The sequence below is a fragment of the Humulus lupulus genome, chromosome 5, assembly GCF_963169125.1.
Source record: "Humulus lupulus chromosome 5, drHumLupu1.1, whole genome shotgun sequence".
NCBI lineage: Eukaryota > Viridiplantae > Streptophyta > Magnoliopsida > Rosales > Cannabaceae > Humulus > Humulus lupulus.
In genome coordinates this window covers 31,550,198-31,622,286 of record NC_084797.1, presented here as the reverse complement: position 1 = coordinate 31,622,286, position 72,089 = coordinate 31,550,198, and the positions used below count along the sequence as shown (strand labels likewise).

The window sequence follows — 72,089 nt, the reverse complement described above, 5'->3', positions numbered from 1 at the left end:
GGATACTTACCGCGGCAGCGAGCTCGATACTCTTCTCATAGAGGATAGTGCAGTCTTGGGTATCGTTCAAGCATTGCCATTGGGGAGCTTCGAGGCTACCAAAGCTCTGGCCGATCCGGGACATAACATCCGAGACCAGTGTAGATCCGTGGGACCCAGCAGCATTGTCAACCACATATGCATCCATGTGGGTGGAAACTGATAGCTTCTGTGCTCGAGAAGCAGAAGGCCTTCTAGGAGGCGGCCCTAAGGATGACTGAACCACCACATGAGGTTGGGACTCAACCATAGCGGAGGGACCAACCAGCGAAGTCGGCGCCACTGCCGAGGCGACGGCCTGTGAGGACGGCGCCGTTGTGGAAGCGCAGGCCTGGGAAGCCGCCGCAGCGATGGAAGTCGAAACCGGCGGAGCAGGAGGAGGGGTTTTCTTGGACCTCTTGGGGCCCTTGCCCGGCCAGTCGGTCTTCAACACCCCCGCTCTGGGACGCTTGCTCCTCTTGGCACCAGCACCATCGATGATGTTGTCGAGGTCGGAGTCCATCTTGTCTGCATAAGTCGCAACACAGAGTGAGTTAATAAAAGAGAAGCATACAAGTTGTTTCAGTATCACAGACATATAAAGTGATGATAGAAGAAACCTAACTGGAACTCTCCCCCGAGCTCGAGCTTGGGGACCATGAAATTCCCCCGTCTTCAGAGGAGGCGGGAGGAGTGCCTTCCCTATATGTGGGTGATAACCTCGAGAGGTCCCTATAATCGTTGGTCCCGTACTGAACAGCTATCCCGTTCCACACCTCGTCTGTGGTATACATGGTGTCGTATTTCCCGAGCCCACTATCAAACCTATGGACACAGTCATCTACCCAACTCCATATGTAGAAGTGGTATCTATCCTGTGGGCACGAGACTAACCTATTGGGCCTATGTTTTAGTAAGGTGGGGGACCACATTCTCGAGGTAGGAAGGACTTTACCTTCATCCGAATCCGAGCTCGAGGCTTCATCATTGGCCTCATTCCCAGATAGCGGACTCCTCGGGCGAACTGGAAGTGGCGGCCTCGTTTCTCTCCTCGGAGGAAGGGCGCCTGTGGGCAGTGGCACCTGCTCTCAGTGTTCATATTTTTTATTGGACCAGTCAAAGGTGGACTGGCCCTCCCCCAAAAGTCCGCACTTTCGGAGTTTGTCCTCGTGTAAAAGGTACAAGAGAGACCTCCTGCCATGTGGGAGTTGGAGCAGGGTCTCTCTATGCTCCTTCATTGTCTCGTCAGGAGTGGCACGCTGAAAGTTGGCTGAAAGACAACATATTTCTACTAAGTACGGATCTAAGAACTAAAGTTATGAGCACAGGAATAAAGATAACGGGAATACTTACGAATCCGCCTGAACGAATAGTGTCGAGACGGGGACAGGCCGTCCGTCCAGAAGAAGGCCTTCTTGAAATCAGGCAGATGATTGGGAAGATCTTCAAAGACCTTCCTCTCCTTGGGATAGCTCGAGAGATAATAAAAGCCATCCCCTCCCCGAGCTCGGGAGGGGTTACTTTTTAGACAAAAGAGATACAAGATCTCTTGAGGCGAAGGTCCTTTCCACCCCATCTCGTGGTATAAGGACCTCAGGGCAGACAGTACCCTGTAAGAGTTGGTGTTGAGTTGGAATGGGGCCAACCCAACCAAATCCTTGAAGTCCTTGGAAAAAGACTTCAAGGGCAGCAGAGCTCCTGCCCTCATGTGTTCCTGGCTCCAGGCCGCATATTTCACACTGGCGTCGCGGCCCCCAGGGGCGAAGCAGCTTCGTTCATGGTCGACCGGAGCTCGACACTTCAAGGAGCTTGACAGGCTAAGGCCGTGGAAAGCCAGGATGTCAGTTATCTGACTAGTTGTGGTAACCGAGCTCCAGTAGTGCTCGGCCTCAAACATTTCTCTCCTCGGCTGCGAAGAAGAGGGTTCCCCCATCAGTGAAAATTTGAGCTCTCCTGGATGGTATGCGACAGTAACCTTTAATGCAGGATCAAGAGGAATCGGCCTAGGTCCTGAATTGGATTCCGGATAGAGGGCCTCCCGAAGAACTCTCCTTTTCCCCTCTATGACCTCGTCTATCTGGCGGCGGTAGTGAGCTCGAATGTCCTCTTGCTCGTGCGCAAGCTCGTATTCTCTTATCCGACATTGATTCCGGGTGAACAGCGATTCTGGGCTCGGAGATTTTGGCTCGTAAGGGATTGCCAGCAACGACCCCCACCGTCTTTCCAGATTCTGTGACATCTAGCGAGAAAGAAAAAATGGTGAGGGCCATGCATGCAAGAGTTCGAGCTCGAACTTACGAGCTCGGGGTTAAGGAACAAAACAAGCTATATATTAAGGCCCTTATTAAAGAGTCAGGACGTGCGTTCCACGGGATAGGAAGGAGAGTGGAAATTTTTTTGAAAATCCCGAAAATCAAGGGAAAAAAAAGTGGCGGTTAACCAGGAAAGGCAGCCTTGGGTTTCGTGCATTTGTCAAGGCCTATGTTTTTTACCCGAAATCTTGGTGTACAAGAAACGTCTCTTAAAATTTTAAAACCCAGAAAACAGGAATCTTGTCCGAACATCAAAAATGGGTATGAACCAGTGATGCAAATTCTGTGTTGGGAGTAAAAAAAAAAAAAAAGAACACGAGAACCTATCGGATAGAAACCTCCTATCATAGTATGCTAAGGATGTAAACTAGTATATACACGTACACAGCAAGAACAGTATGAACAAAAAAAAATAATAAAAAAATGGAACACGAAGATTGCATACTTGCACAATAATGGCGTTTGCAGAGAGATCGTTGATTGAAGGAGAGGTTGCAAATAAGAACTCACGGACTCGAACAAACCAGGGTTTCTTTGTTTCTTTGGCTGAGAAAACATGCACAGAATAGAAACGTTATAGAGAGGTCTCTGGTTTCGTCTTTCTTCTTTTCTTGCTTTTGGTGAACGAAGGTAAAAAAGAAGATGAAGAGTGGGGTCTCGTATATATAGATGGAAAAAGGGGGATTAATCCGGGGCGTTGATTGAAATCCTTGCTAGATCGGACGGATGGGGATCAATGACAAGATAGCGCCGAAAAGGTGGCAGACGGATGATCATGGGCATGTTTCCAAGGTACTCAAGTACCAAAAATGAGCAATACCCAGCTGACGCGTGTACATTTTCAAAAGTGTGACGGTACAGTTCTCAGAGAAAGCAGTTCAAAAGTTTCCTTCTCTTAGGATTCGAACAAATACTTTTGAGGGGGCAAGATGTTATACCCAGATTTCGAGCTATGTTAAATATGACCTCGAAAGTTGGATTCACAAACAAGTGGACTCATAAGGTTTGAAGTATGCTCCAGGATTGAATATCGAGCCTGCAAGTCGTGGACGACCTCGAAGTATTCATGACCTCGAAAGATAGCTCTGGAAACGCATCCATTCTCAGGGATGACCTCGGACCAGGGGTCCCGAGCTCAAGCCATGTGACCTCGGGAGATGTCTCTAGCTCGAAAGATGACGGGAAACCTGGGAAGCTAAAGCCTTAGAGATACATGATAACCACCTTGAATATCTATAAGTGTTGTAAATACGAGATGTAATCCTCATTTATTACTGAAAATCCCCTAGAATCGTGGGATATTATTTGGTCAGTTATACGTCCCCTGGTCTTCAGGGGACATTTCCTTTTATATCTGATTATAGGCATTTAAAGCCATTAATTTTATTCACAAAAAGAGTAACTACCCAAAATATGTGGGATAGTATTCTGCAGCCTTCTCTATAAATAGAGGGGTCATGCACCATTGTAATGGACCGAAATTCTGAACCTTGAGAGAAAACTCTGAAGAATTCATGCTGAAGAATTTTCAGAGATAATCTTGAGTTTAATAACAAAGACTCGTGGGCTAGGCAGATTTAACTGCTGAACCACGTAAAAATCATGTGTTTGTATTGTCTTATTTCAATTGGCCATTATCAGTTATTGTTTATGTGCTCTCCTTTCACTGTTTGACGAAAAACGGCATCAACAGTTTGATATCAATGACGACTTTCAATTACCATGTCGCCGCTATAGGTCACAGCGATATAACCCCCCAGACAGAGTCTTCTTCCTCATTCTACTCTGACAGAGACTTCTCTGTTTTTCTCCGCCTCCCAGCACCGCCCAACGCCGCCCAACCCTATTTTGGCCAATTTCTCCCAAGTTTCGGTAGTCTAAACCCATGATCTTGCTATTATATCCCTTAATATGTATTTTTTTTCTTAATATATGTGTGTATACTATGTATTTGGTGGAAATGAGTTTTGACATTTTTTTTTTTTGTTTTCTTTTTTAGATTTGGGTATTGGATCATCATCTCGAGCCTTTGCCTTTGGATAATCCCCTAGCCCGAGCCTTGGGTAATTTTTTTTAAATATTTTGTGATTGATTAATGGTTAAATTATGTTTTTAATTGTGTAATTGGTTATTTAGATAGTGTTGAATTTTGTTTTTCATTTTAGGAAATTGTATTGTTAATTTAATTAAATTTGTGATTTTTAATTTTATTTTATGTTAATTTAATATAATTAAATGTTATGTAATAAAAAAAATGTATGATAGGTTAAATATATGTATGTAAATGTGGATATGCTTGTATGTATATAAATGTGAATGTGAAATATATTTTTAAATTGTGTGGTAAGTTAGATTAATATGATTAGATGTTTATTATAATTTTTTGTTTTCAATTAAATATTAGATGATATAAAATATTAGATTTTATAAAAAAAATAGATATGATAGGTTTAGATATTAGATGATATAATGTTATTTATTAATATATGTATGTTTATTTTTTATGTGTATATGAATGTATGTATAAAAAATGTGAATATGTTTTTATGATTTAATGTGGATGTGAATATTAGAATTTAAATAATAATTAGATTATTATGTTAAATAAATATAATTAAATGTTTATAATATGATTTATGTTGTTGATATGAGATATAAATCTTTAAAATCAATTATATGTATGTTCTGGGACTGGTTTTGTAGTTTTTATGCATGTTTTAAATTTTGAGATATGTTAGATTATAGTCGTTATGCTGCCGAAATTTTAGTAGTATAAGAAATATTAAATATTACAATTTAATTTTTAATTAATTTTAAAACAATTAATTAAAAATAAAAAGTATAAATTTTAATAATGTAATTTTAAAATTAGTGTTGTTAGAATTTTTATGAAAATTAATTAAAAAATTATAAAGCGTAAATCAAAATAATAATATTAAATAGAAAATTATAAATATATAATTAAAAATAAAAAGTACAAATTTTAACAATGTAATTATAAAATTAGTGTTATTAGAATTTTTATGATTGTAAATTTTAAATCAATTAATTAAAAAATTATAAAGTGTAAATCAAAATAATAATATTAAATAGAAAATTATAAATATATATTTAAAAATAAAAAGTACACATTTTAACAATGTAATTTTAAAATTAGTGTTATTAGAATTTTTATGATTGTAAATTTTAAATCAATTAATTAAAAAATTATAAAGTGTAAATCAAAATAATAATATTAAATAGAAAATTATAAATATATAATTAAAAATAAGAAATAAAAATTTTAACAAAGTAATTTTAAAATTTGATAATATATTCATAAAATTTACTAATGTATTCATAAAATTCAATAAGATATCATAAGTTAAATTTATTACCAAATAGAGGTAGTTTTTTATGATTATCATATTGTGATAATTTATTTTCCACTTGAATCAATTATGACGATTGACAAGAGTTTGATAACTAATAGACGACGTAACTCTGATGAGTTTTGGAATGGTCTTCAAGCATTTATACAAATGACCAATAATCATGTGAATGCTTCAGGAGAAGGCAGATGCCCATGTGTTCAGTGTATCAATATGCTGAATCAGAAACTGGATGTGGTGGAGGCTCACATACACAAATATGGGTTTCTACAGCGATACGTGAAGTGGACCTACCACGGTGAAGTTGATATGCCTCCAGTAGTGGACGACGGGGCTCCAGTGACTGATGAGATGATTGACATCATCAATGATGTTATTGGTGAACAAGACACTAATGAAGAAGGTGTAAATGAAGGAATTTCAAATGGTGGTGGCAATAGTGCGGAGAATCAATTTGATGATCTGTTTCAAGAGGTCGAAGCTAAGTTATATCCTGGTTTTACATGGTTGTCTTCCTTGAACTTCTTGGCAAAGATGATGCACATGAAGGTTATGAATAAATGGACAAATAGTTCATTTGATGAACTTTTGAAGTTTATGAAATTTGCATTACCGAAGGAGAATAATATTTTGGCTTCATTCTATGACTCTAAGAAAAAAATGAGGAAGTTAGGGTTAGGTTATCAATCAATTCATGCTTGCAAGCACGACTGTTGTTTGTTCTGGAAGGAGAATTCCCAAAAACAGATTTTTCATGTATGTGGTGAGAGCTGATGGGTTGACAAAGACACAAAGGGGAAAAAAGTTGCCCACAAAGTGTTGCGGTACTTCCCTTTGAGTCCTAGGCTGAAGCGTCTTTATGGTTCAAGGCATACAACAAATGATATGGCCTGGCATAGTACGGGACGGTCGAAAGAAGATGGTGTTATGCACCATCCTGTGATGGGGGTGCTTGGAAACAATTTGATTCCAGATATCCTAATTTTTTCGAAGAACCCAGAAACGTTCGATTGGGTTTGGCTGCTCATTTGGTAACATGAGTTTATCTTACAACATGTGGCCGGTAATATTATGCACGTACAATATGCCTCCTTGGCTGCGCATGAAAGAGTCATCATTCATGCTGACCTTATTGATTCCCAGCCCGAAATCATCTGTGAAAGACATGGATGTCTTTTTGAGGCCTATGGTAAACGAATTGAAGGAGTTGTGGGATGTGGAAGTTCAAACCAGAGACGCTGCAATGAACAGTGTATTCAGAATGCGTGCAACACTATTATGGACTATCAATGATTTTCCAACCCATAGTAGCTTGTCTGGTTGGAGTGGCCAAGGATATATGGCATGTCCTTCATGCAACGAAGACACTCCTTCATGTCGGGTAATTGGGAAGACGGCTTATGTTGGTCATAGAAGATTCTTATCTTCTACGCATAAGTGGAGGAAGAGTCGCTTGTTTGAGGAGAATTATGAAAAAGAACGTCGTCCAAGAAAATTCAGTAGTCAAGACATACTTGAACAATTAGCGCATGTTCCAGATCATTTGTCGGGTAAACATGTCAGTTTCAGGGGTGTGAAAAGAAAGCGAGATCCAAAAGAGCTTAATTGGAGTAAAAATAGTATTTTCTTTGAACTTGATTACTGGTCTGAACTTGAACTGAAGCACAATTTAGATGTGATGCATGTAGAGAAAAATATTTGCAACAATGTACTCGGTACTTTTCTTATGAAAGAGAAATCTAAAGACACCACCAATGCACGAGTAGACTTGAAGAATTGGGGTATCCGAGAAGAGTTGCACCTCAAGGAAGACGGTACAAAGTTGATCAAACCACATCCTATGTACTCTTTCACATCGGATGATAGACGTTTTTTTTGTTAGTTCGTAAAATGAGTTAGACTTCCTAATGGTTTCGGTTCAAATTTCTCTAAGAAAGTAACATTGTTGGGTTGAAATCTCATGATTGTCACATTCTTCTGCAATGTCTGATGCCAGTAGGAGTTCGAGGCTACTTGGATAAGTCTATTTCGAAGACAATCATTGAACTTTGCAATTTCTTTAAGCAAATGTGTGCCTGTACATTGGTTGTTAAGGACATAGAGAATGCAGAAGATCAAGTGATACAAATTTTGTGGAAGTTGGAGTTAATTTTTCCTCCAGCCTTTTTTGACATAATGATTCATTTAATTCTTCATTTACCGCAAGAAGCTATCCTCGGAGGACCAGTTTACATGAGGAAGACAATCATTGAAAAATTATATGAGGAATAAGGCACACCTTGAAGGTTCTATAGCGGAGGGTTATGTTGCCGATGAAGCTTTGACTTTTTGTTCGCAATATCTTCAAGGCGTACAGACTAAATTTAATCGACCGGAAAGAATGTGGATATTGTTATTCCTAAAAGATAGTTTTCAGTTTTTGAATCACAATGTCGTCCAAGTAGTAAAAAGAAAATCATATCTCTTGACTATCTTCATCGGAAAGAAGCGGAGTAGTTTGTACTCAACAATTGCCTTGAAATCCAACCATATATGGAGTAAGTAGCTCAACACATATATGAATTCATTAAATTTAATTCATGGAAAACTGTTATCTTACCTTAATAATTGTGCTATACAGTGAATGCCTTCGAGAAAATTCAAACATAAATCTTCAAAAGGATTTCCCTATCTGGTTTAAATTGAAGGTAAATCATCGAAACTGTAGAATTCTTACGAAATTTGTATTAATTAATACTCATCTCATTGTGTTTTCTTTTTTTGTGTCATACTCTATAGATGGGTCGTTTGTGGCAAGTACAGTCAACTGAGTGTACAGATGAATTATTTGCTTTAGCAAACGGGTCCAATCAGAATGCATACTCCTACACGGCTTGCATTGTTAACAGTGTGAAGTTTTTGGTCCATAGTCGTGACAAAAGACGTACCACTCAAAATAGTGGAGTTTCGATGCCAGGAACTGATGGTTTCACTTTCTATGCCCAGCTTGAGGAGATTGTAGAGTTATGCTATTCCCATGGTTACTCGGTAGTATTGTTTCGATGCAAATGATTCAACACCGATGTAAGCAAGGGTTGAAATGTGACTGACAATAACATAACTAGTATCATGATTAATTCTGAATGGTACAAGAACAATCAATTTATTCTCGTCACTCAAGCAAAACAAGTTTTCTACTCAGAAGATCCTTCAAGAAACAAAAATTGGAAGGTAGTACAAGAAGTCAATCATTGAAAGATCTGGGATCATCCAAGTATCAATGATGATATCGAGGTTGATGTCATACACGATAGCACTTCATCAAATTTTGTACTCACTGTAGAATTAGGAGAGTTGGAGATTATGCATTTGGATTGACCTGGTCACACCAGCATAATTGGGGAAACGTCTCGATCTATTCCAGATGTGGATGATGATTTCATCAATGACGATGATGATGACGAAATTAGTGAAGATGATTTAGAAAGTAAGATGATGATGTAGGAATTGACATTGATGAGAAATAATATTTTCTTATGCATATTCATATTTGTATGTTTAATGTGTATGTTTTAATTTGAAGACTTTTCAATCAATATATGATTTTTCTCAACAATGTTTGCTTTTCAATAGTTTCAACTGCATTACCGAAATTATTTAAGTTATGTAATTAACCTCCAACTATAACTGAGTTTAAGTTAATAATTATTTAAACTGCAAAGATATGTTTGCTACTGTTGCTCATTCTCATGGCGATGATGGAGCGGATCCTCCTCCTCCTCCAGGTCCCACGCGAGTTCCTACTTCTTGTGAGACAAGTAATATATTATAATTAGTCTATCTTTTATCAATAAATGACAAATTTTTATTATTTTATTCAATTTAATTGTATTGTTTAATTAACATATGCATCGGATGCCACAAAAAGAAGAGATCGGTCTCGATCCAAATTTGTAGCAGCTCGTCAACGACAATAAATGTCCGTTGGCTCTACAATTTGATCTGAAGGAGGAAACCTACAAAGCAGTTGGTGGTATTGGGACGTTGTTCACGAGACTTATTGGCAACATTATTGGTCACCATGTCCCCTTATATTATGACTCGTGGCAGAGTGTTTCGGATGAGCACAAGATTGGATTGATGCAAAAACTTGAGATAAATTTATCTACTTATTCACGTGTAATATTTTTTTTTATATAATTTACAAAATCTCACCATTTTTTTAGAAGAAAATTTTCATTCTTCCCAAAGCTCTCCCTGAGTGGCGATTGATAGGGACTGGGATTGAGCAAAAGTTTCAGGATCGCTACAAGGATAGAATAAGTCGCAAGAAAAGACACTTCGATGAACATGGAAGGTATGATAATATCGAGACAGCCAGAAACCGGAGGACATTGACAATGAGAGTTGGCAGAAGTTAGTTGACTTTTTCACCACTCCACAGTTCATGGCACGCTCAAAGGCAAATGCTGCCAACAGAGCAAAATAGAAGTATCCAAGTCTTCATGGATCAACTTCTTATGCTTTTGCTCAATTAAAGAAAGGTAAATAAAATTATATAGATAATTTGAAATATTTTAAGTTATCTTAATAATAATTTCAATATTTAACTAAGATTTTATTAAATTTTATTTTCTAAAGATGAATCTTCAGACCAAGGAACTGCACAGCATTATCGATACCATTCATGACATGCACAATCATCCGACACGAGGATGGGTGAACACGAATGCTAAGGATGCATATGTAAGTAACTTTATAAGTTTTGTATCTATGTATATTATGTATTAATTGTCTTGTTTCTAAACTGCAGGATGCCTTGCAGCAAGAAGTCCAGACACAATCTCAATCTCAGTCTCAATCTAAATCTGAAGCAGGAAGTGCCAATGTCAATGAGACATAAGTCGTCTCAAAGGCACTTGGTCAACACCGTGGCCACAACCGAGGTATTGGACGAAAGTTGAAGGGCACTAGTACATTTGCCTCAAGCGCCACCGAATCCTCTTCACAATCAGAGGCATCACCGTTTCCATCCACCACAGTTGGCCCTCCGACGATACCACCTGAGGCTTTCCAGTCCATGATTCAACACTTCAGTCAAGCCATTATGACCCAGAACAATAACTTCCAACAAATGCAACAATATTTGCAAACAACAAATCCGAGCATCCACCTCCACAATGTCAACTTGTCAACTTGAACATGAACATGATACAATCCATGATGGCAAATTTCAACCACAACAACCACAGCAGCCACAACCACCACCACAACCAACACAATAGCCCGACGATAATGACTTTGGAATTGATTTTGATGACATTTAGTTTTATTATGTTACTATTTTTAAATTATTAATATTTTGTATTTTTTTTTATTTTGGAGATAATACTACTTATGTTTTGTTATCTTACATTTTGGAGATTATGAATATTGTTAAATTGGTTTTATTATTTAATTAATAAATTAGTTTTATTTATTTATTTAATTAATATTTAATAATTTATTAAATAAATTTTAATCAATATAATTAATTAAATATATATTTTTTTTAAATTGTATACCTACAGCGACGACATGTCGTCGCTGTATATGGAGCGGTCGACGGACTGTAGAAGTTTTTTGAAATTCAAAATTTCAAATCTTTGCACCACCAACAGAGACGACATGTCGTCGCAATATCCCAGTCCAATCGAAAAAATAGATTTCCTACTGCGACCGACATGTCGTTGCTGTAGTAAAACCCTACTGCGACGACTGCGTTTTTTCGTCGCCATAGATTGCTACACATACGGACCTACAGCGACGTCGTTGTTGCGACGACATATCGTCGCTGTCTACCTATAATGACGACTTCTTGATCTACAGCGACGACAAAAGCCGTCGCTGTAGAGTCTTTTTCTTGCAGTGAACAGAACAACTATACATAAATTTAAACAACTAAAAAACACACATGAAAATAACAAAAACAACACAAAAAATGAAAAACAGGCAAAACCATAAAAATGTAAAAAATTTATTAAAATCGTAAAATTGAAAAGAAAAGAAAAACTCATCTACCCGTAAAAATGTAATTTTTTAGCAAAATTAAGTATATTATGTAAATTTTAACTATTTTTATAACACTATTAGAGCCGCTATAACCAACCCTCTCTCTCTTTTTTTTCTCTCTTAAAAGTGCACATGTTTTCTATAGTTGCAGAAATTGTCAAAGTTCAAATTAACTGTTCCTAAAGAAAACCAATAAGAAAGTAGGTCGGACCATGTTTCATATGCAGCCTCTTTAGGGAGGGAAAAAGAAAAAAGTTACGGACATTTACTCCATGTCTTCCACTTTTTTTTTTCTTTTGTTGGAACCATGTCTTCCGACTTTAGATATTAAAATTAAGCACACACATTTGGTGGACGATCTTGTCAAGTCTAGATGTACAGCCACAAAGAAAGATTATTGGTTTGAATTCTAAGTAATTTTACCTATATTGTTACAACTAAAGGAAGTGTACTGGGCGGCAAAAAGTTAAAAAGATAAAAATATAATAAATCTCAAGGAAATTTGGTGAAAGACATTATACGATTTCAACTAAAATTATTTCTAGAATGAACCCTGTTTAATTGTGTGCTCCTTCTTGACTAAACCAAAATTTACGGGAAAGAAAAGAAGCTAGACAAGTTCATCCAAGAAAACTGCTTGAACTATACTCAATTACCTTTTGAAAACGCACTTAAAAATGATCAATTAATAATGCAATGGAAATCAAATTCGATTTGACGCGTTTACGAATCATGATGAATCAATAGGATTATTGGTATATCTTGTAAGTGCTTATGCAAATTATAACTTTGTGTTTTCAATATGACTTGTATCTTCTTATGCAGTTGCATATCCATAAATATTGTAGGAGAAGAGCTAAAATGTAAAAATAATTACATTATAAAACTTAATTATTAAGAACTGAGGGAAGGCAATTGCCCCCGTTGTCCTTAATTGGATCTGCCCCAGATTTTGTGTATGTCTCAACTCGTGTATTAATTAATATGTACCAACCTTTCCCACGTTCTCACCCCTTAGATTTTGTTAAGTTTTTCCCTTAAAAGAATATTAAATTTTAAGTGAAACATGTTATTAGGTAATTTCTAAGTATTCTACAATTCTATGAAACCAACTTAAGTTTTATACAAATAAAACACTAACACTAATGAAATTTAACAAAAACAATAATATAACTCATTACTTGTACAATTTTTTTCTAAAAAAAAAATCTCAAATTAATTGTATAGCTGATTTATTTTTGGTTCATACAAGAGTATTGAAATCCCCCTCCTTCAATATCATCAATGTCAAAAAAGAAACAATGTTAAATTAATAATGATATCATATATATATATATAAAAAAAAAAAATCAAATCATTTTTTTTTATCAAAGTTGCATTCATATTCTTAATTATTTTTTACTGCCAAAGTCTTGTTTTAACCAATTTGGTTTAATTAATGTTAGTCAATCCCATTTAACCAAAATATTTTACGCGTCAATTATTTACATTTGCCAAATATTATTCTTATATTTCCAATGTATATATATTTTTTCTTGGATTAAAGTCATTAAATTTAGAAATATAGGCTTCGATTGACTATAATGTTACATTTAAGAGGAATGTTAAAGTTGTTTTATTTATTTATTTTTACACTTTTTCATTTTATTATTTGTCATGTGAGTTTTATTGATTAGATAATATAATTTTTAAATATAAAACATTTTGATTAATGTCACTAATCAATTGTTTTTCAGATAAGTAATTTTTAAGCGTTTGACAAAAGTGCCATTGGATTAGAGATTTAAATAAATCCTTAATTTTAAATTTAAATAAGAAATTTGTGGTTATTGAATTGAAATTAGAATTTTGCTTACAAAATTTAACGCAATATTTAATTATTGCAAAATTATCATATTGCTATATTTTATCTTAGAATTTATATTATTAATTCTTTATATTATAACAACTGAACGCATTAGAGGATTCGTGAGTAGTCTATTAGATGTAATCATTTAAAAGCAATGGACATATCTTAATATTAAAAAAGATTTAAATAATTAAAAATATAAGTGCAACATTAATGACTCAAAATTGCGTAAATATCTCTTTCTATTACTAATTGAAAAGTCTTCTGCGTTAAATAATAAAAAGTAAGATATACTAAAAACATCCCTTAACATTTATATATAATATGTTTTAAAAGTACTGCTGGTATCGAGGCGCAGTATTATATAATATATATATATATATACGTATGTGTGTACCATGAATAATACAATTAAAATTAAGGCTGATATATTTTTTGAGGCTTCGTTGCTGGTTTAATACATAAAATACAATAATTAAAGTCTCATGGGTCATGTCCCGATTGTCATTTTTTTTAAGGAATTAATTAATGGATTTTAGTTAATTAGCACCAATAAAAGTGGAGCATAGACTAATTCTTAGGTTTCACCACGACCACTAGTTTCCAAAAAAAATAATATATTAAGTTAGATCACTAAGCAGATCTCCCCCCTCTAATTATATCATTTGAATATAAATGAAATGATTTAAAATCAAGAATAGAATAGACAATAGAGGCCGCAAAGACCGAGTCAAATCATCTACTATAAGGTCCCCACTTAATATTTACAAAAGGAATTAAAGAGTTTGATCTTTTCTTTTCTTTTAATTCTTTTTAAAAATCATCATGTCAACGTCGCTATACACTGATGAAATGAGTATATATATAAATATATATATAGCCAAGTAAAAGGTTTTTGTTCACATTCACGGACAGTTTGATACATGAAGCAATATTTATTATGTCGTCTTTCATAATTAATTTTTTTTTAAAAATAGATATTTATTTATAGATCGTAAACCAGAACAACATAAAATTTATAATATTAGAATTAGAAGTCAATTATTTTAAGTGTTTTCACACATTATTATGTGTAAACAAAAGAAAAGGTTCGGTCTGTTAGATAGTAGGAAAACCAACAGTGATAAATATATATATATATATATATTTATATATAAATAGGTTCGCTTCATTCTCATGCAACCAAGTGATTTGTCTTAATTAATAGCTAGCCATGTCAAACGTGTTATGGTGCTGACATGGCACTTGTGTATTTGATAGAGAAGTGTGAGGTGGCCATGCAAAAGCATTTCTGGAGAAACATTATGCCACGTCTGCAATGACACAACCTGTTTCTTTCTTTGCATGGCTGTCATTAACTCGTGATATCCCCACATTTCAAAGCTACAGTGGAGAAATAAAATCTTGTCTTCAAAATAGGAAGAAAGTCATTGTCTAGGGAATAATTTTGTAGTTTGACAATTACAAACCATATTTGTCTAGCTGCAACAAATATGCGGCGGTATTAGTTTCGAATTTATATGTCATTTATTTCATCAATATATATAGATATTTAAATACAACATTTGCTCTCAAAACAAAAAATACTACATTTGCTAATATATAAGTGACACATATGATATCCATCATATTGATTAATAAACAATATATCATATAAAAATGGTATTAGGCCTCATTGGTGTAGTGGGCAAAATCTGTCTACTTGATAAAAAAGAGTTCAACAGATTAGCCTCTTGGCCCAATAAGCCAGTCTGACTAGCCAATAAGGCCCAAACCCATGTAAATAGGTTCGCATATACAATGAACCATCAAAATGCCCAAAACCATATCCGGACCCGAATCCGGATACGCTAAGTCAGCCAGGGACCTTGAAACAGTCAAGGCTCACACCACATTTTCCGAGAATTTCGGAAAGAAATCACTTGGAGTGAGTTAGACGAATCAGGAAGACGAAGAAACAACAGTAGAGAAAAATAATTATAAATTGGACCCTAAGGGGGAGAACGAAAAATCGAATTATCGATACTCGATATACTCTCTCTTACTTCTCTCAAGTCGATCCCGTCAAGTGAATCGAATCAGTCAGACTGATCGGACCATATAGTCAAACTCTGCCATCACTCGACCACAAACTAGTTAGACTGAACTGACCGGACCATCAAGCTCTGCCGTTATTCGCCCATCATTCTACTCATTCATTCAATATTATTTGTATTATAATCTTACCATTACTATTATCTTTAACGACTATCTGACTAACTTGAGCATCAGAGTCCCTTTGGCTGACACCCCACCGGTGCTCCCAATTGAACTCTCGTCTCTCTCTTTGTTCTTGACAAGTTGCTGGTGCCCGTCTAATCAATTGTAGGAACTCACCTCTACAATTGGTGCTATGCTTCTTGGCAATATATACATACTAGGTAGAAGCAACATATAATGCACGTTTGCTTATTTTAAAGTTATAAACATTATTGTTGTATCCTATTTTTCGCACGAGTTCATTTACTCAGCTCGGGTACAGCTGGCAGATAAATACACAGAAAAATAACCAAGTAGAATATCTGCTTATTATCCATGTGGACAGCTCGGGATTCATAAATCTCAGACATGGTGTTAGGCGTCCTAAATTTATCGTGAACTAAGAACACAATGGCTGTTAAGCATGAGCTCAGAATCAGATAATTGTTGAAGCATAAGTGTAGTGGAGGAGATATCCAGCTTATGATGATTCAACTATAATGCATATTCTGGGATCCCCAGAGACTCGGGATATGTTTATACGTTTATGTATGACCATGCTGTCATATTTATCATCCGAGATAGCAGGAACATATTTATTCTGTTATCAAATCATATCCTCATATAAATGGGAATTATTTGTATTGAATATAGACATAATGTCCTAGTTGCCCGAGCTTCTCCAGTAGAGCTAAAGGGAGGAGGACCATGCTGCCATAGTTGCCCGAGCTTCTCCAGTCGAGCTAAAGGGAGGAGTTCGGTATGCGGTGGTGGCGATCGATTACTTCACGAAGTGGGTAGAAGCTGAGCCTCTGGCAACCATCACATCAAAAAGAGTCCTGGACTTTGTGGTGAAGAGTATTATATGTCGATTTGGACTTCCTAAGAAAATTGTGTCAGACAATGGGACACAATTCGACAGTGATCTCTTCATGGACTTCTGTGAAAAATATGGCATCACAAAGAGTTTCTCATCGGTAGCATACCCACAAGCCAACGGGCAGGTCGAGGCTGTAAACAAAACCCTTAAGGCAAGCCTGAAGAAGAGGTTAGATGAAGCCAAAGGACTATGGCTCGAATAACTCCCGCAAGTACTTTGGGCCTACTAAACTTCTCACAGGACCTCCACGGGGCATACCCCTTTTTCCCTAACTTTCGGAAGCAAGGTCATGCTTCTAATTGAAGTAATGGTAACTACTCACAGGCAAAGGACGTTTGATCAAGAACAGAATAATGGACCACTTAATGCATCTCTTAATCTGATCGAAGAAAAACGAGAGGAATCTCAATTCCAGCTCGCCCATTATCAACAAAAGATCACTCGCTATTTCAATTCAAAAGTCAAGGGTCGCAGACTGAGATTAGGCGACCTGGTTCTCCGAAGGGTCTTTTTGGCAAATAAAGACCCTAAGGATGGTGTGTTAGGCCCGAACTGGGAAGGACCATACCAGATTGTAGAGGTCTTACACAAGGAACTTTCAAGATAGCTTAACTGAATGGAGAAATAGTCCCATGGACCTGGAATGCTTTGCACTTGAAAAAGTATTATCAATAGTGCCACCATCAATGTAAGGCTTATTTATAAAAGTCATTCCGATTAAATAATAGATGGATTGTTCGATAACCATTTCTTAGTCTTATTATTGCAAGCTCGTGTTCTCATATTTGTAAAAGCAACCAAAAAAGTTTATACATTCTAGTTACTTGGGGGCACATAACCGAGGTTGGAAAAATTAAGCCTGCTTAGATAAGATTAAAAAACTTAGAAGCTTGGAAAAATTGACTATTCAACAATTTTTTAAAGCTCGGGTTTTCAATAACCTAGCATGAGCTAAGTTTAAATCATCTAAAACCTTGGATATAACTAGGTCTGAAACTTAGAAATTTGGGAAAATTGATTATTCAAGGGCTTTTTAAAGCTCGAGTTATCAATAAACCTAGCACGAACTAAGTTTAAATCATTAAAAACCATGTATATAACCAGATTCAAGGTCTGGTTCTTAATAGGTATGATACAAATAAGCAAATAAAAACTTGGATATAACTAAGTTCGATAAAATCTATCTTGATCTAAAAGTTGATTCCTAAAATCTCGAATGTACAAGAGTCTAAGGATTCATGAGCATGAGAAGATAATAAAGGAAAGACAAATGGATCAAAAGTTAGATATATATTGAAATAAAACAAACAAATATATTACACCGAGGAGAAATAACCTTGAGCAAAGCCCGAAGGCAATCATTTAATACCAAAAGACTGTTAGAAAGTTAAAAGAAATCATTGGGCCCCATCAGCTCGCCCCGCTGAAGTGACCTCCTCACCATGGCCACTTTAGACGCCTCACCAGTCTCCAAGGGTTCTTGCAAGAACCGAGCCTTGAATTTAGCAAGGTACGGATCCCACAACCCGAGCTCCATAAAAGAGAAGTTCCCATCCTGGTTGAAAGCCCAACAGTGGTATAGCATCTCCTCCATGGCTGATGATGACGCTGCCCTTTCCTCCTTGGCTTTAACTTCAGCCTCGAGTAGTTTCGCTTTGAGCTCACCAATCTCGACCCGAAGTTGTTCAGCATGATGGTTCGCTTCTGCAGTCTGAGCTTGGGAGGCGGATAGTACAGTCTTTGCGGCCTGCTCGCATTCTTGGGAAGAGGTAAGAGCAGCCTTAGCAACAAGCTCATTCTTATGAGCAGCTGTCAAGGCAGTTTTGGCGGCCTGCTCACCTTCCTGAGCAGCATTCAAGGTGACTTTGGCAGCATCCAGCTTGACCCAGAACTCTTCATTTCTGGCCCTAGCATGAGTTATGCTTCGGTATTGGGTCAGGACGAACTACAAAATAACACAACAAGTCAAAAATATAAGATGAAGAACACAGTAAAAAAGAAAATTCATCACCAAATATGGGAGAAGAACTCACGGTGAGATTCATCCCCATGGACATTCTCCAGACTGCGCTCCTCTATTGTTCTCAGGTCCCTCACAGTGGCTTTATAGGCGTGGGCCACCATATGAGTCGTTGTCTCATATATGATACCCTGAAAGGCTTCAGGGATCTTTTCCAGGTCCTGAGGATCAACCGGTATTCGGACGGTGGGGGCATCGGCTTGTATTACTTGAGGAGGAGGCATGGGTCCAGGTGGGGGAGGGGGAACCCCCCCCCCCCCCCCCCAATGGTGACAGAGGTCATCGGAGCTAGTTCCCGAGCTGAGCTTGTGTCCTTACCCTTAGTAGAGGATTTTGAAGTATTCCCCGATGTAAGGGTGGCCTTCTTCGTCCCCTGGGCCTCTTCACAACAGGGTTGTGCCGGACTTTTTAGCCTAAAAGGCAGTCCTCAGGACGGGGGCTCCTACTGATTCCATCTCTTTGCCTGAAAAGAACAAAAGAGTTAATTCATAAAAGAAACATCTCAAAGATATAAAAAGAAAAAGAAAATGGGGAAAATAAAGATCCTACCCTCCGGGCTGGGGGAGGAATCTATAATCACCAACTCGGGTGTATGAACCAGGCTAAGCATGACCTCCGGCTTTGGGAGTAACAGAGAGGAAGGGGAATCTAAGGGTACAATCTCTAAAATCCTAGGGAGTTCAGGTTCATCCTCAAGGCTAGATTCATCTACATACTGCCTAAATCCAGGAGCAAATGCCCCTTGAAGCAGAGAAGGCCAACCCCTAAGGTTGGTTCCATATTCTTCGAAGATAGACAATCTAAAGTGTGGTGTGTTGTCGAAAACAATGGTGCCTTTGGATAGCTATGGTCGTAGCGTGCCACCAAATGGTCCACGCATTGGAGGAAAGTTATATTTAGGTCTGGATCGATGGGGTGGCGACTAACTAGCTGGTTGGGGTTGAAACAAATTAACCTAACGCTAGCTGCAGCCTAGTCTAACTCCCTAAAAGGGTATGGGTTACCTTGGCCAGAGGGGCTGGCTGTTGCCCCAGAAGTAGCCCAATTAGGATCAGGTCTTTGATCGGCTTCGGGAGCCTGTCTTTTTCGGACAAGAGGCACCCCAGCCTCTTCCTCGTCGGTATCCTCAGCAGTTGGCAAAGCCTCTTGAGAAGAGGGAAGCTCGGGGATCATCGGAAGGGGAGCTCGGGTCCTAAGGGCCAATGTCTGATCCTCGCCGATCAGCTTGCAGGGCAACATCGTGGCGTCATTCACGACCTGGTGATAATATTTTTCCCACGGGGGAAGTCTGGACGATTTCTCATTCTGGCCCCTGAGGGTTACGGATTTTTCCGTCCTGGCAAATATGGCTGCATGAAAAACAAACTCAATCAGGACGTGTTAAAAAATATATAAATATAAATTCACGTGTTGAATTTGCAAAGGTAGAAGACTTACGAGGTCGGTTGAAGTATCGATGTTCGCAATTCTTGAAGCCATTCGACATAAAGAATAAATCTTTATCGTCGTTTGGATGGCCGGGAAGATCGATGACGGAGGTGGAGCTGGGAAATCGCATGAGGTAGTAAAACCTATCACCGCGTCCTGTCTGGTCGAGGCTTGCTTTGAGACAGAAAAAGAACAAAATATATGTTGGAGAGGGGACCTCCCACTCGTGCCTCAAGTACAGATATTTCAGTCCCGCCAAAAGTCCATATGAATCTGGAGGGAGCTGGAAAGGAGCCAGTTTTACGTAGTTTAAAAAGTCTACGAAATACTGGTCCAGGGGAAGAAAGGTCCCAACCTTCAAATGCTCATCGCTCCAGGCCACGTAGTCATCTTGGAAAGGGGCACAACTCCATTCCCCTTTGAACGCAGGTCTGGCTAGGAGACCGCTAACTCCCATCTCGACGTTGTGACTCAACAGGATTTTATTCACCTTCCCTTGAGTCATGATTTTTGAGACTATGTGCTCGGCCTCGAAGAATGCATTGGGGTTGACGGGAACTTCTTTCTCCACAACCGGACCGAAGTGCGAAATAGGAGAGTCAGGGATGACCTAGTTCCCTTTATCTTTGTGTTGGGTAGATGAGCTCGCAGATTTCTTCTTGGGAGGTGCCATTAGATCGCCTGACGACAAAGCGGCCTAGTTAGTAGGCGACCTAAGATGATCTATAACTATGTCGTGAGGGTATGAAGGATGAAATGGGTTATCTCGTTATACGAGCTAAAGTTAATCGAAGCCCATTGCATGGTGCCACGCGATATCCAAAGTTACGCGCCTCGGTTTCTTAACAGTCCCCTGCTATTTAGGGATCCGTGTGTCAGAAATGTCAGGTCACTACTTTCCTCTATAAAACGATTTAGTGCAAAACCGCCTAAGGAATCGTAACCCTTAAGCTAACTGGTATTTAATCTAGAGACGTTACGATTTCTATGCCCCCAACAAATTCGGTTTCACTTATGGAGCCTATAGCCGAAACCTATTCCCTATTGGCATTCATAAAAAGTCTAACAATACTGAATGATGAACATTGCTAAAAAGAAGAAAAATAAGTTTCTTTGAATCATGAAGAATAAAGAAATTCGTCCAAAGCAAAGGATGAGATACTTACAGGAAATATGTTGATGATCAGAGAATGTAGATTTGGATCACGAAAAGCTCCTGAAAAGCTTTTGAATGACTGGGCACGATGAGCAATTTTGGGGATTCTGGGGAAGAAGAAGGGAAGCTTGAGAGTTTAGAAATGGGAAATTTTCAAATGCAAAGGTGGTGAGGTTTGACATCCAATCACCCTATTTATACGTAAACTACGAAAATTAATCTGGGTCATCCAATTGGGGTATCTCGAGATCCAAGGGCCAAGATTAAATAGACCAGATGGCGGCAAAAAGTTGACAAGACAATTATTGCAGTCCTCGAAACCCGACCAGACGCCAATTGCAGTAGACCACGTGTCCAGTACTTGAGTAGTAGGTAGGCATGGTTTTATGTGGCAGAAGTCTAAAAGCCCCTACTATGTAGGTCAGAAAATGATGACATCATACACGAGCAGGAGCTTGGGGGGCAAATGTTGTATCCTATTTTTTAGCACGAGTTCATTTACTCAGCTTGGGTACAACCGGTAGATAAATACACGGAAAAATAACCAAGTAGAATATATGCTTATAATCCATGTGGACAGCTCGGGATTCATAAATATCAGGCATGGTGTTAGGCCTCCTGAGTTTATCGCGAACTAAGAACATGATGGCTGTTAAGCACGAGCTCAGAATCAAATAACTGTCGAAGCATGAGTGTGGAGGAGATATCCAGCTCATGACAATTCAACTATAATGCATATTCTGGGATCCCCAGAGACTTGGGATATGTTTATTCGTTTATTTATGATCATGCTGTCATATTTATTATCCGAGAAAGCATGAACCTATTCATTCTGTTATCAAATTATATCCCCGTATAAATGAGAATTATTTGTATTGAATATAGACATTATGTAAATACGTGATTATTTTTAAATAATTACCATTGTAAAATATCTCAAAAATATCATATTTTAATTTGTTTAATTATTTATTTATTTAATTTTATTTAAGTTTAAGTTTAAGTCATGTTTGCAATTTTTCATTAAATATTCTATATTCAGTTAAATATAGAATATTCTGTTGAAGTTAATGCAAAAAAATAAAAAACCGTTAAAACCAATAATTTCAGTTATTTACATATTTTTATATAGAAGAGATATAGTAAAACCTCTCTATAGTAATATTGTTGGGACCAACATATTTTATTACTAGAAGGAGGTTATAACTTAATAGAATTATATTTATCAAATGTTGGAAATATACATATTTGAATCAAAATTGAATAATAATTAATAAAACATGTCAATTTCGATGTAAAACATTGATAAACAAAATAAAGATATGGCTACAATATACATATTTATATTATATTGGAAATATATAAAGTTATTTTACAAGTCTAAATTGATAATTACTTTTATTATGAATATTTAGTAATATTAAGTCAATTATTACTATGTAGAGGCATATTTTCTATAGGCGGGACCAATAAATATTATAACTTATTACAATGTGAAGTTTATTCTTATTTATAATTGGTCCCAATTAAATTGGGATTTAAGATTTTTATAATTATACTGAAGTTATTCCAGTAAAGAGTGACACTTTACGGAGGTTTTACTATATATTTATACTAGTTACAAGCAATGTATAATGCACGTTTGCTTAATTTTATTTAGAAAAAGTATTAATTATTTTTATTAAGTTTTTATGATTGTCATATAAATTTTACATAAATAAATAATATTATATATACAAGAATGACATAAACATATTAAAAGAAAAATTAAACAAAAACATTGTTTATGATTTTTTTAAATGATATGATAACATTTTAGATCACAAATTATCTTATTTAAGGTACAAAACATTCATGATATTATTCAAATTATACCTCAATGATTAGAGAGGAAACTTCTTTATTGTTGATAGAATATAAATGTTATTCTAATTTATTATTTAGTTACACAGTCATACTATTTGAACACATGACACTTATATATAATATATTTATTATGTATTATATATAAAAATTAGGATTATATATTATATATTATAAATTATTATAATAATAATAATATTTTATATTATTTGAATTTATATTGATATAATTATTAAATATTATTATAATAATGATATTTTATATCATTTGAATTTATATTAATATAATTAATAAATATTTTTTTTTTGGTTTTAAGAGTATATTTCGTTAAATATTTAGAATATTATGTTAAAGTTATCAAAAGAAACCGTTACAACAAAAAATTTATGTTATTTACACTTTTTTTTTTATATAGAAGAGATATAAATATATATATTTATATTAAGAAAAAAATGTGTTAGTGTAGTGTTGACTTTTGTACATAATGTATGTTTATATATGCATGTTTTTATTTAGAGAATTGCTAAGGGGCACCATTGGTGCCCAACGCCATAAGTAAGTGGTATATCGCTATTGGTGCAATTCAATATCGGGTCACATATATTTGAATTTAATAAGTATTATGAGGTATCGCTAACCAATTATGAGGTGTCACCTCTTGTGGTGTTGGGCACCTTAAAGTGTTAAATAGCAACACTCTTATATATATATATGCACTGAATTATTATGAAATTAATTAATACTATAAATTACCACTACAACAAAAATCAGTTTTAGGGACGATGCATGTCGCCCCTAATAACCATAAAAGTCGCCCCTGATGTGTCGCCCCTAATAAAATGTGTCTAATGGTGCACATTAGGGACGACTAATGGGTCGTTCCTAATATTCCAATATCAGAGGCGATTGTGTCGCCCTTAAAAGTTAAGATGTCGCCCCAAATTTTTCACATGTGACATAACTTTTGGTCGTTGTGTCGCCCTTGATATGTCATTAGTCGCCCATGATACTTGATTATGAAGGGCAACACCATTTTATTTAGAAAAAAATAATAAAATAATTTTAATAATTAAAATTTAAATCATTGAAAACAGATATATTAAAAATAAAAATATTCTATTAAATATTCAAATTAGTTCATTAAATATTCCAATCTAATTTTTAATTTATTTTGTTAATTCTAATTACTCAAAGTTTTATTTATTATTTAATTATTTATTTAGTCCCCTAACTCTACCAAAATTTCAGCAATATAACAACTATATTCTAAGCTATCCCAAAATTTTAAAAGCATGCAAATGCCTTTCAGAAAATTTCTAGAACATTGACAATATATTATACATTTTTCTACACATTTCTTTGGTCATAAAATTTTATCACCAAAGAGAAAATCAACAAAAATTAAATATTTTCTCTACACATTTTATGACGTCTTACAAAGTCTTATGATTTGCTGAAATTATGATATCACACATTTTAAGATTATTGTAAAAAAGTTTAATATTAAATGTTAATATATAATTACCTATATATTTATGAAGTACAACTTATTCAAGTTTAATTTTATTGAATTCATATTATAATTATTATTTAATAATATAATGATTAAATTAATTGATTATTATTTAATTATCTTAATAATTACTAAATTAATATTTAATTATTACATTAATATTTAATTATTTAATTATCTTATTTCGAACTACAACCTATCATATTTCGACCTAATGGATCCCTTAGAGATAATAAGAAGACATCTACTACTCCCCATTTTTTCAAGATATTTGAATAAACATCTTTAAAAATAATAAGGAATACTAGCCATCCCTAAGGCATCTACTAGATGTATGTCTATGACTTTTTGTTATTAAAAATAATAACAATTATCACTATTTAATAATAACCATCATATCCTATATATGATGTTTTATAAAGTCTTATTTTATAAGGTTTAAGATTAAATATTTGTTAATAATTAAGAATGTTACTAAAGTTATAATTACTATTAATTTCTATTTTAATTATTGTTTAATTAAATATAATTGAAATTAATTATAGGTAATTATTTCCATTCTTAGTTTTCATAATTGTTAAGAGTTTTAGTAATTAGTTATTTTTTAATTATCAAACTTATTTTTCTTCTTTCAAATTAATGTTAAATTTATGAATAATCTTTTTTTAAAATTATTTATTATTTGTTAAGTTTATTATTACTTTGTTATATTGCTAATTATTTTGGATAATATTTTTTCTATTTTATGTTTAAGATAGGTTTATCTTATTTCTAAATTTAATTATCAAATATATGGGTACAAATTCATTATTTTTAATATCACCAAATTTAAGTTAATTTTAATTAAATATTATATTTATTCATCATTTTATATTTTTGAAAGCTTAATTTAATTCTTAATATATTTCTTAATCTAATTAATTAATAATAATGAACTCAAAATTAAATAATTATTTATTATCAATTAATTTTATAATGATTTATCCTAACACTACCAAAACTTCTCCTAATTAACTCTACTAAAATTTCAACAGCATAACAACTATATTCTAACCTACCCCGAAAATTTAAAACCCTGCAAATAACACTTAGAAAATTCTCAGAACATTCACAATATACATATTATTAATCAAATTCAAACACTAATACATTATACAATTTTATACACACATTCACAATATGTTATTCGACACACATATATAAATATCACTAAACACATCTTACTTTCTACACACATTCATATATTAATTAAATTAATTAAAACAACATAATCAAAAAATAAATAAATACCTTGATGCCACAAAATTAGAGATACCCCACTCACAAAATTTATAAGAGATACTTCTTCAATTTCTACACAAACACAATATACATATTTATAAAAAACCTAAAAATAATATACATATATATACACTCCGCACACACATTATATACATAGATTTATAAATATATATATATATACACATACACACCACACACAATAATATATATAAAAATATAAATAAATAAAAATAAAATTATATATATAATCCGCACACATATATATTTATATAAAAAAAACTAAACATATATATAAATATATACATACACGTGGTAATATATATACTTATAAAAAAATATATAAATAATACATATAAAAATATATACACACTACACAGAGAATATATATTTATACATAAATAAAAAAACTAAGTATATATATATAACGGGAAGAGAAAAAAAATTACCTTCAGTGGTGGTCTGATGGATTCGAGAGCAGCGGTTGCGATCTCCTCCTCGTGTTTGTGGTGGTGGTCTAACTAGCTCCCCATCCCCGTCGTCATGGTCCGATGGAGCCAATGGTGGTGGAGGCGTTCGTGTGGCAGAGAGAGAGAGAGAGAAAGAGAGAGAGAGAGAGAGAGAGGGGTTTTGATTTGGGGAAAAATGGAAGAGATTTGAATAAAATAGGTTTTAATTTAGAGATTTGGGAAAATGGGAGGGGTTTAGAGATTTGGGGAAGAGAGTAGCTGCATTTTTTTTTTCCAGTTTCAGGTGCGAATGGTGGAGAAGACTAAGGGGTAAGGGTATATATAAATATCAGGGGTGATGTTATTAATATTAGGGGCGACACTTTGCCCTTGATAATTTTCACTAAAAAAATTAATCGCCTAAATTTCCTATCTGCTTTTGGTCAAAATATCTAATTATGAGTGGAGGTGCTTTTCTTCTAGTATTTAAGGCTCTTTATTTTGGGGGTGTATATGATACCTGGGCTCCGGGGGGAGGAGATGTAAGAAAAATTACCAATTTGTCGCCCCTAATATTGTCGCGTGTAAAAGTAATTTTTCTTGTAGTGTACATTGTTGACCTTCAAAAACAAGATAGAATTAATAAATGTTCTCAGGCTTGGCCGGTGAAGGTTTGTTTACAAATGTGGCAAGTTTTTACATTTTATCTATTGAGAGAATTCTAGAGTGCACCTTCTATTTTTGGGTGCATTAGTGCACTTTCTTTGTGTTTTTTATGTCTGGATAATTTTTAGCGCAATCATGTTTATGACTGTGTATATTATAATTATTTAGAGCATCCTAAAAATTTTCGGAAAATTCTAAATAATTTACAGTACCAAAACACAAGGTTCAAACATATTACTTTCCATTCGCATAAAAAAAAAGTCATGCGTACAAAAAACTATTTGAACCTTGTTTTCAACACCGTAAATTATTCAGAATTTTCCAAAAATTTGCAAGATATTCTAAATAACTATAATGTACACGGTCGTAAAAAAATTGTGCCGAAAATTATCCAAGTACCAAAAACACAAGAAGGGTGCACCGGTGTGCCCTTTTTTGGCGGGTGCACTAAAGGTTACCCTTCACTCCAAATATCATCACACCATGCATAGGAGTAACTTTCAAGAAGATATAGTCACCAACCTCAAACTCAACTTCTTATTGATGGAGATTGGCAAAGCTCTTCTGACATATTTGAATAACTTTGAGTCTCTCTTGAATATCCTTGATCTTCTCGGTGGTACAAGCAATAATCTAAGGTCAAATAGTGACATGCTCATCTGGTTCTTCCCAGCATAAAGGTGATGATTTGCATGGTCTTCAGTATAAAGCCTTATAAGGAGCCATGCCTATACTAGCCTGGTAGCTATTGTTATAAATAAATTCTACCAAAGGCAAGTGTTCTCCCTAGCTACCTCCAAAATCCAAAATACAAGAACGAAGTATATCCTCTAAAGTTTGTACAAACCTCTCAGACTATCCATCTATCTTAGGATGATGTGCGGTGCTCAAGTGAAGCTCAGTCCCCAAAGCTTTTTGCCATGCTCACCAAAACATTGATGTGAAAGATGGAACTCTATCAGAAGCAATGCTCGAAGTCACCCCATCCAATTGAACTATATTGTCCACATAAAGAGTTAATCTAGTAATCTTGTAGTCCTTTGTGATTGAAATAAAATGAGTAGATTTTGTTAAACGATCGACAATAACCCAAACAATGTCAATGGTAATTCAATTATATGTAACGTCTCAAAATCTCTAATAGAATTAAGTGTATGGATTAGTGTGCAAGGAGGACACGTGGGATGATTAGGTGCTAATTAAATGAATTATGTGATTTATATGCTTATATGATTGAGTATGCATGATTATATGTATTGGATGTGTTTAAAGACCCACTTTTGTTAAAAACGACCATTTTTGTAATTTTGACATGTTGAGAGAACACTATTATGTGGATATATTTGTGATATTCAGCGTGAGTTGATCCTTTTGAGCAATTTAGTGAAAAAGTCACAACGAAGATTTATAGTCGGCTTTGGGTGAGCCAAGGGTATTTTTATAATAATGCGTATTTTGGAAATTGATGGAATATGAGATAGAATTGAGGAAAATACTTGTATTTGGAAGAATAGTGAATTAAATTGGGACTTTGAGGTATGATTTGAGGTTAGTTGGAATTTTTAGGCTAAATTACCATTTTGGCCTTGGGATTTATTATGAATGGATGTTGAGAGGAAGGGTAATTTGGTCTTTTGACCTTCAGGATAGTGAAATCTAATATGAATCTTTCCCTCCTTCCCATTATCGTTCTATGTTCTCTCTCTCTCTCTTTGGTTACTCTCAAGAACTCTCCCGAGAATACCAAACACAAAGGCTTGAATTTGAGGAAATTTCTTGGAAACTTGGGGTATTGGGAAGGATTAGGAGCAGCATAATCATACCCACTCTAAAGGTTTTGAAATTTAGAGAAGGTAAGAACCCATTTTCTTTGTTTTTCATTTCAATTGTAGTGTTCTTGATTAAGATGAGGTTAAGATACATTCTAATGATTTGAGGTTTCTAGGGGTTTTTGAGTTGATTTTTTTTTTCGAGGAAACGTGGTTTGGTGGTTGTTCCAAGCTTGAAATTGAGTTTAAAGCCCATAATTCAGACATAGATTCTCGGATTTGGGTAAGTTCTAAGCTCAAAGCTCAAAATGGTAAATCTTTGAATCTTTGTGTTTTAGTTCATTTTTGGGGTAATTTAAATGGTTATCACCAGCTGAGGATCAAAGATGAAGATATCCCAAAGGCAGCCTTTCACATGAGGTATGGGCATTATGAGTTTTGGTTTTGTCTTTTGGACTAACCAATGCCCAAGCACAATTTGTGGATTTAATGAACAGGGTGTTCAAGGATTATCTAGACAGATTTGTGATTGTCTTCATTGATGATATTATGGTTTACTCTCAGTCAGAGGCAGTGTTATATTATTTTATAATATAATATAATATAATGTAATATTATATTATATTATAATATAATGTTTTAGATTAAATAAACGTCTCACATATTGTAACATATAATATGGAGTTACAATATTTAGATATATGAGATATATCCAAATATGTAACATATTTGGTGTTTCAAATTTGTAACTTCAAAATATCACCCATTATTGTGTAGATTTGTTGTTACACAATATTGAGATGAATTTCTTCAAGCCATATGAGAAATGGCTGATAGAGATGTGATTTTAACTCCCATATTGTGTATGGAAGTTACAAAATCAAGTGGGAATAAATTTGGAACGTTTTGAAAAAATTAAAAAATTGGTTGCTGGAAAATGTCTAGGGCCACGGCGCCTGTTTGTCAGGTTGCGGCCCAAGTGGCAGAAACGCTCTGAGGACCGCGGCGCCTGTTTGTCAGGCCACGACCCAAGTGGCTGACAACATATTCCAATTTTTAGTTTTATCTAATTTTGAATGTTTCCAACAGCCAAATAACTCCCAAATTATCTATTTTAATTCCACAAACATCCAACTAATCATTGGTAACAGCCATGGGGGTTGGTGGAATTTGAAATTCAAATAGTGTCTCAAAACTCTATAAATAGGAGCCTAATGCTCACTTGTAAGACACAACATTTTTATCCATTAGAGCATTTGGCTAGAAACACCTTGAGGCTTGATTATTCCAGAAAGCATTTCCAAAAATCCATGAGAGATCCCTTAGTGCTTGAGTTAGGGGGAAATAAGCTTTTGGACAGAGGTTTCAAACCTTGTTCAAGTTGGTGATCCCCAACACTCTTCACTTTGGTAGTGTGAGTGAGAGTTGTTTCTATTTTATTTTCTTGTTCTTTCTTTCTATTCTATTTCACTTCATCTTCATATTCTTCTCTTTTGTTTATTTGTATTTCTTGCTTTGAGCTGTAATCTTCTTTCCTTTTTGTTTCAAACACTTTACTTTATTTGTATTATTTTGCATAGAGTTGTATTTCTCTCTCTATTTCTCTTATTCTATTTCTTCTTTATTTATTTGTATTTTCAGTCATAGAGTTGTAACTTTATTTAATCAATAATTATTTATTTGTAATATTTTGTTTAGAGTTGTAATTATCTTACCATTTCCATTGAGGCAAAACTATTTTTCCTAATAGGCAGAACACGAGCAACGTCTTCGTTTGGTATTGCAGAGATGGAGGGAACACATGCTATATGCTAAGTTCAAGAAGTGTGAGTTCTGGTTACCTCAGGTGACATTTCTTGGTCACATTGTTAGTAAGGGTGGGATAATGGTGGATCCAACCAAGATAGAAGCAATGAGGAACTAGCCAAGGCCAAGGAGTGCCTCAGACGTTAGAAGTTTCCTTGGGTTGGCTGGGTATTATTGGCATTTCATGGAAGGGTTCTTGAGGATTGAAACCCTATTGATTGAGCTGACACGCAAAAATTTGAAGTTTGTTTGGTCTGACAGATGTGAGATCACCTTTTAGGAGTTGAAGCAACGATTGATTACTGCTCTAGTGTTGATTCTTCCTTCATATTAGGATAAAATTGTGGTCTATTGTGATGCTTCGAGGCAACATTAGGTTGTGTTATGATGCAAGATGGTAAAGTCATTGCATATGCCTCAAGGCAATTAAAGGAGTATAAGTAGTGATACCCTACGCATGACTTAGAGTTGGCAACGGTGGTGTTTGCATTGAAAGTGTGGTGAAACTATCTGTATGGGGAGAAGTGTGAGATCTACACTGATCATAAACATTTAAATACTTTTTCACACAGAAGGATCTAACACATGCAACAGAGATGTTGGTTAGAGCTGGTGAAGGATTATGATTGTGAGATCCTTTATCATCCAAGAAAATATAACGTGGTAGCAGATGCTCTGAGTGGCACTGGAAAATTGTATAGCCTAAAGCAGATACCCAGAGAATTGGTTGAAGATATGAGCATTATGTAGAAATCTCATGTATTGGAGCAATCCTAACTCTCTGGGCTACCCCAGAGTTCAATCCTTGAATGAATCATTCCTCCCGGGCCACATTTGTTGGTACCAAATCAAAAGCGAATTTGGCCAACCCATCAAATTCATTAACAAACTCTGTCACTGTCTTACCACCCTGAACCAAGTTCTTAAACTCATTTGTCTTCGCAATTTGATCTGCGTCACAATAGAATCTCTTGTTGAACAATTTTATGAATTCTTCCCAACCCATCATGATAACATTCTGGGTCTAGGATATCACTTCCCACCACGTTTGGGCATCCTCCCGCAACATGTACGTGGCACAAGCCACTCTATCATTGTCTACCACTCCCATATAGTCAAGGATAAAGTTAATCATGCCCATCCACTGTTCAGCTCTGAAAGGGTCCAAGCCTCCCTCAAAAACTGGAAGATAATGCTTCTAGAATCTTTCATACAGTAGCTCCCATCTATTCTCATCCTCATGTTGAATCGAAACTTGTGCCATTGTTGTCAAAACATACGAAGCAATGTTCCCTGACGGAACCTGCTGTCTCAACCACCTAATATATTTCCCTTGCTTTTGCAATCTTGCTTGCCCTGTAATCATAGCCCAATAGATATTCCTACCCCAACTTAACCAATGAGGTCTCGTGGTTAGGGGAAAGAATGAACAAAACACAGCTAACCAATCTTGCTACAAAACTAGATGCCTGAAGACTTTATGAAGACTTATGTTGTGAGTGATTGAGACTACTTGCACAATTGGTAAGTTCTTATTGGTTTAAAAGCCAGTTAAGTTTGTTGATGGGGTTGTTTAGGTGTACACTATAAATTACTCAGCCTTAGACATTTGAATAAAGACTTCTCTCTAGTTTTAGGTTTCAATACTCATTTTTTCTCTTTAAGAGTTTAGACAAGTGTTTGTATCGTTCATATTTTGAGTTTCAAGAACTCAATTTTGTAAAGTTCTTGTTGGTTGTAATATTGAAGATTGAGCAATAAATAATTTACGGTGCCAAAATCAGAGTTCAAATAGTCTGTTTTTCACACGTATTAAAAAAATTAGGCATACATGCAACTAACTATTTACACTTTGATTTCGACACTCTAAATTATTTGGAATTTTAAAAAAATTGGCGGGGATGTTTGTTATAACTATAATGTACACCATCGTGCAAAAAAATAGGTTAAAATTTCTCCAAGTGCCAAAAATAAAAAAACGCTCATACAATAGGAGCAAAAGTAATGCCCATACTTAAGAAAATTCTTATATTTATATATATTCAACACGAAATAAACATATTTATTTGTTTTGTTCTTCTCTTGAAATTATATTTTAGTGAAAAAAAAATCTAATGTAAACAAACAAATTTAAAAAGAAAGCATGCTCTTTTACAATATTTCATAAATAAATCTATAGCAAAAGTTAAATAACATATAGAAAATTATATAAAAAAAAATTATAATGTTGAATAGAAGAATAGAAACGCGTAGTATCTTACCAAAGAATTATGTAGCAATAAAAAGCGAATTTGTTCAAATATGAAAAAAAAAAAAAATTGGTCAAGACTTGTGCGTTTATTTATGAGATTAGAGAATCGTTGTCATTACTTTTATTTACTTACATAACATTTTTAGGAATAGGACACTAATTTGAGATAATTCTATGAGGTTGAGGGATTCCCACTTAAATTATAAACAGTCATATATACCCTCATTTAATTTAAAAAATTCAAATTGAATAAATTTAAAATTAAATAAAATATATATATTAATATAATATTTTTTCTATAGAATAACATATATAATCTACTAATTATTAACTTAAATAATTTTTTTTGTTTGTCAATGTTCTTTCATAGGTAATTTTGAATTAGTATTTGTTTTATTTATATTATATTTTTGTTGATGCAAAAAACAATGAATATACAAAAAAAGTTGATAATTGTTATTTTAAAAAAATTGTATATATAATTTAAAATTGAATATTAATTTTCAAAATTAATATAAAAATAAATTTATACACTAATTTAAAAATACATTTTATTATAATATTTAACTACAAAAAATTTTGTTATGTCATAAAAGCTCTACAATCATATAAACTTTAATATGAGAATACTGTTGATATCAAATTCTTATAAGTCAATTAAACAACTTATTCGGATTCTGATTGATTGATTCAATTGAAGTTCAATCAGTAAACTTTTATGACTTTTAGTTGGTAGTTACAAATTCTTAAAATTTATACGGGCTCTTACCAATTTAATTTCTAAAATATCTTCTGAGCATGCATGGGAAACATAATCTGAACTGAAGGCAGCATCTTCTTTAATTCCTCTTTTATTTTTTATAAATCGATTCACTTCAATTTGAATTCAGAGGATAGGATGGAAAAACAATAAAGGCCAAGAGAGAGAGAGAGAGAGAGAGAGTAATTCGTTGGTACTCTGCGATCCAGTGATCCAGTGGTCCAGCCCCATCACGTGTATGGCACTAATTGGCTGACTCGTGGAGACGGTATGCTTGAATTTCTTTTGTCGCAAATCCTAATAACAAGTCCAAAAGAAAAAGATTGAATAGAACTATATTTAATTATATATAACCAAAAACCACAGTGGCATTATTTAATTATAAAAAGGGCACCATTCCAAAAGTTACAATTAGTTTAAAATGAAAAACAAAGAAAAGAAGAAACACGGCCACCTTTTTTATTATATGTTCAAATGAAAGACTAGAAAATTAGCCACACCCACATTACATATTCAAAGTAAATTGTAGTTTCCTTTCCAAGTCAAATTTCGATCGATCGTCTTTGTTGAATCTCTTTTTTGTTCATCTTCTTCTATAAATACCCATTCGATTCTACTACCAAACTTCATTCGAAACTACACATAGCGAGTACTCATCTGCTACGTACGTAAATCAAGCAAACTTATAAATATATTCTCTCCTAGCTTTCCTTACGTACGTACGTACGTAGTATATATTTTTCATGGAGTTTGCTGGTCTAAGTAGAATTCAACCTCTTAGCTGGGTGATCATGATGATCATGCTAGTTTCATTTATTGTCCTGTGTAGACTATTATGGTCTTGTTTGATTTCACCTTCTCTAGCAAACTTGAAACTTAAGAGAAATGGTTTCACAGGCCCATCTCCTAGTTTCCCTCTCGGTAATATAAGTGATATTATGGGAATCAAGTCCAAAATCAATGCCTCTGAGAATGGTACACATCATGATATACATTCAAGGGTGTTTCCTTACTTTTCTAGTTGGCAAAAATCTTTTGGTAAGAAGCAATCTATAACTGAGAATATTAATTTTTACATGCATGAATATATGCATGAGACGCTAAGTAGAAGATAACAAGAAATACTACTTACTGATATGTTTTTATGGGTGGTCTTATTGCAGGGAAGGTATTCATTTACTGGCTGGGCACAGAGCCATTTTTATACGTGTCAGACCCAAAATTTCTGAAAAATTTGTCTGGACAAGTGTTGGCCAAGGGTTGGGGAAAACCCTCTGTGTTCAAACATGATAGGAAACCCATGTTTGGCAATGGTCTGGTCATGGTCGAAGGCGACGACTGGGTCCGTCACCGCCATGTCATCACTCCTGCTTTCACCCCTGCCAACTTGAAGGTCTTCTATCCCAGCTTATTTATTTTTCTTTATAAATCCATATATATAATAGACATTATGTCTACGTACTTAATTAAACACCATCTATAATTATAATAATTATAATGCATGACTGACTAATATAGTACTACATGAAACACATTACTATATATATGTGTATTATGTTTATGTGATAACTTATCGTAAGTACGTACGTAATGTGATACAGGCAATGTCATGTTTAATAGTGGAGTCCGCCACAAATATGTTGGACAACTGGGCCACCCAGATAAGTTCCGGCAACCCAGAAATTGACGTGGAGAGAGAAATTACAACGACAGCCGGGGAAGTCATAGCAAAGACGAGTTTTGGGATAAGTTACGAAAGTGGTAGGTTAGTGTTTGAGAAATTAAAAGCTCTACAGACCACTCTCTTCAAGACAAACCGGTTTGTGGGGGTCCCTTTCAGCAAGTTCTTATGCCCAACCAAAACTCTAGAAGCCAAGAAGCTTGGCCAAGAGATCGACACTCTTTTTTTCTCTATAGTGGAAGCTCGAAAGTTAGAGTCCAAAAATAAAGAGTGTCGTCAACACTATGACCTGCTTGGCTTGTTGCTTAAAGAGAGTACAGGAGGAGCGTCGTCGGGGAGGAGCTTGACGACGAGGGAACTGGTCGATGAGTGTAAAACGTTCTTCTTCGGCGGACACGAAACGACGGCGTTGGCCATCACTTGGACAATGCTACTTCTTGCCATGTATCCTGAGTGGCAAGTTGAGTTGAGAGAGGAGATTAAGCAAGTGATTGGAGATAAAGAAGTTGATGCCACGTTGCTTGGTGGGTTAAAGAAGGTATGAATCTTTATTTGATACTCTATTTTTACAGCTTATAAATAATATATGATATAGAATATTCATAACCATCTAGTGGTTAGATTAGAGAATGGTATTTTGATCAGTTTTATAGTACTGTACGAAATGTTAGTGTGTGGCATGATTTTCACGTATATATAGGGTCCATCTCTGACTATTTAATCATGAGATGGAAGCAATTATTGCACCAATTTTGTTTGTTATAGTAACATATAAAATCCAATATGTCATCCATATAAAGCCGCATTTTTGTCATTTTATTTTTGAAAAAGATGATTACTTGATGATCATATATACATTCAATTCAGACTCATGTACAAAAGGACAAATCTTTAATTCCGGTTAGAGAGATGGTCGGAGGTCAAAAGTCAAAGGATGAATCGGCTAATAGAGCTAGCTAATCCACGCGTCAAAGCGCGTGACAAAGAAGCACATGCTTCCCATGGTTTTGTTTTGCTTTTATTTTTATCAACTAATTATATGCTAGTTTGAGACCACTCATATGCTCGCTAGAAGCCACTTATCCGCATACACGTTGTCCATGTCCTTATCATATAATGAATAAAAGTAGCCCTTTTGTGCTCTTATTCCTTGGTCCCTAGCTATGGCCACATCACTGTATGAACAAAACAAGACTTCTATATGGTTGGAGAGTACATACATACATAAATATATATATATAATAAAAAATTTGGGTGGTGAATAATTGTTATTTTTAATATTTTTTGTATATGAATAAGTTGTAACTCTGTTTTTTATTTTTTTTACATAACGGTGTATAATGTAGTTACAGAAAATTTCTTACAAATTTTTAGGAAATTCTGGATAAATTAGAATGTCGAAATTATGATTTAAATATTCTTGCGCGTATAAATATTGAAACAGCCACGCGTGCAACAAATTGTTTGAATATTGATTTCGACATCCTAAATTATTCAGAATTTCCTGAAGATTTAGAAAAAATTCATGGTAACTACATTATACACCATCATGTAAAAAAATTAGAGTTACAACTTATTTATGTAACAAAAATACTAAAAATACCTCTAGGTAATGATTAAATAATGGTATATATATTTATATATATTGATCTAGCTAGATGTACATTATTATTACAATATTATTTTTAAGAATTTTTAGCTTTCACAAAAGAAGAGTAGACATAATGTAGCTTTTGCGTGTTTGCATATATTCCATGATCATTATTTTATATTGTTTTAGACAAAACTTTTGATGTGATGACATGTTCATATGTTAAAAAAAATTAATGCGGTGTAGCCTAATTTAATTTGTGGATATGCAGATGGGATGGGTGATGAACGAAGTATTTCGACTATACCCTTCAGCACCAAATGTGCAAAGGCAAGCAAGAGGAGACATTAAAGTGGGCGACCAAACAATCCCTAATGGCACCAACGTGTGGATCGACGTGGTGGCCATGCACCATGACCCAACTCTATGGGGCGACGACGTAAACGAGTTCAAGCCACAGAGATTTAAGGACGACATATTTGGAGGGTGTAATCACAAGATGGGGTTTTTGCCTTTTGGGTTTGGAGGGAGAATGTGTGTTGGAAGAAACTTGAGCTTCATGGAGTACAAGATTTTCTTAACCCTTATTCTATCTAGGTTTTCTTTTAACCTCTCTCCAACCTATACTCATTCTCCTGCTATCATGCTTTCCCTCAGGCCTACCCAAGGGCTGCCTATACTATTTCAGCCGCTTTAAGTTAACCCTATATATAAACTAGGTGGATAGCAAGTATGCAATTTTATTTCAGCCTCTAGAGTTATATTTTTTATTAATAAAGATGTAATATTTTATTAATTAAATAAAAATACAATGTTTATATAATTTATAAATAATTTAACATGTCACTACAAAGTCTGGAGTTTTTCCCGACGTTTTTTTATCATAGTCAAAAATACCCATAATGTGTTGGTAAAGACTAAAATCTCTTTGTCTAGGAAAAGTCATCCGTGCAAATTTGACGCTAATATGATTTTTCTCAGTGCAAAATTTTAAGCGCTCACAAAAATGCCTTCGCCAACACTTTATTGCGCCATAAAAAGTTCAAGCACTGTCAATTTGGGGCATCAACTTGGAGGTCTCCTAATTTTTTTCCAGCTGCTCACCCACTTTTGCAGACGTAAAAAAGTGCGGATAGATCATACTTTTGCCGGCGGCACTCAGCCAAATGCACCGGCTAAAACCTTTTTCCCTGGTGCTTTCAATGTGTTGGAAAAGACGAACAATTTTTTTAATTAATTAGAAAGATTTTTTGAACGTGAAAAATACTTTATAATAAATTAAAAAAATTAGCCAATTAAAAATATTATAAAAACTATTATGGAGAAAGTCATACAATATACATCATTAAATTTGCTCTAATAATTCTAGAATTATATAATAATAAATTGTTAAGAGTTCTACCAACATAATAATTTTTTTAAGAGTTCTACAAACATAAAAATATAAATAATATAAATTCTAAGATTTCGGAGGATCATGTTCATTAACTGAATATCTTTTTCGTAGCTTTCCATATTATGTTGAATCATATATTTTTTCCATATTATGTGGAAAAATTAGTTTCTTGAGGACCACGAAAATACTGGATTTTAACTCCAATTTTGCAACAAATTGCCATATATTTTTATACCGAATTCTAAAATTGGAGATATCATTTTAAGTTTTAGATCTAGATTTTAAATTTTATTCTGAGTAGTTTTAGTTAGTATCTGTTAGGAATAATGCCCTAAAAGCATGTAAAGAAATTTTATTGGTTTTAAATAAAAGTGCAATTTTATTATATTTGAATGTTATAATTATGGTTTGAATTAATTATATATATATTTTTTGGTAAATAAAAAAGATTGTATTGCACCACAAACAATTACAAAAACAAAGAACAAAACACCAACAATTAATTACAAACTCTCAGAAGAGACTCCACCCAAATCTGATCTACCCTATTGAACTTACTGAAATTTATATTATAAAGCCTCTCACACACACTACGAATAATATTCCTAACAATAACATCAATAGGAATACAAATCTGGTTCCAAAAAATAGAATTCTACTGTGCCAAATATAGTAAACCATAGTCGAAATTATGCTGATAAAAATCTTCCTTCTGCCTTGCGAATTTTTTTTTTCCCAATCCACTTCAGCAGGTTCTTGAGATCATGCCCATGATAAGATATATTACACCACTGCAGAACCTCAACTAGAATTTTAGAACTAACACAACAAGAGAAAAACGGGTGCGAGTGGCACTCTACAGCATTCCCACACAGCATACAAGCAATACTCTGAAGAGGTTTATATCTCTGAATTCTATCAAGAGTCAGTAATCTGTCAAGGAGAGCTAGCCAAATAATAACTCTATGCTTGGGATAAGAAAACCTGTCCCAAATCATAGCAAACTGCCATCTGCCAGCAACTATATTCAATTTAGACACTAGAGACGCTATAGTAAAACTAAAACTGTGAAACTCTTGGTGAGAGAACACAGTTTTGAGTTTATCTTTCACTTGCACTATCTGTTTCCAATACCAGATAGCATCTACCGGCGCTACATGATTCCACCAATCTCCTTGCTTGATGTAAATTATGTTCACCCACTTAACCCATAAGTTGTCCTTCTTAGAGGAAATATCCCAAACATGTTTACTCATGGCACAAAAGTTCCATAAGGCAATATCTCTAAACCCCAAACCTCCTTCTGATTTAGAACGGCAAGTAACAGACCAAGACACATGGCCCGGACTACAACTCCAATCAACCCCCTTTCCACAAATAAGCTCTACAAACTTGTATAATTCTTTGCAAAACTGAACGAGGTAAAATCACCAATTGAGACCAGTAGGAGTTTATAGAGAGGAGAACTGAATTTATTAACACTATTCTACCAGCATAAGAAAGATTCCTACTGCTCCATATTCTAATCCTACTAACCATCTTATCCACCAAACTCACACAGTCAGCTTTAGAGATCCTTTTAGCACAAATCTTCATGCCAAGATACTGAAAAGGCATACTACATTTCTGAAATCCAGATAAGTCCACAAGTCTATCTATAGTGTTCGAATTCATACCTGCCCCATAGACCGCGAATTTACTGATATTCGCTTTGAGACCAGAGGAATTAGAAAACAATTTAAATCCTCTCAACAACAAATGAGCAGAAATGTAATCTCCTTTACAAAATAAAAGGAGATCATCTGCAAAACAAAGATGAGCGCGCTTTAAACTTTGGCATCTAGGATGAAATTTAAACTCAGCCTCCTTAGCCACCTTGCGTAAGATTCTAGTCAAATACTCCATACCAATCACAAAAACAAGAGGAGAGATTGGATCGCCTTGACGTAAACCTCTTTTGCTTGAAGAAAACCATGATGAGCACCATTAATGGAGAATGAAAACCGAGTGGTAGTAACACATTCCATGACAAGATTGATAAATTTTTGTGGAAACTTTAAGGCTTCAAGCATTTCTTTTAGAAAGTCCCAATCAAGAGTATCATACGCTTTTTGAAGATCAATCTTGAACAAACAAGATGACTTAGCACTCTTCCTGTCATAGCCCCTAACCATGTCTTGACAAATCATAATATTATGAGCAATATGCCTTCCTTTAATAAACCCACTTTGATTTTCGGATATGATATCAGGGAGCACTTCTCGTAACCTCTTACAAATCATTTTAGAGGCAATTTTATAGACCACATTGCAGCAAGAAATTGGTCTATAATCACTCACTGATTTCGGACAGACCAATTTTGGAACCAAAGTCACAGTGGAGACATTAATCTGCTTCAGCAGGCGATCGGAATTCAAAAAAGACAGAATAGCTTTAGTCAGCTCAGCCCCTGTCACATCCTAAGTATCCTTGAAAAAACCACTACTAAAACCATCTGGCCCTGGAGCTTTATCATCCGGAATAGAATGCAGAGCCTCTTTCACCTCTTCTAAAGTATAATCACGCACCAACCAATTAGTCTGAGACTGAGATATCAAAGTCCCTTCCTGCACCAATCTCTTGTGAACTCTAGTTCTATGAGGATTAGAGGTTCCCAACAGAGATTTATAAAAATCTAGAAAAGCAGTTATAACCCCCTCCCGAGTATCAATCCATCTACCATCCTGGTCTTGAATAGAGTAGATTGTATTGTGCTGTCTTCTCTTCTTTAGACTAGCATGAAACAATTTAGTATTCTCACCTCCACTTTTTAGCCAAGCAATCTTAGCTTTTTGACTAAGATAACTCATGTAATTCCTGTGAGCCTCTCTATACACCTGCCGAGCCTTATTTTCTTCCTCAATAAGCTGAATATTGCCAGGATAACTTTGCAATTTCTGTTGAATCTGAATTAAATTATTATAGCTATCATGATCTTGAATCTCTACATTTCCTCTGCCATGTCTATTCAATTCTTTTAACCCCATTTTGAGATGCTTTAGATGAGAAACTAAACAGTACATAGGCGGACCTTCTATTTTGACCAACCAAGACTCCTTCACGATATCAGTAAAACCAACCAGATATTTCCAAAAGTTAAAATACCTGAATGGCTTTTTGATATTCTGCATATGAGGATATATTGAGAGAAGACCAGGAGAATGATCAAACTCACCTTCAGGGAGAAAAGTTACCTCAGTTGTACTATATTTATCCCTCCACTGCCTATTAGCTAAAAATCTGTCTAATTTTGCATATATCCTATCTTTGCCTTCCTGTTTGTTGTTCCAAGTGAAGAAGCTACCATTGAACTTAATATCTTCAAGATCACAATCTTCAACACAATTAATTATATATTAATATAAAAAAAATTCCATATTCATTTATGAGAATATGATCTTGTACTAGTATGATAGAATTAAGATCATATATAATGAATAAAATTGTTAGTAACATATTAAAGTAATGAATCTTTAATGAATGGTTACTAGTACGGTTTGCTAAGCATACGAGATGCAAGTAATCTAGATTCATATTATTGATGTGGATATACATCTTAGTAAATGTGATGTATATAATAGAGATTATATATGACAGGACCGATGAGAATTAATTATCTTTATAAACTTGTTGTTTGACGTAAAGATTTAATTCTTATCATAATAATAGATGATCAATTGTAGATCAGTCTAAATCCAGAGTATTCATGAACTCTTATTTATGTTTATTGGATCTTTTGATTTACTCGTTAAGATCTCTTAGAATAATGAGGCTAATAACTTTTGTTTTGGAGATTCAATATCATGGATGACTGGAAACATTAATTACAATAATGGAATCCATGCTTTCCTAACAGATCGAATATTGGTTCCCTTAAGGGTTGATTCTGGAACTGAAAAGTTATTGAACTCAAATCTATAATTAGATTATAGATTAATTATTTGCTAGTGAATTAATGATACTTAAGGATCAAGAGGTAATTAGAATGGTAAAATGGTAATTTTGACTAGCTCTAATTAACGAATCAATAATGGAGGACATAACTACATATATTAATTATATTAATGGACTACTAGAGAAAATTGTGTAAATATAATTCTATAAATACTTAGAGTGCAAATCCATATTTATAGTGGAGTAATCATAGAATTAATAAATAAGATTATTAGATTAAAGAGTTTAATTAATAATCTTGTTTATTGGAGCTTCGTATTATAAGTCCATAGTCCCAAATCACCTCTGTCCTATACTGTCAAGGGTAAGGATGTCAAAAGAAAGATTTGTAAAGAGAAATGACTAAATTGCAAAGGAATTAATTTTCCAGGGCAAAGAAATAATTATGTGATAATTATGAGTAATTGATTAATTTTGAATTAATTAGTTATTTAACTTGTTGACCCTAATTTTGGGCAACTGACACGGAGTCAAAATGCGCTTGACGTGGATGAATGCGTTGGAAAGAACGTAATGGCGAAAATAATAAGAACACGATATTTTATAGTGGTTCGGCCCCAGAATCTGGTAATAACCTTCGTCCACTTAGATTGTTATTGATGTGAGAGTCAAAGGAGTGATCAAAGAACTATGGTTCAATGAGTTTCACTAACCTCTGAAGAACAATACAATGTGATTGATATGATAACTCTAAACTCCAGCGATTTAGAGGTCAGAAAATGAGAAAAAAGATCGCGCCCCGCTTCCCTGAGCCCTCTTCCTCTATTTATAAGCTCAAGGAAGATTTACATTGATTTGTTACATATATTATTTCCTAAATAATCGGATACTCAGGAAATCATGGGAGAGAATTTCGGATTCCATCATAACTGTCTAAGATTTCCTCCGCGTGTTATGCGCATACGACCAGACTGGTCGTATGAAGAGATCGATCGCATAACGCCGAATGTCTTCCTGGTCGATAGTCGAACACAGGTTTTGTCAGGTGTCAGCCACGTGCAATTAATTCCTGCCATGTCATTCACTTCTGATTTTTGGGATAACATAACTATATATTTTTTATTTTGAAAAACTATAGGTTAAAAGTAATATTAATCTTGTTTGAATTAATATAAAGAGAGAGAACAATAAATATCTTATTCATAATATGATATTTATTTATTTAATTTAAAGCTAATATTTTAAGATAAATTTAATTTTGAATTAACAGATATTTATGTTGAGATAAATATATTGTCTTAAAGATTGATTAAACAAACAAAAGGGAAACCTGATACAGGCTTCTGCGACACACACTGTATTTTACAGTGTGTGACGCCTAGCATCAGAGATTTACTCCCTGTGATTTGAATTTTGAATTTTAAATAATTTTGTTTAATTAGTTATTCAATTATTTTTTTTAAATATGATTTAAATAAATAATTAAATGAAAATATATAATCTGTTTTAATTTGAATTATATTTTAATTAAATAAATATTATTTAATTAGATTAAATATCTTTATAAGTCTGATAGTATGTAACTTTCAAGATAAGACTTGATTATTATTTTGAAAAATAAAAATATAGACTCTCTCTCTCTCTAAAGAGATAGTTTTCTGTAAAGTTGAAAACTATTATAAACATTCTCTTTGTCAAAACTTTCTAAATCTCATGTGTTGAGTACATCTAGGGAGTCACATAAATAAATGGGGTTTTTACACAATTCATTACAATATTATTTTTAATTACTATATTAATACCAATTAATATATTTTCATTTTTATATACAAATCTTAACCAATTTTTCATTTTTTTTACTAAAATTGTCTTTATTATTTCTTATACAAATATTACCTAATTAATTGAGAAGCGTGATATTAGGGCATGTATTTAAAACTTACAATTTTAAAATCTTTTCTTTTTTTAGTTTATTTCAAAAAATTTATGAACCTCTGCCACAAAGTTATATACATTTCCCCAAACAATGCACATTTTCCCAAATTCAAATTCAAAATCAAAACCCCAAACCTCTTCTTCTCTCCATTCCCAACCGAAAACTCATACACTCAAACCCATTTCTATTCTTTATCTTCCAAATCGATGGTCTCAACGAGGAGCGCCGATGATACTCTTTCCATAGACTCGCCGATGATACTCTTTAACGTGGCTGTTTGTTTATTTTTATAAACTAAATAGCATATTTTTATTTTAAATTTAATATATTGGTTATTATTAGTAGAAATTTTGTTTATTTTTATGTCTATGCTCATGATGTCATTTTTAATTTTTTAGATTGTTTTGAATGTTAATTTTTTTTCCTTTTTATGAATACAAATTATGTTTATATTTATTTTTATGAATATTTCTTGCTATAAATATACAGCTAAGTTTATGTTTATTTTTTGGAAAACATTGTTTATGTTGTCAATGTTGAATGAATATATTGTACTTTAAATAGATTTATTTATTTTTTAATTGTTATTTTTTGCTTTAAATTGATAGATGTGGTAAATGTACACAGTTGTCATATTTATGTATTATGTTTTAATAAAATAATCAGTATCGTATATGTTGGACAATAACGCTATTGTTAAACACCGTTTTCATTTATTTTTATCATGGTATAGTAAAATAAACAAAAATATTTTAGTTTGACGGGTAGATTATAATTATACATAGTAATTTTTTTTTAAATCTTTATCAATAAAATAAAAATAAAATAATACATTAGAATAGCATATTATAGTTATATAAACGTTTTGTTAATTTATTGTTCAATGAGTACTTTTATATTAAATATTTTTATGTTTATTTTTTCACTATATTAATTTATTAGATTAAACAATTTTATTTAGACAATTTATAGTAATTTTTTTCTGAAGATGGTTATTCCAATATTTCATGAATTGCCGCAAGTTAATTGTGGTATCTTATTTAATTGAGATAATAATTTGAATATTATATAATTTATTAATTGAATTCATATAATATTAAATATGTGAAGTTATATAAATAAAACAAATTAGGAAAGTGGCTTAATTGGTGGATTGTGTTTATATAATTATGTTTAATAAAATGGTATATATTGTGTATAATTTTGTAAATAATATATGAGATATTATTATAGTAAATTCGTTACTTTTGTTGTATAAAAGTGAAAAATGCCCTAAATAAACCTTTTGAATCCTACGTGCCCACACACGTCCTTGTGTGTTTGAGGATTGGTTTGGAAGATTAGAGTGTGAGATCTCAGAACACTGGATAAGAAGATCGTTGATTTATACAAAATGACTCAAGGACACTTGATAAGCTACAAGAGGTAATCCCTGATCTATTTGTATGTGAATCAATCCGTCTCTATTTATAAGAAGATTGACATGTAGGGTTTCCAAGTATTATATAAAGAAATTACCCAATACAGAATTGTACGCCCTGATTTTCCAGCGGGCTATTAGCGAGCTGAGATATGGCCTAATTATATCAGCCACGTGGATACCCCATGACTGGAGCTTCCGTCGTCAAGTCCTACCTCTTTAGCTCGAGGTAATCAAAAAGTTCGTCAAGATTATTCAAGGGCCGAGTCAGGACAATGAAGGCCGCAGGTCGAGAAGGCATCCAGCTCGGGGTACGAACTGGAGTTGGAAGCTATGACCTTTTATAAAGTCAACCACGCAATGTAAACGTGCATATATCAAACATCACGTATCTGATATATCCCTGAATTCTCGGACACGCAGCATGAACGTGCGTATTCAGACACCCACGACTGGGTTGGGCTGTGCGGCCCATTATCCCCCTTACCTGTTGATTAGACCACACTTCATTTGTCAGGGTTTAGGAATTAATCATGAATGTCACAGAAGTGACATGATGGGTAAGAAGGTCACGGGATGACCCCCCTTACCAACTTCTAGGTGCCCTCTCCTATAAATATGGAGACCCTGGGAGTTGCAAGGAGTTGGATCCTATTATGTAAAAAAGTATCCTATAAAGAATACCAGAAATACAGCAATAATATTGGCTGGTGGAGTAGAAGGATTTTAATCTTTGAACCACCTAAAAACGTAGTTGTGTCATCAGTCCATAAAAAGATCATTCATATATTTTGGTTCATTATTAAGTACTAATCTCTTTCTCTTATTTTCTTAATTACCTGTTGGCGAAGAACCACGTCAACAATTTGGTGCTTTCATTGAGAGCTAGTTAGATTGGTGCTATCGCAAACATCCAACTATGGTGACCACTCGATCAAGACACGGTAACGAGGCGGAACAACATGATGGGCAGGAGGCTCATCATGCCGCCATCTCCGGTGAGAAAAATCCTGAAGTCCAGCAGCGGCCGGGCAAGCAGTCGATGGGCCAGGATGACACTGGAAGTTCGGCACCCCGGCCACCAAATCCGAACCCGGATTTTTACACGGCGGTAGAGATGGAAAATGCTCAGCTGAGGAGTCAACTGGCGAAAGCTAGTCAGCAGATTAAGGAGGTGTTGGCCCGGTTACCCCCTCTTACAAACGACGATAACGTCGGAAAGAGGCAAGGTGAGACTCGTAAGTCCCGCCGGGGTAATCGATCCAGGCCTAGCCGCTCGGACAGACCTCTGACGTCTAACTCTATTCCCTTATCGCACTGTAAGGAGGCAAACTGCGAAGAAATACCCAGAGCCAAACAACAGTATAGCCGCTCGGTCCGAACTTCAACTCCCATCTCACTACCAGCCTCGAGCGCGCCCAGGAGGGCTCGAGGGAATTCTAGAAGGAGATCCGGGGAGGGCTCACAGCACCAGCCCGTCCCCGCCAGTCATCCTGCGCCTCGTCCAGATCGCCAGGCGCGGGGCCCATAGGTTGGCAGGGCCGAAAGGCCCCCACCTAACTTGATCCGCCCTGACGGAACTAGGATTGCATCCCCGGTTAGGCATCCTCCGTCACCAATAAGATATCCATCTCCTCCTCGGTCTATCCAAGATATTCCAACTTATGGAAGCAGCAGGAGAAACCCGCCATCCGCATGACCTTCCCGTCGTAGCAGGGCGCTCAGAGGGAGCCCGGATCCTCACCCCCAGAGGCGAACTCCGAGCTTCTATAACGGGAGCTACTGGATTGACAGTCGCCGGAGTGACCTTTCTGGCGGAGACCTGCGTCAATGCTTAAGCTCGGCGCAAAGTCCTCAAGCCACCCCAAGGGGCGACCTACGAGATCGCCTTAACTCTCATAGGGGGGACCCGGTATGCTCGCTCAGGGGGAGACCTGTCCGAGGTACGTAACGGCGGGAATGTCCCAAATAACCTATCTCAAGATAGGAGGGGCAATAACCCACCAAACGTATACAATGGATCCGGAGCTGTTGAACAGCCCCGGAGTAACCAAGGAAATCAGGACAAAACCCTTGAGCGCCTGGCTCAGATGGAGGAGCTAATGAGGAAGCTCCTGTCGGAGAAAGAGAAAGATGAATATGATTCGGGGGACGAGCTTGAGCTCTTCGCCCCCAGCATAGCAGCAACGGCATACCCACCCAGTTTTCGTATGCCGCACCTGTCCAAATTCAACGGAGACGGAGATCCGTCGGATCATCTGGGGATGTTCAACACCCTGATGATGGCCCACAACATTGGTCCTGAGCTGAGATGTCTGATATTTCCCTCCACACTGAATGGACCAGCTAGACAGTGGTTCAAACAAAGCAAGAAACAATCAATCAACTCCTGGAAAACTTTCTCTGTTGACTTCAAAAGGGCATTTCGAGCCTCCCAGGATGCCCGCGTCAAGGCTGACTCCCTGGCTAACGTGAGGCAACAACCCGACGAGCCTTTGAAGGCTTACCTGAGCAGGTTCGCGAACGTCGCTGCTCGGGCCAGAGACGTAGATGACAGCTCCAAGCTCATGGCTTTGAGAACTGGAATCCTCGTCTGAGGGGGACTCTGGAATGAAATACAAAGGAAGGGAGTCAGCTCAGTAAACGAATTCCTGAATAGGGCCCAAGGATGGATCAACTTGGAGGAAGCTCAAGCTTCAGCTACAGGAACCAGCCAGGTCCCTGATCAGCCCACTGGAGTGGGAACGGAGGTCGTGACAATGACCCAGAACGTTACACAGAATAACCAGTTCGGTGGAGGCAAAATAAAGGGGAACGACGAGGGCAACCAGCACGGCCCAAAGAGGAATAAGCCCGTAGAAAAATTTAAGCCAATCTACGCAACTTATACAGAGCTCACCCACTCTAGGGAGAACATCTTCCTAGCGAACTCTGCTTGCCTCCCCTGGAAGAAGCCGGAGCCGTTAAAGCACCAGAAGGGGAAGAGAGACACCTCCAAGTTTTGCCGTTTCCACAATGACGTTGGCCACAATACTGATGATTGTAGGCATTTGAAAGATGAGATCGAAACTCTTATCAGAGCTGGCCCCTTGGCTCAGTACGCGCGGAACAGGGTTCCAACAAGCCGGCCTGCTCCGGAAGTCCCGGTCAGTCAGCCCGGGTCTCGGGTCGATTAAGACGTCCCTCCTTTAGTGATAGAAGGAGAGATATCCACAATCTCGGGAGGTCCGCATTTGGCCGGTGCGAGCAGGGGTGCCCAAAAGAGGTACATAAATGAACTCAAGGCGCATAATGGAGTAGAGTTCATCCCGGAGCAGCATCTGCCAAAGCAACAGTGATTGGAGAGGCAACCAATCATTTTTACGGAAGAAGATACTGGCCATGTTCAGTTCCCTCATAACGACCCTCTGGTCGTAGCAGTGCAGCTCGCTAATCGGAGGGTTAGGAGAGTGCTGATCGATAATGGGAGCTCAGTAAATCTTCTATTCCGGTCCACATTAGAGAAGATGGGTTTGACTGTCGCCGAGCTGAAGGCGACCTCCATGATGCTGTATGGTTTTTCTAGAGAAGGATCAACGGCTATAGGGACAATCGAGCTGGTGATCACCTTAGGAGAAGGACCTCGGACAGTCTCAAAACTCCTCGAGTTCGTGGTCTTCGACTGCCCCACTGCATACAGCGCTATTTTGGGCCGACCCACACTTATAGCTTTTGAAGCCATCACCTCCGTTCGCCATCTCGCGCTGAAATTCCCTTCTTCCACGGGGATATCCACGGTCTGTGGCGATCAGCTGGCTGCCAGGGAATGCTACAACATTTCCATGAAGGGAAAATCGAAACCTGGGCTGCTAACGATGGCCATCCAAGGTGGAGGAGAGGAATCTCAGGAACCTTTAACTAATCCTGAGATTGAAAAATCTCAGAGCGCCAAGGAGGAAAATATCATCCTAAGTGAGGATATCGACCCCCGAATAGGAGAGGACAAGTCCGAGCTCCAAGCTATTGAAGAGCTCGAGGAAGTAAACATCGATCCACAAAATCCTTCACGGATGGTCAAGCTCGGGAAAAACCTCTGTAGCAAGAGGAAAGTGGAGCTGATCAAGTTTCTGCAGGATAACCTGGATGTGTTTGCATGGTCACATGAGGACATGGTGGGAATCAGTCCAAATGTCATCATGCACACCCTTCATTTGGATAAGAGCATTCCTGCAAAATCCCAGAAGTAGAGGCGCCCGGGAACAACTCGGGCTGAGGCCTTAGAAGAAGAAGTAGCCCGACTCAAGAAATGCGGCTTTATCCGTGAAGCCAAGTTTTCGGTTTTGGTCGCCAACCCCGTACTGGTCTCGAAGCCCAACGGGAAATGGCAGACCTGCATCGACTTCTCCGACCTGAATAAAGCCTGCCCCAAATATTGTTTTCCCTTGCCAATAATTGATCAGTTGGTAGATGCCACGACGGGGCACGAGCTCATGTCCTTTATGGACGCGTACTCGGGCTATAATCAGATTGCCATGAATTCAGCGGACCAGGAGCACACCAGCTTCATGACCCCGACTAACGTCTATTGTTACAAGGTCATGCCATTCGGGCTGAAGAACGCCAGTGCTACATACCAGAGATTAGTGAATAGAATGTTCGCCAACCAGATCGGGAAGAATATGGAAGTGTATGTTGATGACATGCTGGTCAAGTCGAAGACTGCCGATAACCATGTTTCCGACCTGGAAGAATGCTTCAAGATACTAAGAGAATACGAAATGAGGCTTAACCCTCAGAAGTGCACTTTCGAGGTCGCATCTAGAAAATTCTTGGGTTTCATTGTCAACACTAGGGGAATCGAGGCGAACCCCGATAAGATCAGGTCATTGCTCGAGCTTCCCTCACCCAGAACGCGTAAAGACGTCCAAGGCCTGAAGGAAGGGTGGCAGCCCTAAATCGGTTTATTTCGAAATCCACCGACAAGTGCCTGCCATTCTACAACCTACTCCGGGGAAACAAGAAATTTGAATGGACAGAGGAGTGCGAAAGTACTTTCCTCGACCTGAAGGCACATCTGGCCGAGCCGCCCGTATTGTCCAAACCAAAGGCAGGAGAGCCCATTTTTCTCTACCTAGCTGTCACAGAGGATGCAGCTAGTGTCGTATTGGTCCGAGAAGAAGACTGGGTTCAGAAACCGATCTATTACATCAGCAAGAGACTTCTCGGGGCTGAATCTCGATATCCGTTGATGGAGAAATTGGCATTTTGTCTTAACACGGCCTCCCGAAAGCTCAGGCTGTATTTCCAATCCCACTCAATACACGTCATGACCGATCAACCTTTAAGGCAGGTTTTGCAAAATCCTGAAGCATCGGGACGTCTGTTAAAGTGTGCTATCGAACTCAGTCAGTTAGAGATTTTGTACACCCCACGAATTGCTATAAAAAGTCAGGCCCTGGCTGATTTCGTGGCAGAGTGCACAGGATTCAGGGAGGAACCTGTGGAAGACTCACCCCAGGCCACCCCGGCCCAGATGTCTTGGAAGATCTTCGTGGACGGCTCATCCAATGAGAATGAATCAGGGGTTGGGATCATTTTGATATCCCCAGAGGGACATAGATTCCACTCGGCGCTGAGATTCGGATTCAAGGCCTCCAACAACGAGGCCGAATATGAAGCTTTGCTGGCCGGACTAAGAGTAGCCCATGAGTTGAAGGCGAGCTCCGTCCAGTGCTTCAGCGACTCCCAGCTCGTGGTAAACCAGGTGCTAGGTGAATATCAAGCACGAGGAGCCAAGATGGCTGCTTACCTGGCTAAGGTAAAAGTCGAACTGTCCGCGTTTGGGCGGGGCTCAATCGAGCAGATACCTCGGGAACAGAACGCCAACGTAGACGCCCTCGCCAAGCTCACTACCTCCGGGGAGACGGAGACGCTGGGGTTAGTACCAGTGGAATTCTTGGAAAAACTAAGTATAGAAGAGGTCGGGGTGGAGGTCGAGATGATTGACACCAGATCGACCTGGATGACTCCCATCCTCGAGTACCTCACCAAAGGAAAGTTACCCGAAGGACGTAATGACGCACGGCAGGTACTGTACCAGGCTCCAAGGTATACGATGGTAGATGGGGTGCTATACCGACGTGGGCATTCCCTACCCCACCTACGATGTGTTCTGCCAGGCGAAGCAAAGGCCATCCTACAGGAAGTGCACGAAGGTTTTTGTGGGGATCACACTGGGGGGCAAAGCCTGGCCCTATAAGTCTTAAGGCAAGGGTATTACTGGCCCACTCTGTCGAAGGACTCGATCTCATACGTCAAGAAATGTGACAAGTGCCAGCGATTCGCCACAATTGCCCATGCTCCCTCAGTCGAGCTGAGGATGATCTCATCCCCATGGCCATTTGCGGTATGGGGAATCGACTTGGTTGGCGCCCTCCCTACTGGGAAGGGCGGGGTCCGCTACGCTGTGGTGGCTATCGACTACTTCACGAAGTGGGCTGAGGCTGAACCTTTAGCAACAATAACTTCCAAGAAAGTTCTCGACTTCGTGGTCAAGAGCATTATCTGCCGGTTCGGGCTACCGAAGAAGATCGTATCCGACAATGGGACTCAGTTCGACAGCGACCTCTTCACCGAATTTTGTGAAAGGTACGGAATCGTGAAAAGTTTCTCCTCCGTGGCCTATCCTCAGGCGAACGGCCAGGTCGAAGCTGTCAATAAGATGCTAAAGGCGAGCCTTAAGAAAAGACTAGACGAAGCCAAGGGGGTCTGCCCAGAACAGCTCCCCCAGGTTCTGTGGGCATACCGGACCTCGCATCGGACTCCTACGGGTCATACTCCTTTCTCTCTGACTTTTGGGAGTGAGGCAGTCTTCCCTGTCGAGATTAAGGTATTGTCGCATCGAGTCCAGGCATATGACCAGGATCGCAACCACGAACTACTTGGCGCCTCCCTCGACCTGATTGATGAAAGACAAGAAGATTCGCAGCTTCAGCTCGCGCATTACCAGAAAAAAATCACTCGTTATTTCAACTCAAAGGTCAAAAAACGCGCCTTTAGCATTGGCGACCTGGTCCTCAGGAGAGTCTTCTTGGCTGGTAAGGATCCCAAAGATGGAGTGTTGGGAACGAACTGGGAAGGGCCATATCAAATCACCGAGGTCATTAAGGAAGGAACTTACAAATTAGCTCGGCTCAATGGAGGGGCAGTCCCACGAACTTGGAACACCATTCATTTGAAGAAATATTATCAGTAGCACCCTTGTAAGGCTTAAAGGCCACTTTTTGTTAAGCAATGAGAATTAAATCTTTGTTTATTATTGTGTATATTTGTGGGTGTAATCTCAAGTAACCACGAAAGACCCTTTCCTAGTTACTTGGGGGGCATATGGTACCTGGATATAACCAGGTCGCCTTAAAGACTTAGAAGTTAATTCAAATTGATTGATCGTTGTTTTTCTTAAAAAACACGAGATATTGATAAAAGATTAACGCGAACTAAGTCCTATCCTGGATATAACCAGGTCGGCTAAAAACTTAGAAGTTAATTCAAATTGATTAATCGGTGTTTTTCTTAAAAAACACAAGATATTAGTTAAGAATTAATGCGAACTAAGTTTTTTAAATTAACGTCCTGGACATGACCAGGTCATAAAACTTAGAAGTTAATTCAAATTGATTAATCAGTGTTTTTCTTAAAAAGCACAAGATATTAGTCAAGAATTAACGCGAACTAAGTTTTTAAATTAACGTCCTGGATATAACCAGGTCCTAAAAACTTAGAAGTTAATTCAAATTGATTGATCGTTGCCTTTCTCAAAAAGCACGAGATATTGATAAAAATTAACGCGAACTAAGTTTTCAAACTAGCGTCCTAGACATAACCAGGTCATAGAACTTAGAAGTTAATTCAAATTGATTAATCGATGTTTTTCCTAAAAAGCACAAAATATTAGTCAAGAATTAACACGAACTAAGTTTTTCAAAGCAATGACCAAAATGCGTAGAGGCAAAAGGAAATAAACCAATTAAAAGTAAAATTGATAAAACCAATTGTCTCGAGGTGAAAAAACCTCATACAAAAGTTACAAAAAAATGATGATAATAATAATGTGGGCGCGAAAAACAAAGGCCTAGGCTCCACCGGGTTGCTCTATTGAGATCGCCGTCTCGCCCTCTTGCTCGGCTGCTGTGGAGGTCTCCCCGGTCTCAGAGGGCGCCTCTCGCTGAAGACGAGCTTTGAACCCCTCCAGGAAGGGCTCCCGGACTTCCGCTCCTAGGAAGGAAAAATCGCCATTAGGGTTGAAGACCCAGCAATGGTATAGCATGTCCTCCATGGCGGAGCTGGAGGCCGCCTTCTCTTTTTCAAGGGCAGCCTTAGCCTCCTCGGCCTTGGCTTTTGCAGTATCCAGCGTGGCTCGGGCAGTCCTGGCCTCCTCGAGTTCGGCTGTTGCAGCGGCTAGGGCGGCCTTGTTAGCCTCGGCCTCTTCCAGCTTGGGGCGGGACGCTTCCATCTCGGCCTGCGCGACCGCCAAGGCATCCCTGGCCTCCTGTTCCTACTTTTGAGCAGTCTTCAGGGCGGCCAAAGTAGTTTTCTTGGCGGCCAAAATAGCTTGATGCTCGCCCCTCATGTCCTCGAGGTGAGCCTAGGACCTGGATATGCTCTGGTGAAGAGCCAAGGCACCCTACAAAGCAAAGAGGCAACTGCCTTAGAAAAGAAAAAATAAGGAACGTACGATGCATGGAAACCAAAGGGTACAAAGTGTAAAACTGGCTTACCGTTAGAGCCATTCCCAATGAAGACTCCATCACGCTCTCAGGGCTCCTTGTTTCGATCGCCCGCAGGTCCCTTTCAGTGGCGCCATAGTAGTGGTCGACGGTGTAGGTCGCCGTCTCGTACACCGTCCCCTGAAAGATGTCGGGAATTTTCTCCAGGGCCTAGGGGTCCACCGGAATACGCACCTCGGGGGCTGCGATTGCCGAAATCCCGGGCTCCGCCCCCGTATCCCGAACAAAGGCCAGAGCTCGTGGAGGGGGCAGGGGCATCTTCTCCACTGCGGTAGGAGGTGGAGGTACCTTGGCCTGGGCAGTTGGGGTCTGGTCTCTCCCCTATGTAGGGGACTTGGTTGGGGTCCCAGCGGCCTTCTTAGCCACCCGGAGCTTCTTCATTCTGGGCCCAGAGGCCCCAGCAGAGGAGTTCCCTCCGACGAACATAGCTCGCAGGTCTTTATTCCCGGGCTAAGACATTTCCTCTGGCAAAACAAAGACAACATTAATATACAAGTAAGCATTCATGCAAGAAAAAAAATAATGGGGAAAAAGCGGAACTCAAGTATATATATTGAAAGGGATCCTACCCACCAAGCTAGAAGAGGAATCTATGGTCACGACCATCGGCCCCGGAGCTTCTGCGGGGGAATCTAAGACAATGACTTCGCAGGCTGGTACGGGTTTTGGGTCCGAAACTGGCTCGGGACTAGACTTTTCTACGTACTGCCTAAGACTCGGAGCTACGATACCCTCCTGGAGCTAGGGCCATGACCAAAGATTGGTCCCATACTCCTCAAATAAGGCCGACCTAAAGGCTAAAGTGTTGTCTATGACTACAGTACCCCTAGGACAGCTGCTCTCTTAATCCAGCACGAGTCGGTCGACACACTGGAGTAGGGTTACGTCGAGGTTGGGGTTGTTTCGATGGCGTTGGACGGGCTGGTTGGGATTAAACCTAGCTAGCCGAGGATCGATAGTGGCCCTATCTAAGCCCCTGAACATGTAAGGATTACCTTGTCCAGAGGGACCTGCGGCTGCTCCGAACCGGATCCTCTCCTCGTCCGTTCTTTGGGCGACCTCCAGCGCCCGCTTCCTCCTTCTCCTTACGAGGGGCACCTCATCCTCATCCTCTCCTTCCCCCACGGCCTCCTCCTCAGGGATGGGCCTCATCTCACGAGCTGGGGGAAGCCCCCGGGGCCTCCTAAGGGCCAAAGTCTAGCCTGGAGAGATCAACTTGCATGCCAGCATCGTCTCGTCTGTCACGAGCTGGCGATAGTCCTTTTCACTGGGGGGCAAGCCCGCTAGTGTCTCGTACTGACTCTCGAGGATCACAGACTTATTTGTCCTTGCAAAAATGGCTGCAGAATTGTTCCAAGTCAGAAGCTAATAAAAGAGAGCTAATCGATACTTAACTTACGAGCTAAGAGTAAGAGGTACTTACGAGGACGGTTGAAGTAGTGCAGTTCGCAGTTGCGAAGCCCTTTGGACATAAAGAACTGGTCTTTGAAGTCGTTGGGGTGGCTGGGCAGCTCAATGACCGCAGCCGTATTTGGAAATCGGGTCAAGTAATAGAACCCGTCGCCTCGCCCCCGCTGCTCCGGGCTGGCCTTGAGGCAGAAAAAATATAGGATATCTGCCAGAGTGGGGACCTCCCACTCCTGTTTCAAGAACAGATATCTCAATCCCGCCAACAAACGGTAGGAGTTGGGGGGGAGCTGGAAAGGAGCCAACCTCACGTAGTTGAGGAAGTCGGCGAAGTATTGGTCCAACGGGAGGAAGGCCCCAACCTTGAAGTGCTCGTCACTCCAGGCCGCGAACTCCTTGTTGAGCGGCGCACAACTCCGCTCACCTTCTGCGGGAGGTCGGGCGATTAGGGCGCCCTTACCCAGCTCGATGTTGTGGGAAAGGAATATTCTATTCACTTTCCCCTGGTCAGTGATCTTCGAGACGATCCTCTCAGCCTCGAAGAAAGCATCGGGCACCACCTCGAGCTCCTGCTCCACGGCCGACCCAAAGACGGGGATTGGGGAGTCTGTCATCACCTCCTATCCTTTGGATTGTTGGGAGGACGAGCTGCCTGCGATCCTCTTAGGAGCGTTCTTCTTGGGTCCCATCTAGTCGCCTAGCGAACAAAAGGAGAAATTTCAGAAAAGCGACCTAACCATAAGGAAGAATATAAAGAGGTGTTTCCTTTGCACGGGCTGAGGTAATCTCAGCCCGTGGAGAGTGAGACCACGCGGTTCTGTGAACACGCGCCTGTGCTCCCAACAGATCCCCGATTACTCGGAATTCGTGTGTCAGGAGGGTCAGAATAGAAATTTGCCTTGGGGGAAAGTTTCAGTAGGCAAAAGGTGCAAAACTGCCTGTGAAGCATGTCCCCTAAGCTACCCGATTTTGCACCCAAAGTACTGGATATTTACCAAAAATCCTACCCAGAAGATTTCCCCAGAAAATGCACCCTATAAACCATGCTCCTAAATGGTTTTCTTCTACAAGCGATACCCTAACCTAAAAGCTTTCTCGCTTCATACCCACAAAAAACCAACAAAACCTTGCATGCAACTACAGGAATTATTTACCTAGGCTACAGTGAAAAAGAAATTCAAAACATGCACAGTCAGGAGACTTACGGAGTATTCTGGTTGAGAAGGGGACGAAGGGGTCGTTTGGGTTGGGGCCTCGTCGGAGTAGCTGATTCCAAAGCCTCAAGGGAGCCCTTGCACCTGAACTTCTGGAACGCTGGGAATGGTAACTGGAAGAAAAAGAGGGTTTCTTGAGGGTGAGAAGAGAGAAGAAGATGGGAGATTTGGAAAATTTTCAAATAAACAGGTGGCCCATGCATAAGGTGGCCACCCCTTTTATATACGTGAAAGGCCACGTGAGGAGGGCCGTTGGATTGCCCTGATGTGGGATCCGAGGCTCTCCACTCGGAAGGCGAAACGACGGCTGAGTATAGGCTAGGCCATTTAATGCGGTTCTCGGAAGACGTACCGTCACCAACCACGATGTTCCACGTATTCGGCGCCTGCGTAAAAGGTGGAATATGGAGAGTCCATGGAGAAGCCTAAAAGCCCCTACTGTGGCCCTACACGACGTCATGTACCACGAGCAGGGGCTTGGGGGGCAGATGTACGCCCTGATTTTCCAGCGGGCTATTAGCGAGCTGAGATATGGCCTAATTATATCAGCCAGGTGGATACCCCATGACTGGAGCTTTCGTCATCAGGTCCTACCTCTTTAGCTCGAGGTAATCAAAAGGTTCGTCAAGATTACTCAAGGGCCGAGTTAGGACTATGAAGGCTGCAGGTCGAGAAGGCATCCAGCTTGGGGTACGAACTGGAGTTGGAAGCTATGACCTTTTATAAAGTCAACCACGCAATGTAAACGTGCATATATCAGACATCACGTGTCTGATATATCCCTGAATTCTCGGATACGCAGCATGAACGTGCGTATTCAGACAACCACGACTGGGTTGGGCCGTGCGGCCCATTATCCCCCTTACCTGTTGATTAGACCACACTTCATTTGTCAGGGTTTATGAATTAATCATGAATGTCACAGAAGTGACATGATGGGTAAGAAGGTCACGGGATGACCCCCCTTACCAACTTCCAGGTGCCCTCTCCTATAAATATGGAGACCCTGAGAGTTGCAAGGGGTTGGATCCTATTATGTAAAAAAGTATCCTGTAAAGAATACCAGAAATATATCAATAATATTGGCTTGTGGAGTACAACGATTTTAACCTTTGAACCACCTAAAAACGTAGTTATGTCATCAGTCCATAAAAAGATCATTCATCTATTTCGGTTCATTATTAAGCACTAATCTCTTTCTCTTATTTTCTTAATTACCTGTTGGCAAAAAACCGCGTCAACAAGAATATTACAAAATATTTCATAATAAATCAAAGATTGATTGAAGTATATATATTTAATGCATAATATTCTCTATAATCTTTATGATTCGACCAAACTAGCCAAATAGGAAAGAATCTCGTAATTCATGGGATTTTGATAAGATGGTATCTAAGGGACGCATTTATATAGCTCGGTGGTCTCAAGCTAAATCTTGAGATCGACTTCCAAATTACCTACAGAGCTCTAGCATCTTTCTTGCGGAAATTATCCCAAGCTAAGTTACATATGACCATAATAGTTGAACAGGTTGCACACACTTCGCAGCTTCCCAAAGTTTGACATTCAATTTCACTGTGTTGATGAAATAATACTTTGTTGTTTTGGATGCTTCATAGCATACGTGAGCTGAAATTGTGTACCCGGAACACTTTATATTTAGTCGAATTTCAAGGTGCAACATGTACCTATTTTACAAAAACTAAAAAAAATATATTATGCACATCATTTATTAAAAATTAGAAATTAAAGTTTTTAAATAAAAAATTAAATAATTGTTAATATAAATAGATAAGTAAATAAAAAATAAATATTTAATACAATTTCAAAGATCAATTTATGAAAATTTATTTTAAAATTAATAAAATCATGCACACCATTTATTAAAAATTAGAAATTAAAATTTTTAAATAAAAAATTGAATAATTTTAATACAAATAGGTAATTAAATAAAAATAAAAATTTAATACATTCTCAAAGATATTTATGAAAAATTATTTCAAAAATAAAATAAATCTACTACTTTACAATAGATGAGTTTTCTAGTGAGAAACTCTTATAATTTTGTTGTTACATAATTTTTAGAGATTAAAAATACTCAATTCAAATGAATAAAAAAATTATAGTTTTAATTTTATTAGAAATGAGGGTGTACTAAATGTAAAGATTTCATTTAAATTGAGTATCCATTTAATCTCTAAAAATTATATAAAAGACATTAATACAGTTTCTCATTAAAAATGATATAATATACAAATAAATTTAATATATTCTTTATAAATTTATATTTAAGATTTTACTAGACCTTCAATTTTTATTAATAAAAATATGTTTTCGTAATTTAAGAATTTTAATTTCTAGATTTTAATAATTGAATTGCATAATTTTATTTTATTTAAAAAAAATACATTTGAAGACCTAGTATAGAAAATATATGGAGTGTAATTATAGATAAATATATTTTTCTATTTATTGAGAAATATATGTAGACATCTCATTTATAAACAATAATAATTAAACTAAATTCAATTATTTTTCTTATTTTCTTTTTATTTTTCATGTTGATTTCTCTTTTTATCTCCTCGTTCAAATTCTTATATCTTCCACAAAAATAATATCTATATATTTTTTATTTTTCTTTTTTATTTTTTAGAATAAAAATATATATTATTTATGTAAAATATTTTTAATATATATATAAAGAAGAAAAATAGGAAAATGTTTGAATAAATTTTATTTAAAAAAATAGATATTTTAATAAAATTTTACATTATAAATATAATACCTCATAAATTTATAGATAATAATAATAATAATAATAATAATAATAATAATAATAATAATAATAATAACAACAAAATTTTGTGTAGGGGAATGTGGCCCCGAAGTTCCCTTCACTTCAATGCTTTGCAACCTAGAAAGTAATTAAGTTAACGAATTTTTCATATTTATAAGATTTTTAAGGTTGTTTTACAAAAATATGTGCATTTAATTTTTTTATTATTTTTTTATAATTTTTTTAATTTGGAAGTTCATATTTATGAGATTTTATTTTTCATAAATTTTAAAAAAATATATAGTTATGCAAAATTTTTTTATTATAGTTATGTTTTTTTTAATTTTATAAGTAATTTTAATTTTTTAATTTTTTTTCCTTCATTTTTTAATCTTTTTCCGTACTTATTTTTTCTTATATTTTTTCCTTTTTCTACCAATTTTTTCTTTCAACATTTTTTTTCTTTCTATTTTTCCATTCTTCTTCTTCTTATTCATTTATCTATTTTTTTTTTCATTTGTATTGTTTTGTTTTTTTTTTTGTTCATATTTTTTCAATTTTCTTTCATTTTTTCCTTACATATTTTATTTATTTTTGTATTTATTCTTTTCTCCTTCAATTTATTTTTCTTTTTTCACACATATGAGTTTTTTTTTTCTTTTTTCTTTTTTCTCTTCTTCCATTTTTTCTTTTTTTCTTTTTCATATTTTTCTACCAATTTTTCATTCATATATTTTTTTTATTTCTATTTTTCTATTATTTTTCTTCTTTTTCTTTTTATTCATTCATTTGTTTTTTTTTCTTTTTTTTCCTTCATCATTTCTTTTGTTTTGTTTTTTTTCTTCATATTTTTTAGTTTTCTTTCCTCTGTTTTTTTCCTTCATTTTTCTTCATTTTTTGTACTTATTCTTTTCTCATTCCATTTTTTTTCACACATATATTTTAACATTACATAATTATTTTACTATTTTTTATTTATTATATTTTATTATTGTAATTTTTTTTGGTTTTTTCTGAAAATTCAAATCAATTTTTCAGCATTTTCTTTTTACTGTAGCCCTTATTGGAACATCCAAATTTGGAAAGAAAAATAATAAAAATATGAAAACGTGAATGGGTAACCAGTTATCCTAGTGGCAACATCCAAATATGGAAAAAAAATATGAAAACTTGAATGGGTAACTAGTAGCCCTTATAGAAGCATCCAAATTCAGAAAGAAAAAATAGATATGGAAACATGAATGGGTAACCAGTTACCCTGATGGGAACATTCAAACCTGAAGAAAAAAATCTGATGAAAATGTGAATGGGTACCAGTTACCCTAGTGGGAACATCCAAATTTAGAAGAAAAAAATCAGATATGAAAACTTAAATAGTGTTGACGCCGTTTTTCGTCAACTTAAATCGTAGAGCAATTAAAAAACGTAGACTATGAAGCGATTGAATGATGAAGAAAGACAAGAGGGTTTTTATGTGGTTCAGCAGTTAACTCTGCCTAGTCCACGAGTCTATGTTATTAAGACTTAGAGATTTCTGGAAATTATTCAGAGATGACTTACCCAGAGCTTTCTTTCAGGTCAAAAGAAATCATTCCCTTACAAGTGGTCATTCCTCCTCTATTTATAGGGGAGGTTACAGAGTTCATTCCCACATATTTCTGGAAGATATTATGTATATTAATTTAAATAATGACATTAAATGTAATATCTCCTATATACATGGAAACGTCCCATAAGAATCGGGAACAGATAACAGACTAAATAATATCCCTTAAATATTGGGATTATACAACAATAAATGTGTTCATATGTAACGGGCTATCCCAGGCGACTCATCGGATCTTCGAGATCAGCAATCGGCCTTGTGGCTGTCAAGACTTATGGTACTGCTACGAGCTTGCCACCTTACTTCAGGACATGCTCGGAGTAGATTGACACTGTCGAAGCTATCATACTCGAGCTTGCACTTCCCAAGCTTGGACTGTTTAATTCGAACACGATCGATAACGGATGTATCCCAACGTCGTGCCATTTCGAACTCAGAAAGCATCCCGAGGTTACACATCTTCAAGGTCGTTATTTTACTTCAAATATTTTATAGCTGGGCCATACAATGTTTTCATACGTTTCGAGCTCACACTTGACGAGCCCAGTCTTCAAGGCATAACCTCTGGTCTCGAAATCTGGGTGTAACACTTTGCCCCCTCAAAAGTATCAGTTCGAATCCTATGAGAAGGAAACTTTTGAACTGCTCCTCTTGGAACCTGTACCATAAAAAACACTCTAGTGTGGACATGCGTCAATCGGGTATTGATCAATCAAAGTACTTGAGTACCTTGGAAACCTGCCCACGTCATCCGCCTGCCACTCTTTATGGTACTATCATTTCACAGGTCACTGATCGTCGGATCTGATACGGAATCTGGCCAATGGCCCAGATTAATTTGTCTTTTTACATTCCCATGGGTCTACAAATACTTCTTCACTCGTCTTCCCCGTTTTACTTTCATGTTCAAGCTTTTGCAAAGAGAAAAGAAGAAGAAACAAGAAATTTTTTCCCAGTTCTTGCATGTTCTCCAAGCTCAGAAAACAGAGCAACGTTGGCCTCTTCAACTCTGTGAGATCGTTTTTGCAACCGCTTATTCGGTCATCAATCTCCCTGTTTTCGCTGACCACATTGTGTAAGTCTCTGTTCATAACTTCGTATGCCCGTATATTTTTCATGCATGCATGTCTGTATTGTTGTACTGTTGATCCCTTCACTAGTTTTGCACATTAGAGTGTTTTAGTAAATATTAGTCTTAAGTTTTGATATCACGGGTTCCAAACCCAGATCATGCGTAGAAGGCCCAAAAATGGTTCCTTTACTGAGTTTTTTGAATTTTGGATGACATATCTTGCACACCAAGATATTGGGTAAAAAATTAGGGTTTTATATATTGCACGTTTCCCAAAAATATCACTTTTTGAGTAACCACCAACTTTTTTCCCTGAAATATCAAGATCTTCAAAAATAAATCCACCTTCCTTTCTTTTCGTGGAATATACGCTCTGAGACTGGCCTCGTCTTTTGGACCGAGTTTCCCTTGTAGCCTTGATTATTCGAGCTTAGGTCATTCTAATTTTCATTCTTAACTGCTTGTTCGTCTGGCCCTCACCCTTTTTTCTCTTGCTAGATGCCGCAGAACTTGAAAAAGCGGTGGGGGTCAAAGCTCGCAATTCCTTATTCGCCGAAGACTCCAAGCCCGGAATCACCTTTCACCCGGAACTAGCGTCTGATTCGGGAGCACCAACTAAGGCGCGAGCAAGAAGACACCCGAGATCACTTTCAGTGCCAAATTGACGAGGTCGACGAGGGAAAAAGGAAGAGACTTAGGGTTGCCGTCTACTCGGATCCAGACTCTGAGCCTAGGCCAATTCCCATCGATCCCACTCTTACAGTGACAATCGCCTTCAAGCTAGGGGACCTTCAATTTTCAATAATGGGAGAACCATCAAACCCCTTTTCTACCTCACAACCAACCTCTATTCCCACCTCGAAGAGAGAGTTCTTTGAGGTCAAGCACTACTGGAGCTCGATCTCTTCATTAGGGAAGATCTACGACATCTTGGCCCTTCACAACATTGTATTATCAGGCTTGCTGAGGTGTCGAGCTCCGTCATCCCACGAGCGAAGTTGCCGTGCCCTGGGAGATGGGAACCCTGACAACAAGCTGAAGTATGCGGCCTGGAGCCAGGAACATATGAGGGCAGGGGCTTTACTACCCTTAAAGTCCTTTTTCAAGAATTTCTTGGACTTTGTTAGGCTCACCCCTTTCCAGCTCAACACTAATTCGTATAGGGTTTTGTCCGCCCTGAGGTCGCTTTACCATGAGCTAAAGTGGGAAGGACCTTCACCAATGGAGATCCTGTATCTCTTTTGTTTGAAAAGCAATCCCTCCTGAGCTCGGGGAGGGGACGACTTCTACTACCTCTCAAGCTATCCCAAAGAGAAGAAAATCTTTGAGGATCTACCCTACCATCCCTCAGACTTCAAGAAGGCTTTCTTTTGGACGGATGGCTTGGCTCCTTCCAAACACTACTCGTTCAGGCAAATTCGTAAGTACCTAAAAAATTTCTTCTTTTTGTGCTCGAGTTTTGTTTAAGCTCGCGCTTAGTCATAATATGTTCATTTTTCCAGCTAACTACCGCCGTCCCACTCCCACCAAGGAGATGAAAGAGCATAAAGAGGCTTTGCTTCAACTTCCTTACGGCAGGAGGTCCCTCTCCTATCTCCTTTACGAAGACAAGCTCCGAGCTTGTAGCCTCCTGGAGAAGGATCAGTCCACATTTGACTGGTCCAACAAAAAATATACCGAGTGGGAGCTTGTGCCTCTCCCAACTGGCAGCCGTCCTCTGAGGTGAAATGCTAAGCTGCCATCCTCAGCTTGACGTCGCAAGAGCCCGCAATCGGGGAACGAGGCCAACGATGAAGCCTCGAGCTCGAGCTCGAGTGACAGAGGTATGATCATCCTTAGCTCGGATTTGTGGTCTCCCTCACTACTTAAGCATAAGCCTGATAGATTAGTGTTGTGTAAGGATGACATGCACCATTTTTATGTATGGTCTTGGGTAGATGAGAGGGTTCATAGGTTCGGTAGTTGGCTCGAGAAGTATGACACTATGTATAGTCTGAATGAGGTATGGAACAGAATATTCATTCAATATGGGACAAACGACTATAGAGACCTTTCGAGGTTGACTTCAACTTATAGGGAAGGTACTCCCCCCGCTTCCTCTAAAGATGGGGGAATCACGTGGTCGCCAAGCACGAGCTGGGGGAGAGTTCCAGTTAGGTTTCTCTCTATTTGTCTTTTTATTCTTTGCCTGTCTGCATGATGCTAACTTTTTTGTCTTGGAATATCTCATAATGCGATGTAACTGTGCAGGTGATATGGATTCCGACCTCGACACTATGCTCGCTAGTGGCGAGGGAGCCCAGAGGAGTAGGCGCCCGAGGGGGTCGCAGAAGTTTCACCGATCTGTCAAGGTCCTCAAGAGGACTGAGAAGACCCCTCCTCCACCAGCTCCAGCTGCTACGAGCTCGACTGTGGATTCGACTCCTCAGGTCGAAGTGTCCACTACGATTGAGCTCCATCCTCCTCCAATCATGGTTCATTCAACTCTCGGCCCACCTCCGAAAAAAACCCTCAGCTTCCACAACACGCATGTTGTCGGTTTCTACCCATGGGACTACACTCGGCTCGGACAATCTGTCTGGAGTGGGGTAGAACTTTAGTGGCTTTGATGCCCCTCATTGGTAGTTTTTGAACAATGCTCGAGACTGCAACACACTTTATGAGAAGAGTATCGAGCTCACTATTGCGGTAACTTCCCTCATCTTGTTATTAGTTGTACTTGTACTTAGTTCATGTTCTAATTTTATTTCTTTGTGTGTCAGACTCTTGCTGTCTCTGCTCAACTAAATTATAAGTTGAATAATGAGGTCCATTCAAGCAAGTCTTATGCCCAGGAGGCGAAGGATCTCCAACTCAAGCTTAGTGATGAGCTCAAGGCCACAAAGGCCAAGATGGAGGCTGAAGCTGAACAACTAAAGGCCAAGACAGGTGAATTCTTGGCTCGTGGAGCTTGAGAAGATTAATGCCAAGCTTGAGGAGGAGAAGGCGACCACTTTCGAGATTATGGAGGGAAAAAAGGCTCGTCACCTTGCAGAGTTTAAGGAGAAGAAGGATCAGGCGGTCGACCTGGCTATGTATAGGATCTGGGCTAGTAATGCCGATCTCGATACCAGCTTCTTAGGCTCTTTTGAGGAGGAACTCGTGGCCAAGTGGCAAGCTCAGCTCGACGAGGAGGAGGCTTCTCGGGAGGAGGCAGAGAGAGCCAAGGAGGAAGCTGAGAAGGCTAAAGAGGATGCTCTTCCCTCCTAAGTCTCTACCTGGGGCTGCGTCCCTTTAAATTTTTTTTTTGTAATAGTTTTTATCTTCTGCTTTTTATGCCCCTGGGGCTAAGACAATTTATAGCTCGTGACAGAGCTATTTTCTTATGACATCTATAATACCGTATTTGACTTTACTTTAATATTTTTGCTTTACATTTCTTAGGTCGAAATATTTCACGCACTTTGTATTAAAGTGTCCTTATGTCTGTTTATTCATACAAACACACGGTGGATTTTTAAGATCGAGTTTCAATGCATTCATGCATAGTTTGCATGATATATCTGTATCCGATCTCGTTATTTTTCAAGGTCGATAGTTACTTTTACCATGCACCCGAAAGTACTTCTATGGCGTGTAACATAGGTGGTTTAGTTATATCTTGCTTTTTTAGTTACTTTTCCTCATCCTTGGGTATCTCCCCAAGGTTATGAGGTCGAAACTATCTTTTTGTAGGATATTCCAGCCTCGATCTCGACTTAGCTTGAAGTAGGTTGTGTTCCATCTTATTGTCGATTAGTTTTAGCTGGTTCGTTCCAAACCTATTCAGGTCGTATTTGGTTTGAAATCCATACACTTATATTCTTGATCTAGTTATATCTAGATTGTGTATTTGGTTATATCCAACTTACCTTGGCTCGCGCATTTGGTTTTATCCAAACACTTAATTTTTAATAATTTGGTTATGTCCAAACTATCTTAGCTCGCGTATTTGGTTGTATCCAAACACTTTTATTTTTTAATAATTTGGTTATGTCCAAACTATCTTAGCTCACGTATTTGGTTGTATCCAAACACTTATTTTTTAATAATTTGGTTATGTCCAATCTATCTTAGCTCGTGTATTTGGTTGTATCCAAACACTTTTAGTTTTTTAATAATTTGGTTATGTCCAAACTATCTTAGCTCGCGTATTTGGTTGTATCCAAACACTTTTATGCTTTTCATATATGCTATTTTATTTTTTCATGTCAACGGTATATATATATATACCACTAATGCCCCCTTAATATCCTATGAGTTTGACCAGAGGTTATTAAATCAAGAGAGTTTGCAAAAAATACAACATATTTAAAATGAAAACGAGAATTATTCGAAATTGAACAATTTATTAACAGAAACAGAGAAAAGGAAAACAAACATGGTTACAGGTATCATTGTTCCTATACTATTGATAGTAAGGTCGCAAATGTTTGCCATTCCATGCTCGTGGGATCAAACTTCCATTCAATCTTGCCAATTTGTAGACGCTAGGTCGGATAATTGATTTGATCTAATAAGGTCCTTCCCAATTAGGCTCGAGCACGCTAGCAGCTGGGTCCCGTGTTGCCAAGAACACACGCCTAAGCGCCTAATCTCCTACCCCGAGTTTCTTATCTTGAACCCTTTTATTGAAATACCGGGTAGCTCGCTATTGGTATGCAGCATTTTTTAGCTGTGCCTTGTCCCTTCTTTCTTCAATTAGGTCCAGACTTACTTCGAGCTGTGATTGGTTCGAGGCTTGATCATAATCATGGGTTCGAATGGTGGGTATTTCAACCTCAATTGGCAGCATAGCCTCGCATCCATATGCCAGAGAAAAAGGGGTATGTCCCATTGAAGTACGGGTTGTGGTTCGATATGCCCACAAAACTTGGGGCAATTATTCGGGCCACTTCCCTTTAGCTTCTTCCAAGAATTTTTTTAGAGAACTTTTCAGGGTTTTGTTTACTGCCTTGACTTGGCCATTCACTTAGGGATGGGCCATAGAGGAGAAACTTTTTATTATCCCATTTTTCTCGAAAAAGTTGGTAAACAAGTCGCTATCGAAATGAGTACCGTTATTGGACACTATCTTCCATGGAATCCCATATTGACAGATGATATTTTTTTACCATGAAGTCCAAGACTTTTTTCGAGGTAATTGTCGCCAGAGGCTCAGCCTCGGTCCACTTCGTAAAGTAATCTACTGTGACTACTGCGTATTTGACTCCTCCTTTGCCAGTTGGCAATGAGCCTATGAGGTCGATTCTCCAGACCGCGAATGACCATGGGGAGGTCATCATAGTTAGATCGGAAGGTGGAGCTCGAGGGATTGTGGAAAATCGTTGACACTTGTCGCATTTCTTGACGCAATCAAACGAATCTGCTTTGATGGTAGGCCAGAAGTATCCTTGGCGTATGATTTTCTTGGATAGGCTATGCCCCCCAGAGTGGTCTCCATAGAATCCTTCATGAATTTCTTCTGTGATCTTCTTAGCCTCGTGCAACGCCCTGGTTACCCCAGAACAGTTACGGTAAACCAAAAATTTGACTCGCTACCCGAGTCCTTTGGTAAAAAACGTGTTCTAAGTGAAATTAATAGGTTAAGGTATAAAACTAATAAAAAGGAAGTGGATATTTTCATTACAAACTGCTCTGCAGAGCTAATCAAAACATTTACAAGTTGTTCTTAGTACAAAATGGTCATTACTGTTTTAAATTTTACAATCCCGCCGACCTAAGCGGCAAAAATAGGGTAAACCCCCTAGTTCCTCTGAGAACTCCTTGGCCGTGGTGGTCAAGTGGCCGCATATGTGCACATCACCACCTAAGCTCTCCACTCAAGGCTAGGTGAGCTTTTCTTTTCCTTTACTTGCACCACATAGCACCCATGAGCCAAAGCCCAGCAAGAAAACACAGTATAACATATAAACATCATCAAATGATTATCATTATAATCACACAGGGCTCATAGCTTTCAAACGGATGAGTGAATATCACTTGAGGTCCTGATAAACCATACTGAGTGACTGACAAGCAAGACACTAATTCAAATGGAAGAGTGGCTGCTAGGTAAGCCACTAGCCTTCAACAGGTTCTGGTAAACCATACTGAGTGACTGACAAGCATGTCACTGTTTCAAGTGGGAGAGTGGCTGCTAGGTAAGCCACTAGCCTCCAAGCGCTTATTTCATTCATCGACCTTGAGGTCGGTCTGGCATTAATGCTCTTTGAGTCATTCAATGCAGATAGTCGATTAGATCTAATCTTTGTTGGCTTGCGTTAACACGCTAAGGCCGTTCTGACTAATGAGTCAGCGCAACGTGACCAGTGCCCAATACCACTGCCGAACCTGACTAATAAGTCACAGCTTCATAGTTGATACTAGCACCTTTGCCAAATCTAACTAATGAGTCAGTACCATGCACAAGTGAGCAACATATGCTAAGCATTCTATATTCAATCCATGTCCATATTTACACAACCAACATGCCTCATGAATATCCATGCATGTCACACTTGGGGTGCAGTTTTCTTACCTCTGGTTCGAGCTAGAATGAATAAAAGAACGACCCCTGAGAACGATCAACCTTTTGGTCTTTTAACGGTTACCTGGTCATAACCAATTATGGGATTCCATCAATAAAATGAATAATAAAAGGTCCCCAAACCAAAACCTAACCTCTGAGACATCAAACACTACTCAACCGGGTAGTAGGTTCAACCCCGAGGCCTTAGGCTTGAATCCCCAAGCTAAAACACTTTTCTGGCCAAAAAGACACTAAGGGCCGCGGCCCGCCCTAGCTGCGCCGCGGCGCGCCCCTCAGACAGAGGCAACCCTCATCCTGACAAGCACCATGGGCCACGGCTCACCTATGCCATGCCGCGGCTCATTACCCAATTCAGCCTAAAACCAGCAACGCACCAGCAAACCTCCTCTACGTTTTCCCTTGGAACCAGCCCTTCAAACCAATTCAAAACACCAACCTAACACCCAATTTAACCCCTAAACTTTATCTACAATTCACCCTCATCAAAACCCAAGTAAAACATCAACCTAACTCCCTTTAATTCCAGCTATCCACCAAATGATTACAAGCTAAAAACTCAAAGCTAAAACAGAGTATAACCAGAAAGTTAATGGATGAAACTTACCTCAAACCTGGAATTAAACCCTCTCCAATGGCTGAACCAAGTTCACAAACTCAGCCCCTTGATTTCCTAGCTTGAAGCCTCACTTTGAGCTCAAAAACTCCAAAGAGGAAATGGAGGAAATGGATGTACGGGAAAGGAAGTTCTTGCTCTGTTTTTGTTCTATTTCTACAGCCATCTAAAGCTTCACATGTATCCAAACCAAATGACATAAATGCCCCTAGGTCATTTAAGGCTTCTAAAATCATTTCAAGGGTAAAATTGGTACTTTCCACTTATCCCGTTAATCATAATTAACGCTTCCCAATTCCCACTAATCTCAATATTCTCAAACACCAATAATTCACATCCCGTTACCCTTTAATGCCCGGTAACATTCTAATCACTAAAACACCCCGAGACTCACCCCGAGCCCCGAGCTTAAGCCTGTTATGACCAAACTGATATTTAACATACCATGATCGTCTCATGCCGAATGGCTCGAACAAACCCACATTATAATGTGGTCTCAAAATATATCACCAACATGCATCCAAGTAAACAATTTACCCTCAACGGGCCAAATTACCATCACACCCCTGTAATTAAAAATATGGACTCACATGCATGCATTTCACATCATATTATAATATAATCAACATATACATTCATTTTATCAATTAATAACATAATTAAACAAGTATGGTCCTCCCGGCCTACTATTCACGCCTTTAAACATATCGGAGAATTCGGGGCATTACACCTCGGGTGGAGTCACACATAAGAGTAATGGCATAGAGTATCCTCTTCTATATAGCCTTCCATCCACAATGGTGTACCTGGGGATCTGATACATTAGTTTTTGAGCCTTGGCCCGTTCTTCTGGGAGAATGTCAGTTTCAAGGTACCTAATTATCGGGGTCATCCAGGTTGGCTCAGAGTTTATCATGCATACATCTTCCTGTTCAGGCTCGATTTTACTGGGTGTCGATAGATGTTCAATTGGCACGACATTCAGTTCGTCGACCTTGGTGGACGTGGCGAGCCTGGCTAAGGTGTCTGCATTCGAATTTTGCTCTCGGGGAACCTGTTCTGTCGTGTAAAATGTGAAATGCTCGAGTGTTGCCTTTGCTTTTTCTAAATATGCAACCATTCTCGTTCCGCAAGCCTAGTATTCCCCTAAGGTTTGGTTGACCACAAACTGGGAGTCACTGTAGCAATGTATCACCTTAGCCTTGAGCTCCTTGGCTATTCGAAGTCCTGCCAGTAGAGCTTTGTATTCAGCCTCGTTATCTGACGCTTCGAAGTCAAATCTCACAGTGGAGTGAAATTGACTTCCTGCTGGGGTGATCAGAATTATTCCTGCCCCCGACCCATTTTCATTGGAAGACCTATCAAAATAAAGTTTCCACAGCTCACGGGCTGGGGTTATAACTTCATCATTAGTCACTCCAGTGTATTCCACTATGAAGTCTGCTAGGGCCTGTCCTCTGATGGTTGTCCTCAAATGGTAGGTGATCTCAAATTGTCCGAGCTCAACGACCTATTTTTGTAATCGGCCTGAGGCTTCTGGCTTGGATAAGCCTTGTCTTAGTGGTTGATCAGTTAGCACATGAATGGGGTGCGCTTGGAAATAGGGCCGGAGCTTTCGAGATGAGTGAATTAGGATGAGAGCCAACTTCTCCATTAAGGGGTATCTCGATTCTGCCCCTAGTAACTTTTTGCTGACATAGTATACCAGCTTTAGCACCTTTTGTTATTCTCGGACGAGCACGACATTAATGGCATGCTCGGTCATAGCAAGATATAGGTACAAAACTTCCCCCGTGATAGGTTTCGACAAGATGGGAGGTTCTGCGAGGTGCTTCTTGAGCTCCTGAAAAGCTAGCTCGCATTCTTCTATCCACTCAAATTTTTTGCCTTCTCTCAAAAGGTTGAAAAATGGAAGACAACAGTCTGTAGATTTCGAGATAAAGCTGCTTAGTGCTGCCATCCGCCCAGTCAAACTTTGGACATCCATATGCTTTCGAGGTGAGGGCATACCAATTAAAGCCTGGATCTTGTCTGGATTAGCTTCTATTCCTCGGGCGTTTACAATAAAGCCTAGGAACTTTCCTGAAGATACTCCAAAAGAGCACTTCTGGGGGTTGAGCTTCATGTCATACCTCCGTAACACAACAAAGCACTCTTCAAGGTCGTCCACATGGTTACTGTTATGTTTAGATTTAACTAACATATCATCAATATAAACTTCCATGTTATTACCTATATGTTCGGAGAACATTATGTTTACGAGCCGTTGGTAAGTGGCTCCAACATTCTTTAGTTCGAACGACATGACATTGTAGCAATATAGTCCTTTGTCTGTCACAAAACTCATATGCTCTTTGTAACGACCCAAATTCACTAATTAGGCTTAAGGGCCTTGATTAGTGTGCCTGGAGGACATAACGGAGATTATGTGTGATTTTTATGATTAAGATGCATGACTATGATTTAAAGCAT

General features: G+C 37.6%; 4 protein-coding genes across 4 annotated transcripts; 1 reads left to right on the top strand and 3 right to left on the bottom strand.

Annotated features, from left to right (window-relative positions):
* The first annotated feature begins 34,292 nt into the window (after nucleotides 1–34,292).
* Nucleotides 34,293–37,752, top strand: LOC133834722 (cytokinin hydroxylase-like). The gene is made up of 4 exons (XM_062264427.1): nucleotides 34,293–34,695; nucleotides 34,821–35,050; nucleotides 35,259–35,876; nucleotides 37,201–37,752. The coding sequence occupies exons 1-4, from the start codon at nucleotides 34,401–34,403 to the stop codon at nucleotides 37,624–37,626; spliced, it is 1,569 nt and encodes a 522-aa protein (XP_062120411.1). The 5' UTR covers nucleotides 34,293–34,400; the 3' UTR covers nucleotides 37,627–37,752.
* Nucleotides 37,753–39,014: 1,262 nt separating this feature from the next.
* LOC133779016 (uncharacterized) lies at nucleotides 39,015–40,230 on the bottom strand. The gene is made up of 2 exons (XM_062219022.1): nucleotides 39,862–40,230; nucleotides 39,015–39,737 (listed from the first exon to the last, which is right to left on the bottom strand). Exons 1-2 carry the CDS (start codon nucleotides 40,228–40,230, stop codon nucleotides 39,015–39,017), a joined length of 1,092 nt encoding a protein of 363 aa, XP_062075006.1.
* A 5-nt stretch (nucleotides 40,231–40,235) lies between these two features.
* Nucleotides 40,236–40,607, bottom strand: LOC133779015 (uncharacterized). Its single transcript, XM_062219021.1, has one exon. It carries the CDS (start codon nucleotides 40,605–40,607, stop codon nucleotides 40,236–40,238), a length of 372 nt encoding a protein of 123 aa, XP_062075005.1.
* A 177-nt stretch (nucleotides 40,608–40,784) lies between these two features.
* LOC133779014 (uncharacterized) lies at nucleotides 40,785–62,473 on the bottom strand. Its single transcript, XM_062219020.1, has 2 exons — nucleotides 62,233–62,473; nucleotides 40,785–41,698 (listed from the first exon to the last, which is right to left on the bottom strand). Exons 1-2 carry the CDS (start codon nucleotides 62,471–62,473, stop codon nucleotides 40,785–40,787), a joined length of 1,155 nt encoding a protein of 384 aa, XP_062075004.1.
* Nucleotides 62,474–72,089: the final 9,616 nt, after the last annotated feature.

Coding starts and splice junctions, on each gene's coding strand:
- LOC133834722 (XM_062264427.1), top strand. CDS start 34,401: ATGGAGTTTGCTGGTCTAAGTAGAATTCAACCTCTTAGCTGGGTGATC. Junction 34,696..34,820: donor TAGTTGGCAAAAATCTTTTG/GTAAGAAGCAAT, acceptor GTCTTATTGCAG/GGAAGGTATTCATTTACTGG. Junction 35,877..37,200: donor TGCTTGGTGGGTTAAAGAAG/GTATGAATCTTT, acceptor GTGGATATGCAG/ATGGGATGGGTGATGAACGA.
- LOC133779016 (XM_062219022.1), bottom strand. CDS start 40,230: ATGGAGTATTTGACTAGAATCTTACGCAAGGTGGCTAAGGAGGCTGAG. Junction 39,738..39,861: donor TGAGTTTGGTGGATAAGATG/GTTAGTAGGATT, acceptor TACCTCGTTCAG/TTTTGCAAAGAATTATACAA.
- LOC133779015 (XM_062219021.1), bottom strand. CDS start 40,607: ATGATTTGTAAGAGGTTACGAGAAGTGCTCCCTGATATCATATCCGAA.
- LOC133779014 (XM_062219020.1), bottom strand. CDS start 62,473: ATGAACAGAGACTTACACAATGTGGTCAGCGAAAACAGGGAGATTGAT. Junction 41,699..62,232: donor ATTTGTAGACCCATGGGAAT/GTAAAAAGACAA, acceptor ATTGTGTTGAAG/ATTGTGATCTTGAAGATATT.